At 48.5% G+C, this 72,089-nt stretch overlaps 1 pseudogene and 4 gene segments (V, D, J or C); all 5 read right to left on the minus strand.

Annotated features, from left to right (window-relative positions):
* Positions 1 to 17,561: 17,561 nt before the first annotated feature.
* On the minus strand, positions 17,562 to 18,799 carry LOC133234700 (immunoglobulin heavy variable 4-59-like). The segment is given in 3 exon segments: positions 17,562 to 17,936; positions 18,199 to 18,610; positions 18,693 to 18,799. Coding segments are annotated over 3 exon segments (618 nt in total).
* Positions 18,800 to 23,663: 4,864 nt separating this feature from the next.
* On the minus strand, positions 23,664 to 25,650 carry LOC133234051 (immunoglobulin heavy variable 1-46-like; annotated as a pseudogene).
* A 5,731-nt stretch (positions 25,651 to 31,381) lies between these two features.
* LOC133234701 (immunoglobulin heavy variable 4-59-like) lies at positions 31,382 to 32,158 on the minus strand. The segment is given in 2 exon segments: positions 31,382 to 31,966; positions 32,049 to 32,158. Coding segments are annotated over 2 exon segments (630 nt in total).
* A 19,332-nt stretch (positions 32,159 to 51,490) lies between these two features.
* Positions 51,491 to 52,200, minus strand: LOC133234703 (Ig heavy chain V region MC101-like). The segment is given in 2 exon segments: positions 51,491 to 52,008; positions 52,091 to 52,200. Coding segments are annotated over 2 exon segments (549 nt in total).
* Positions 52,201 to 71,710: 19,510 nt separating this feature from the next.
* LOC133234052 (Ig heavy chain V region MC101-like) overlaps positions 71,711 to 72,089 on the minus strand; it is a 693-nt gene continuing 314 nt past the window's right edge. The window contains 1 exon segment of the V gene segment in view: positions 71,711 to 72,089. This exon segment is cut by the window's right edge and continues 124 nt beyond it. Coding sequence covers positions 71,711 to 72,089 — 379 coding nt within the window.

Below are 72,089 nucleotides of genomic sequence, written 5' to 3' on the forward strand. Positions count from 1 at the left end.
CCACCTCCCACAAAAAGGAATGGAAAATAAGGGGGCAGATCAACAGCCCCAGAGGCTGGAAGAGGAGCCAAAGAAGATTATTCCCAGACCTTGGACTTAGCAGGGTTTGCATGCATGGATTTAAACACTGTCGGGGCCAGTGGGGCCTCCTTGGTGGCTCAGCAGTGAAGAATCTGCTTGCACTGAAAGAAATGCAGGAAAAAAAAGAAAGAAATGCAGGAGACTTGGGTTCAGTCCCTGGGTCGGGAAGATCCCCTGGAGGAGGAGATACCAACCCACTCCAGTATTCTCGGCTGGAGAACCCCATGGACAGAGGCACTTGGCAGGCTATAGTCCATAGGGAGGCAAAGAGTCAGACACAACTGTAGCACTGAGCACTCGTGCACACTGGGACCAGGGGTCCTTTCTGACTTACATTTATCCTTTTTACAGAATGAAACTCCTTGTAGCTGAGATATGCCTGTCTACGTATTGTATTTTAGAACACAAATCCTCACGCATAGCTGAGTTAGAGGACTAGATTTGGGAGTTGGAGTTGATGGTATTTAGACCAACTTTGCTCTACAATCTTTATTATCATTGCCATTATAATTTAGTGTCAATTCTTAGGTGGACATTTGGGAGGTTTTCTGGGATTTGCTAAGTGTAATGGGCCTGTGGGAAGGATGTATTTGCAGGGCTGAAGGTGGACTGTGTTTTTCTGAATCATTCATTGAGTCTCTGAATGTCATCTCACATGGCATTAGGGAGATTGCAAAATGTGAATAATTGAGAGGTCTGCTTTTCCTGGATTATCGTGTGGCTCCAGTTGAAACCACAAATGTTTTCATCAGAGGGAAGCCAAGGGCATCTGACCCTGGGGGAAGTGACCAGTGATGGAAGGTGCTTTGCTGGGCTGTGCAGATGAAGGAAGCGGCTGAGAGCCAGGGATACGGGCAGTGAAGCTCTAGACTGGACACGGCAAAGAAGCAGATTGTCCCTGACTCTATCCTTTCAGAGTGCAACAGGAGCTCAGGTGGGGTGGCCTGTAAGCAAGCCTTTATTTCCCCCAGTCCTAGAGGCTGGAAGCCCCAGGTCAGGACACCAGTGAGGCTGCCTTCTGGTGAGGCCCCCTTCCTGGTTCACATCTGGCACCTTCCTGCTGGGTCCTTCCCTGGTGGACAGGGACAAGTATGTTCTCTGGGGATTCTTAGAAAGACTCCAACCCAGATCATGAAGACTCTCCTCTCATGATCTAAGCATCTGCCAAAGACCCCGATTATAACAGCATTCTCGGGGGTGCATAAGACCTCCAAACCTGATTCTGAAGGCACAGATGCATTCAGAGCCTGAGAGCTTTGGGACTGTGGTGCTGTCGCATCTGGTTTCCAATCCAGTGAAACTAATATCAGGCTCTCAACTGTGGACTGAAAGGGAATGTGTATGTGTCGATTTGAGCCCCACACGTGTGGGAACTTGGCACAATGAGCAGCAGAGTGATACAGGCTAGGACGTGGGTCTCACATCCGCCAGTGTCTCCCACATGGCTCCCTCTTATTTGGCGACCACAAGCACTGCCCCTGGAGACAGGACACTGCAGGCCGTGGTCCCTGTGAGGAACCATGTGCTGCCACAGACTGAGGGACCTCTGCACCCCTCAACCCTGACTCTGAGCCCTGCTCGTTGCTGCCTGAGGAGATGACATGTGCGGGCTGCTTGGCAGAGACTGGGAAATAGAAATTCACCCTTGCGATCCCCAAAGGACGATGGCACTTTTCAAAGTAAAGAATGAGCCAGAGGTCTTGCCAGGACACTCTACAGAATAAGAATCCCATACTTGACATTAACCAAGTATTCCCAGATAATGACTTACCTAACATTCCCAAGAAGAATCAGGGTCTCAATACCCCTGCTAAAAAAGGAATAAAAATCCATAACCCTTTGGAGAGAAATCTTTATCCTGCATCTTTCTTTCATATATTTGTTACCTTGAGATCTTGCTCAAAAACACCAGTGTCCCAGGAGAGCATGATCTGATTTCTCAGATTTCAGACTCTTGGTGATGAGAAGTCAGGAAAACCATTATTTCTCTCCTCTCCTCTCCCTTCACAGCCGCCCAGCCCCTCAGTGTTTCTGACACCCTCAGGATGTGGGTTTTCACACTGTGTGTCTCACACAGTAATAAACAGCCGTGTCCTCAGACCTCAGACTGCTCAGCTCCATGTAGGTGGTGCTGGTGGACGTGTCTGCAGCCAACGTGACTCTGCCCTGGAACTTCTGTGCATACTTTGCTCCACCATCTTTGCTGTCAATCTGTCCATCCTTTCAAGCCCTTGTTGAGGGGCCTGTCACACCCAGTGCATGTAGTCGGTGAAGGTGTATCCAGAAGCCTTGCAGGACACCTTCACTGAGGCCCCAGGCTTCCTCAGCTCAGCCCCAATGGCACCAGCTGCAACTGGGTGTGCACCCCTGTGGACAGGGGACAGAAGTGCATGAAGCCCCTTGACTGGACCCTGTCCCTTCCTTCACCGCAGCACCGGGGTGACCCTGACCTGGAGCCAAGGCCACCAGGAGGAGGACTGTCCAGCTCCAGTCTCTGGTGTGGGCTGTGCTCGCAGGACTGCTGTGCAGAGCCTATGTTGCTCTGGGTGATGTTCTCAGGGCTCAGAATATCCATATTTAACCTAAGACACCTCAGGTCACCTGCATGTTCTAGAGGCTGAAAACTTTACAGTCAATACATGGGCGATATCAGGAAGGAGCAGACATATGACCCATGGCCACGCTCAGTGGGTGTGTGCCCATGTCCTCATGCTTGTTTGAGGGCATGTGTCCTGCCAGGTCCCTGACTCCTGTGCACAGAGCTCTTCCACTGCAGGACCCTCCCCAGAGGACACAGTCCTCATCGTGAACCAGCCTTTAGTGCCACAGAGACATCTTCATCTCGAATCAGTGTGTTTCCCCAAAGTCAGCCACCACTGGGTATTCACAGACATACACCTGTCACACAGAGACATGCACACACTCACACACACACACACCTGTTACACACAAACACACACCTGCCACACACACACACACCTGTTACATACACACACACCTGTCACACAGGCATACAGAAACACACACACCTGTCACACACACACGTCACACACACACCTCTCATACACACACACCTTTTACACAAACAAACACGTGTTACACAAAGACACACACCTGTCACACACACACACACACCTGTCACAACACACTTGTCACACACACACGTGTCTCACACACACACTTAACAAATACACACCTGTTACACACAGAGACCTGTCACTCACACACACACTACTTGTAACACACACAACTGTTACAAACACACACCTGTTACATACACATCCTCCTGTAACACAGACATCTACTACACAGAAACACACACCTGTCACACACACACACCTGTTACACACACACACACACATCTATCACAGAAACATACAGACACACACAAACAAACATCTGTCACACACACACCTGTTACAGCCCCACACACTCTTGTCACACATGCACCTGTCACACACACACATACTTGTTACACATACACCTGTCACACACACACAGCTTCACACACACACACACCCCCCTTCACACAGAGACACCTGTCACACACACACACCTGTCACAGACACACACACCTGTCACACAGACATACAAACACACACAGTCACATGCACAACTGTCACACACACACCGGTTACACATATCTGTCAGACACAAAGGTTACACACTCACACTCTTGTCACACACATTTAGAGACACACACTCACAAACAACAACCTGTCACACACACATCTGTTACACATACACTTGTCTCACACACACACCTGTCACACACAACCCCTTGACACATACACCTTAAGACACACACACCTGTCACACACATGTGTTACACACAAGTCACACACACCTGTAACACACACACTTATCACACACACACCTGTCACACACAGACACACACACACACCTATCTCACACACACACACACCTCTCACACACACAAACACACACACCTGTCACACAGAGACATTCCCATTCACACACACATGCATACATACACACCAATACAAGCACACACATGCACACATTCACACTCACAAAGATACACACGTACATATACTCATATATATACACACTCATGCACACACTCACACACACAAACATGCACACACATCCACACTCACACATACTCAAACACATTCACACACTCATATAAACACTCACACACACACAAACATGCACACACATCCACACTCGCATGCTCACATACACTCTCACACACATTCACACACTCATACACACGCTCACAAACAATCACACATCTCCTCACATACTGCTCATGGCCTCACCAAGCTGTGTATTCCCCACAGGCCACAATATTAAATGCCACCTGTCCTTGACCTGCTAAATATTGTTTTAAGTGAAAAGGGAAGACTCCGTCTCTGAGATTCTCGGCCCCTCCCCACATGCTCCTGTACAGCAGGCGTGCACTGGGGTCCTGGGCACCCCTGCTTGGGTTCACAGGGCAGTCCTAGCAGTGTTTCTGGTCTGGTTTTAAGTGGCTGTGTTCTACCTTCAGAGTATTCTTCTAGAGACAGCATGTTCTTTTAATCTTCTCTAGAAAAAGCCTTTGGAGAAGGAAATGGCAACCCACTCCAGTGTTCTTGACTGGAAAATCCCAGGGACGGGGGAGCCTGGTGGGTGGCCGTCTCTGGGATTGCACAGAGTCGGACACGACTGAAGCGACTTAGCAGCAGCAGCAGCAGAAATAGCCTCAATAAACTCATGCACTCTGTAGAGAGACCCCAAGGAAGGAGTTTGTGAGAACACCTGGACGTGGCCTCCCTGGGGCTGCAGGTGCACTGATGCAGTTGACACTCACAGTGAGTCCAGAGGCTCTCGAGGACTTGGGGTCCGTTGACTTCCTGGAGCCCCCCGTGGGCTAACATCATGTCACAGATTAGCTGCATGCAGAAGCATGGGGCTCGATGCCCACTGCACCTGCCGTTCACTCCTGGCTCACCTGTTCTTACAGCACCTGGACCCTGCAGGGGCCCCACAAGAAGGTCCAGATGAGCCCACTTGTCGGAAACCAGTGCAGTCGCCCCAGACAACTCAGAGCACAAATGCCTGAGGGGCTCCTAGTGCCCACACGTGTGAGAGGAGACACCTGAGACATCCTAGGAGATCGAGGCAGAGCCCTTTTCAGCTGACTCCAGTGAGGCTGCCCTGAGGGAGTGCTCACCCAGGGAATGGGGTGGTGAGCATGCTCAGTCACCTCAGTCGTGTCTGACCCTTTGAGACCCCACGGACTGTAGACCACCAGACTCCTCTATCCATGGGATTTTCCAGGGAGGAACACTGGAGTGGGTTGCCACAACAGCACCCTGCAGAGAAGCTAGGTCAGCCGTGTGCATGTCCCCTGGCAGGACATCTCTTCAGCAGGACGGCTTCAGGGTGCATCCATCCTCAGACTCCATCCTGCTTCTCACCGTCCCTCCTGACCACCTGCCTGAGGACTTCAGGACCTGAGGTCATTGGGGAGACAGACCCACTGCTGTGTCAGCCACGTGTTCTCCAGCAGGACCCTGTGACAAACCGGCTTCCCCCTGTTCTGAGTCTCTGATGGAACCTTCATAAATATTCCTGGGCACATCAGATACCCAAGAGCAGGAGAGGGATACTGGCCATGTAGATCAGGCAGAAGAGAGCGGGTCTGAGGCCAGTAGTAAGGTGCTCCAAGCCTGGTCTCCAGCCGTGGGTATCAGAGCCTCAGCGCCCTGCCTCCTGGATGTTGTCTGGCTCTGGTCTTTGCACACTAGCTCCCCACCTCAAAGAGGCTGCATATCATAGCTCTGCCAGGTCCCTGGGGGTCAGATGTGCGTAGGGGCTACCTGCGTTGTTGAGATTGAATACCCATGACTAAGGGGATCTGGGTCTGGGTCTGGGCTCTGAGCATCACCAGGGTTTTCAGTATTGGCCCATCTTCTTTCTCCTCCCTCCTGGGCTGCAGTGCCCTGGTCCAGTCCCTTCTCTTAGTCGTGAGATATGACCGCTCTGTAGGTCTGCAATAAACAAGAATTTCTGTTCACCTCCTAGGAGAAGCTGGGGGAAGGGCTCTTCCTTGGAGGGTCTGCCTGATGAACCTTCTGGGTAGGTGTTAACATTTCTCAGCATTGGCCTTGCATTTGCCCGTCAGGTGTCCTGAAGGGATAAATATGAACACTCACCTGAAGACCTGGATGTTTCTGGAGTTATATCCCACAAACCATAGACTTTGGCCCCCAGGATCTCTCATCCTCACAGTGGTTATTGCTGGTCCTGCAGGAATTGGTAGTAATTACCCTGAAGGTGCTCCTCCTGAAGCTTTGCTTCCATGGGCAGATCTCACCTGGACTGTGGATTGCCCACCTCTCTGGTTTTGTGCTGGGGGACTCCCCTGCAATGTTAGGACTCTGTTAGGTCCAGGGAAAGTTTTGGTGTTGAGAATTTCCTTGCTTTAATGATGGAAAGACAGTTTCCACACACACTACCTCTTGATGCAGGAACCAGCAGGTACCAGCTGAGGTTGTCCTTGACCTGGGAGTCGAAGGAGAAATCGAATGTCACTAAGAATCAGAGGAGCCTGGACAGACTTGACCAACATAGAGAGACAGGGATGAAGGACTCCGCAGGGCACTTATTTTAGGCTCAGATTCCAAAGCTCTTCCAAGAGGCTGGAATTCAGAAAGCACCACGGTGAGGAGATTGTTACATCCTGGTGCCCCAGTTTTAGTCAGAGGGCAGGACAAAATGCCTCTTGGTGATTCCCAGTTCCTGACATAATTTCAGAGGAGCTGTCCCCCTTCTTCCAGCCCCTTTCCACGTCCCCATGTGACCAGGGAACGTAGTCTCACATTTGTACATGAGGGGGTCCCCTGAATGAGGGGCTGACATATGGGTGTGCCATGTGGAAGGTTGTTCATTCTATCCAGGTACATGAACTACTGACTTCACCAAATCTGGGACCACCCACATCTGGGATCCTTGTTTCATTGGCTTGTGATTTTTTTCACTGTTTTGGCTTCCCCAATAGATCAGTTCAAGCTTTCCTGATAGCATGCTCCTTGGAAGAAAAGCTATGACCAACCTAGAAAGTGCACTAAAAAGAGGAGACTTTACTTTACTGGACAAATTCTTTCTTGTAAAGCTATGGTTTTTCCAGTAGTGATGTATGGATATAAGAGTTGGACCATAAAGAAAGCTGAGCGCTGAAGTACGGATGCTTTTGAACTGTGGTGTTGGAGAAGACTGTTGAGAGTCCCTTGGACTGCAAAAGGATCAAACCAGTCTATCCTAAAGGAGATCATTCCTGAATATTCATTGGAAGGACTGATGCTGAAGCTGCAGCTCCAATACTTTGGCCACCTGATTTGAAGAACAGATTCATTGGAAAAGACCCTGATGCTGGGAAAGATTGAAGACAGGAGGAAGAGGGGATGCTATAGGATGGAATGGTTGGATGACATCATCGACTGGATGAACATAAGCTTGAGCAAGTTCTGGGAGTTGGAGATGGACAGGGAAGTCTGGCATGCTGCAGTCCATGGGGGTGTGAAGAGTCAGCCATTACTGAGCGACTTACTCACAGCTCAATGATAAAGAATCATCCTGCAATATAGGATTTGATTCCTGGGACTGGAAGATCTGCTGGAGAAGGGATAGGCTACCCACTCCAGTATACATGGGCTTCCCTTGTGGCTCAGCTGGTGAAGAATCTGCCTGCAGTTTGGGAGACCTGGGTTTGATCCCAGGGTTGGGAACATCCCCTGGAGAAGGGAAATGCTACTCACTCCGGCATTCTTCCTTGGAGAATTCCATGGACTGTATAGTCCTTGGGGTCGCAAAGATTTGGATACAACTGAGCAACTTTCACTCTCTCATTGTTTGCTCTGTTCACTTTGTCTTTGTGTGATTTCTGCTGAACGAGACTCACATAATTATTGAAAGATGGCGCTAGTGATAAGGAACCTGCCTACCAATAAGCAGATGCAAGAGACACAGGCTCCATCCCTGGGTCAGGAAGTTGCCCTGGAGGAGGGCATGGCAACATGCTCCAGTATTCTTGCCTGGAAAATTTTATGAACAGAGGAGCCTAATGGGCTATAGTCAAATGGGTGGTAAAGAGTCTGACATGATTGAAGTGACTCGCATGCATATATTAGGACAAAAGTGATTTAAAATCACTAAGTTCCATGAGCTAAACATAGTGTTTGTTCCATGAGAAAGTCAGGAGGGATGGCTGATCACCAGGACAGTGCTCACAATGGCTGCTTTATTCATCAGGGAATATTCTATACATTCCTTAGATGTATTGTACTCTGTTGTTGAAAGACTTGTCCTGGTATAAATTTCTGGTGGTTCATAGCTTGACAAGAAAGCTGAGGATATCAAGTAGGAATTGTTTTTCAAGTACAAGCTTCCCTTTAGTTTGTGTCGTCTATCTGCCGTAAAACCACCCAAAGGACAGAAGCTACTGCACCTACTAGAGCCTGTCAATTAGTGAAGGGAGGAATGCCCCTCGGTGGTGCTCAAAGAGCTGACACCACACTCACAGCATTATTCATAGTTCTCTCCATGGAAATTCAGTGGGACCCCCACCCCAGGTTGCTGTAGAAGGTGAGTCTGAAGACACCACAGACGTAGATGCAGGAACACAGACGACACAACCTTTTCATCTTCCTGCATCTGTGTGTGGTGTCAGCAGACTCAGCTTCTATCTCAGGCTGGTGTGGATGTCCCGCTGAGTCTCCGTGGAGAGACCTATGGCTGATGCTGTGAGTGAGGTGTCAGTTCCGTTAGCACCATCAAGGGGGGTTCTTCCCTGGCTCTGGCTTTATATACCTCTGTTGTCTGAGTCCAGCTGCACTTACACTGCTGACCACTGGCTAGCTCGTTCACTGGCCCTGCTGTGCTCAGCAGCACTGCTGAGTCACACAGAGCCTCTCGTGTGGACCTAGCAAGCTTACACCAAATGTCCAGAGAATGGGCCTAAGTGACAAGAGGAAGCAACCCTAAGAGACTGTGCCTTTCGTGCAGTGAGGATATCCTCCCCTATCCCAACCACCATTCTGCCTCAGAGACTGAGGAGGTAACTAAGAGTCATGAATGCAGAGAAGTTCCCCAGAAAAACTGCTACAAGGAGAGGAAGCCTCCTGACAGGAGACCAGCTGTCAATCACCATCTGCACCTGCTCCTGCAACACACAATTGTTTGTCCCCAGCACCTGCTAATGGTCATAGAGTCCCTGGAGAGTGTCTGGTGCCTGGGCTCACACTGCCTTCCCCTCAGTGTATCTCTTGCCCAGCAACACATGGCCGTGTCCTCAATGGTCACAGAGTTCAGCTGCAGGGAGAACTGATTGGAGGTGTGGCTCTTGATGGAGGGGATGTAGTAAGTGTCACCATCTTAGTTTATGCATGCCATCTGCTCTAGCCCCTTCCCTGGGGCCTGGCAAAACCAGTTCCCTCAATAACCACTTGATGGAGTAACCAGAGATAGTGCACGTGAGGAGAGGGTCAGTGAGGGCTCACTAGTTCTGGGCCCGACTGCTGCAGTGCATCTGGGACTGGACACTGGGAAGGAGAATCGGTTCCTGTCAGTGACCTGCAGTCACAACCATCCCCACAGACCCATGTCTGCACCTGAGACCCTCACCATGGGGAGCCGTCACCAGGCAGAGGAGAAGACCCCACACCCACATCTTCTACACCACCACCCTGCCTTCCCTGACACCTCAGCCCTGTGGGAGGAGGGATGTGAGCTCCCTCAACCCAGGGGTGGGTTGTACCCTGGAGCATGAGGAGGAGTTTCCATGTGGACCAGCCCTGTCCTTGTAAGTGGGGATGGAGTGTGATCACCATGCCTGTGGTCTTTCTGGGTCCCTGTGAAGTCTCTTTCCTTCAGCTCACTCAGTATTTGAATTTGGTTAGGGGAGCACGTGGTTTATGAGCTACATTGAAATCACTGCATCTAGGAAGAGGCCTGAAGACACAGTATAGGATGGCCCTGTCTTTTCATATAGATATTATTTTATCATGTGACTATTTCAGTTCCATTCAGTCACTTAGTCGTGTCTGACTCTTTGCGACCCCATGGACCACAGCACGCCAGGCCTCCCTGGTGTCACCAACGTCACATCACCAATTCCTGGAGTTTACCAAACTCAAGTGCATGGAGTGAGTGATGCCATCCAACTGTCTCATCCTCTGTCATCCCCTTCTCCTCTCGCCTTCAATCTTTCCCAGCCTGAGCGTCTCTTAAAATGAGTCAGCTCTTAGCATCATGTGGCCACAGTATTGGAGTTTCAGCTTCAACTTCAGTCCTTCCAATGAATATTCAGGATTGATTTCCTTTAGGATGGACTGTGTGGATCCCCTTCCAGTTCAAGAGAGTCTCAAGAGTCTTCTCCAACACCACAGTTCAAAAGCATCATTTCTTTGGGGCTCAGATTTCTTTGCAGTCCGACTCTCACATCCATACATGCCTACTGAAAACACCATAGCCTTGACTAGACGGACCTCTGTTAGCAAGGTAATGTCTCTGCTTTTTAATATGCTGTGTAGATTGGTCATAACTTTTCTTCCAAGGAGTAAGTGTCTTTTTATTTCACGGATGCAGTCACCATCTGCAGTGATTTTGGAGCCCGCCAAAATGATGTCTCTCACTTCTTCCACTGTTTCCCCATCTCTTTGCCATGAAGTGATGGGACCGAATGCCATGACCTTAGTTTCCTGAATGTTGAGTATTAAGCCAACTTTTTCACTCTCCTCTTTCACTTTCATCAAGAGGCTTTTTAGTTCTTATTCACTTTCTGCCATAAGGGTGGTGTCATCTGCATAGCTGAGGTTATCAATATTCCTCTTGGCAATTTGATTCCAGCTTGTGCTTCATCCAGCCCAGCATTTCCTATGATGTCCTCTGTATATAAGTTAAATAAGCAGGGTGACAATATACAGCCTTGACATACTCCTTTTCCTATTTGGAACCAGTCTGTTCCATGTCCAGTTCTAACTGTTGCTTCTACACCTGCATACAGATTTCTCAAGAGGCAGGTCAGGGGGTCTGGTATTGCCATCTCTTTAAGAATTTTCCACAGTTTATTGTGATCCACACAGTTAAAGGCTTTGGCATGGACAATAAAGCAGAAATAGATGTTTTTCTGGAACTCTCTTGCTTTTTGATGATCCAGCAGATGTTGGCAATTTGATCTCTGGTTCCTCTGCCTTTTGTAAAACTAACTTGAAGATCTGAAAGTTCTCAGTTCACATATTGTCCAAGCCTACTTGGAGAATTTTGAGCATTACTTTGCTAGCATTTGAGATGAATGCATTGTGCAGTAGTTTGAGCATTCTTTGGCATTGCCTTTCTTAGGGATTGCAGTGAAAACTGACTATTCCAGTCATGTGGCCCCTGCTGAATTTTCCAAATTTGCTGTCATATTGAGTGCAAACTTTCACAGCATCATCTTTTAGGATTTGAATTAGCTCAACTGGAATTCCATCACCTCCACTAGCTTTGTTCATAGTGATGCTTCATAAGGCCCGTTGACTTTGCATTCCCGAATGTCTGGTTCTAGGTGAGTGATCACACCATCATGATTATCTGCATTGTGAAGATCTTTTTTGTACAGTTCTTTGTATTCTTGCCACCTCTTCTTAATATCTTCTGCTTCTGTTAGGTCCATACCATTTCTATCCTTTCTTGAGCCCATCTTTGCATGAAATGTTACCTTGGTATCACTAATTTTCTTGAACAGATCTCTAGTCTTTCCCATCCTATTGTTTTCCTTTAAGTCTTTGCGTTGATCGCTGAAGAAGGCTTTCTTATCTCTCCTTGCTATTCTTGGAAACTCTGCATTCAAATGGGTATATCTTTCCTTTTCTCCTTTGCTTTACTTGTCTCTTCTTTTAAGAGGTCTTTGTAAGCCCTCCTCAGACAGCCATTTTGCGTTTTTGCATTTATTTTCCTTGGGGATGGTGTTGCTCCCTCTCTCCTGTACATTGTCACAAACCTCCATCCATTGTTCATCAGGCACTCTATCAGATCTAGTCCCTTAAACCTATTTCTCACTTCCACTGTATAATCATAAGGGATTTGATTTAGGTCATGCCTGAATGGTCTAGTGGTTTTCCCTAGTTTCTTCAATTTAAGTCTGAATTTGGCAATAAGGAGTTCCTGATCTGAGCCACAGTCAGCTCCTGGTCTTGTCTTTGCTGACTCTATAGATCTTCTCCATCTTTGGCTGTAAAGAATATAATCAATCTGATTTTGGTGTTGGCCATCTGGTGATGTCCATGTGTAGAGTCTTCTCTTATGTTGTTGGAAGAGGGTGTTTGCTATGACCAGAGCATTCTGTTGGCAGAATTCTATTAGCCTTTGCCCTGCTTCATTCTGTACTCCAAGAGCAAATTTGCTGTTACCCTAGGGGTTACTTGACTTCCTACTTTTGCATTGCAGTCCCCTGTAATGAAAAAGACACCTTTTTTAAAAATTTTATTTTTAATGTTTACAATATTGTATTGGTTTTGCCAAATATCGAAAAGAATCTGCCACAGATATACATGTGTTCCCCATCGTGAATCCTCCCTACTCCCTCCTCATACCATCCCTCTGGGTCGTCCCAGTGCACCAGCCCCGAGCATCCAGTATCGTGCATCGAACCTGGACTGGCGACTCGTTTCATATATGATATTATATGTATTTCAATGCCATTCTCCCAAATTATCCCACCCTCTCCCTCTCCCACAGAGTCAAAAAGACTGTTCTATACATCAGTGTCTCTTTTGCTGTCTCATATACAGGGTTATTGTTACCATCTTTCTAAATTCCATATATATGCGTTAGTATACTGTATTGGTGCTTTTCTTTCTGGCTTACTTCACTCTGTATAATAGGCTAATTCTAGAAGGTCCTGTAGGTCTTCATAGAACCGTTGAACTTCAGCTTCTTCAGCATTACTGGTCGGGGTATACACTTGGATAACCATGATATTGAATGGTTTGCCTTGGAAACGAACAGAGTTCATTCTGTCATTTTTGACACTGCATCCAAGTACTGCATTTCAGACTCTTTTGTTGACTATGATGGCTACTCCATTTCTTCTAAGGGATTCTTGCCTGCAGTAGTAGATATCATGGTCATCTGAGTTAAATTCACCCATTCCAGTCCATCTTATTTGGCTGATTCCTAGAATGTCGATGTTCACTCTTGTCATCTCCTGTTTGACCACTTAGGAATCATGAAATAACAGGAGGATGAGATGCTGTTACACACCTTTAGAGGAGCTTAAGTACAAAATACTAAAGTGATCAAATGCTGGGGATGATGTAAAATAAAGGTTGCTCATCCACTAGCTGGAAGGAATGGAAATGGCAGCCAAGTGGTAATGTATGTGATGATTTCATAGAGAGAAAACAGAGAATCACCACATGACTGAGGAGTGGGCTAGAAAAGTATTTACCAATTATTTGAATATTTATGTTTTTACAAATATCTTCATATACATGCACATATCAGCTTTGCACTTCTGAGCTTTTACTACTCGCTGAATTTGTAGACTAAATTTTTATGGATTTTACCATATTGTTAGGATACAACTGTTTGCATTGTTTCCTTTTATCTTCATTTCTATTTCATCTATCATTTATCTGTCTACCAAATGCAGAACTAGCCACCTACAATACACCCCTTAGGATACAGCCTAACTGGTGTCCAGACATTTTCAAGTGTCCTCTGGGGGAAAAAGTCACTCCAGTGGTCTATGACATCAATTACCAACTTCAAATACTACTCACTATTCAAATGAAATACACAGAATCTAACAGAGCTGGGGAGAATTTCAGCCTGAGAGGATTTGGGAATCCATTGGAAGGTGGAAAGCAGACTTGAAGTGAAGTAGAAGAATTAATGATTAAAAAGTTGACAGCAAGTAACAGAAAGTAGTGACCTAGTATGTCCCCTGAGGAAATATTTCTGTGCAGGCTGTCCTAAGACAGACGGGGAAAGACAGACCAGCCTGACTCCATGAAATCACGTCCCAGGTTCAGAAACAGGAAAGCTCTCTGGGGTGACAGTGGAAGGAGCTTGCAGGGGAGGGAATGTTCCAGTGGAGAGACCCCAGCTTCTGAGAGAAAACCCCATCCTGACATTTTCTCTCCTGCTTTGAAAGTGTCCTCTTGTTTCCTGATGAACGCGGGTGTCCCTTGGTACTTGGAGCAGCCCCTGAAGGCAGGGTTATGTGGGTTGGGTCTGACTTCTCCCTGGACCTCCTGGGACAACAACACAGGGTTGTGTCCTAGGTCCTCATGGAGCTAGATGGACATGTCTCTGTGGATGGAGAGTGGTTTCTGGAGAGTCATGCTCTATGCTGTGCTGTTCCCAGGAGCAAAGCACCCCATCACTGCAGCTCTGAGTCTTAAGACTGAGGGCTCCAGTCCCAGCAGTCAGCACTCTGTGTGGTGCAGAATCCACAGACACACCAGGTGAGGAGAGGGCCTCCAATAGTCCTGGTTTGACTCCCGCCCCAGCACCTGGGACAGGACACCTGGGGAGGAGAAAGCATGAGACCTCTTCACAGAGGTCACTACATCACTCCACCTTCCGCAGACCCGGGAGATGCTCACAGCTCACAGATGCCAGCAGGATGGGGAAGGACCAGACAGATCATCTTCCTTTGGATTAAAGCTGACTTTCAGAGGACTAGGCCATGAAGATAAGAATGCTGACTCCCAAGGTGACAAGGACGCCTTGACCACATTTTTCTCTGGCTTCCTGAAATTTGTTTCTCAACGAGGTCTTGACCTGTGGGTTTCTGTGTCCATCCTTTCCTAGTTTTATCAAGACACCTAAGTCAGACTAGTGAGCATGCTTACCCTTGATCTCTGATCACTCTCAATGTTGGAGTCATTTCATTAAACCTGCTGTCTCCCAGGTGATTTTGATCTCCTTGATGTCTATTGACCAAGAATCCTTGAGAGACAGTCTAGCCAGGACTCCCAGAACTTGAAATCCCCTCATGATCATTTTCCATCCAATCTCCTTCTTGTCCATAAATCTCCATTTTATCATCTGTATTTGGAACTGAACAAAGTTTCCAAGGCTACCTCAAATAACAAAAACTGACATCCGAATACCATTTTAAAAAATAATATTTATATTTGAGACATCAATGTCAAGCTCACATGCCAGAAGTACCATTCTTGCCTGAATGAACCTTTCTGAGAGAGATATTTTCTATTTAAAGTTAGCTTGCAGCAATGAGTGCTTAAAGACACTAGCCTGTGTGTGAGGACTACACACGGGGTGTTTTTCAAGAGGGAAACTGTCAACTAAGGAGCCCAAAATATGAAGATATCTCAGTAAACTGAACACGAAGGAGACTGATTTACATGATTGGATGAAACATGAGGGAATGGGCTTGACTGCCCTCAAATAGAAACATGAGTGTGTTGTATGATTTAAACACAGTCTCCATTGTAAATGTCCATTAATGACCGTGAAATGATGGTATATGTTTTATGATGCTAATAATAGCTAAAAAGTAGGTGAACTTGCAAATGCGGAATCTGAATAACGAGGATGTCTGTATACGCAGTATTGGGGCTCTCTGTGCTAGCACCTCTAACACTGGACACTGCAGAATTCTACCCGTTTTTGCAGTTTCAGTGAAAGAAGGAGAGTGAGTCTCTTCCTTCCACATGTACAAAAACAACAAACATTGTAGCGACTGAAAATCTCCTGTGTCTTCTCAGAACCTGCAAAAGTTTCTAGATTCAGACTCACCAGGAAAATGGTGATGGGCCTCAGGGGTATGCTGAGATCCTTTGAGGAGAAGAAAAGTAAACCAAAAAATTATCCTTAATTCTTGAGTATTAAATGTGTATGTGTAAAATCCATCCTACGTCAACAGGAAATTAAAACTGCAAAAACATATGCATATTCCCACAGTATGCCGAGGGTGACATAAAGCACAGCAGTGAGACATTAGGACACAGAGGAGGGTCTCTGGTGGACTCCTGGGCAGGAAGAGGAAAGCACAGGCTCTCCCGAGCATCCTCTCCAAGCCCAGGGCACCTGCTCCTGGGCTCAGCCCTCTGCTCGGTGTGTCCCACAAGCCCCCTGGTGGTCATGGGGACCCCGGAGGGTGGCCTGTGTCTGGGCTCACACTGACGTCCCCTCACTGTGTCTCTTGCACAGTAATACACAGCTGTGTCCACAGTGGTCACGGAGCTCAGCTGCAGGGAGGACTGGTTCTTAGACGTGCCCCTGGAGATGGACGTGTGGCTCTTGAAGGAGGGGCTGTGGTAAGTGTCACCATTATAATATATGCTTCCCATCCACTCTAGCCCCTTCGCTGGGGCCTGGTGGATCCAGCTCCCACCATAACCACGTGATGGAGTAACCAGAGACAGCACATGTGAGGGAGACGATCTGCGAGGGCTTCACCAGGTCTCTGGGCCCGACTCCTGCACCTTCACCTGGGACAGGACACCCGGGGACAAGAAGATTCAAACCCAGTCAGTCACCTGCTGTCACAATTACCCCCACAGATGTGTGTCTGATGCCTGACCTTCCCCTTGGGGAACAGCCACCAGGCAGAGGAGAGGACCCCAAAACCTCGTCTTCCACACAACAGCTCTGTCTTCACTGAGACCTGCATCCTGTGTGAGGAGAGAGTGGTGAGCTCCCATAGCCCAGAGGTGGATTTTTCCTTGGAGCTTGAGGAGGACTTTGTATTGAGGAGCTCTATTCCTGTGAGTCCAGAGAGGCTGCAGTCACAATCACCCTGGTCATCCCAGGATCCCCGTGGGCACCTTCTGAATTTACATGGTTGGCGAGCAAGGGTGGGCAAGCAGTGTGTCTATCAGATGGCTTGGAACCAGATCCCAGGGCAGGTCCCCCTTTCTGAGGCCAGAGTCTCTGTCCTGTCGGCCCCCACCTCCTGCCCCTTGCCCATCTCAGCTCAGTCCCTCGTCCTCTCAGCCCTTGGGTCTTTCCTCAGGGCTGAGCCCAGCACAGCTCCTGCTTCCTTTCGCTGTGCCAGTGACGGTCACTGTGATGGGAGAGAGGACAGATGGTGGTGGGCTCCACGTTGACCCCATGGACAAATCCACCTGAGGACTTCTGTATTTCCCCTTATGAATGATCCCGACATAAGCTCAGAATGGGATGTGGACTTCAGAGACGTTGAGGCGAGATGGTATCATCCTGATTGACCTCACCTGGAATGTGTGTGTGTTGAGTGACTCAGTGAACTGGCCAAACTGTCAATGTCTATATAAGGACACAAGGTAACTGTTTATGTTAAGATGCTAATAAAAGCTAGCATGTGGGTGAATTTGCAGTACAGAATCTGTGAATGACGAGAATCATTGCATATGCAGCCCTGGGGACCCCTGACACTGGAGCCTTTGACACTGCTTGCTCCAGATTCTAACAGTGCAGTTTGACAGATAGAAGGAGGTTGAGTCTCTTCCTTCCTCGTGTAGAAAACAAAACAAAGATTAAAATGTTTAAATATCTTATGTTTCCTTTCAGGATAGTTAACAGTTTTGAAATTATCGAGAGTCAAGGGTTTTACTGACGGAGGAGGCAATGGCACCCCACTCCAGTACTCTTGCCTGGAAAATCCCATGGACGGAGGAGCCTGGTAGGCTGCAGTCCATGGAGTCGTGAAGAGTTGGACACGACTGAGCGACTTCACTTTCACTTTTCACTTTCATGCATTGGAGAACGAAATGGCAACCCACTCCAGTGTTCTTGCCTGGAGAATCCCAGGGACCGTGGGGCCTAATGGGCTGGCATCTATGGGGTCACACAGAGTCGGACACAACTGAAGCGACTTAGCAGTATCAGCAGCAAGTGTTTTACTGAGTTCCCTTGAAGGAATAAAAATGAAGGAGAAAAAATTTAGCTGTTGAGTATTATGTGTGACTGTATGTTTTCCTAAAGCTATCCTTGCTTCAAGATAAAATGAAATATATATATACACACAGTTGTCTGAGAGTAACATAAACCACAACAATGAAATACCAGAACACAGAAATGGGTCTATGCTGCAGCTCCTGGGCAGGAGGAGCAAAGAGAAGCTCTGAGGAGAATCCCCCCCGGGACTCCCACCGCCCAACGCCTCTTCCGTACCTGCTCCAGGGCTCAGCTCTGTACTGAGTCCTGAGCGCCCCCTGGTGGTCACGGGCCCCTATGCAGGGAGGTTTTTGTCTGGGCTCACACTGACTTCCCCTCACTGTGTCTCTTGCACAGTAGTATGTGGCCGTGTCCTCAGTTGTCACGCTGCTCAGTGACAGAGAGACTTGGCTCTTGGAGTTGTCCTTGGTGATGCTGAGCCGGGATTTCAGGGCTGGGTTATAGCCTGTGCTTCCACCATAATATATGACACCGAGCCACTCCAGCGCCTTTCCTGGAGCCTGGCGGACCCAGCCTACGCTATTATCGCTTAATGAGAATCCAGAGACCGTGCAGGTGAGGGAGAGGGTCTGTGAGGGCTTCACCAGGCTGGGGCCCGACTCCCGCAGCTGCACCTGGGACAGGACGCCTGTGGAGAGAGAGAAGCACGGTGACCCGTGGGCTCAGAGGCAGCTTCCCCACGTGCCCATGTCTGACCCAGAGACACTCACCTCTGGGGGCTGACAGCACAAAGAGGAGGGTCCACAGTGGGTTCATCTTCGAGCAGATGAGAGTCACCACTCCCACAAGTCACTTCAAGCCTGAGGAGGAGGCTGAATTTAAGGGAGCTGGTGCTGTGTTTCTACCCTGTGACCTGAGTGGATATTTGCATACAGGAGGGACCTCTGTATAAAAAGCAGAAAGCAGTGAATAGAGGTCCTGTCTATGGGGCTCCCCCTGTGAGGGGATGCTGACTGTGTCCTCAGAGAACTCAGCCCTTCCTGGGATCCCCCTCCCCACACCAGGAAGACGATTAAGGAATGAAATGATGAAGGAGGGCTGGTCAGGAAAAAAGATGCTTTCAGGGAACAATGGCAGATTCGGGGAAGAGACTTTATCCCAAGAACGTGTTTCCCTTTACTCAACAAATGCCCACCACACATTCAGGTACCAGCCATTTGTTAGACACAATCTCTTATTTTTTTTTTCTTTTCTTTTCTGATTACCTGATGTTTACTTACTCCATTTGCAAACACCAGAGAAAAATATACATGTTTGAATCACATTGAATTCATGGAGTTGACTACAATTTAATGTTTTTCAGAATTCCCAAATCCTTTGTATTTCCCTTTGTTTTCTTGACTGTTTTTCATCTTGAACAGCTTAAATAACCTGAAGAATCACTCTAGAGGTGGTTTGATCATAGTAATTAAACACAGTATTAATTCTGTGGACAAAGTAGACATTTGTGTTGAGATGCTCGTCTTCCCAGCACGGCTGACTTGCCCAGTGGGCTGCATTTTCCTGTGCACAACTGAGTGTCTGCAGGAACTCGTGAAGCTCAGCATCTCCTCCCTGAGGGTGGACACTGAGGACCCCAAGTCTACTGAGGACTGAGGACACGCAGCTCCTGGGAGCTCCACAGGGCTCCGCTCCCCCATCTCCCTGTGGCCCTGCAGCTGTGGCCTCACACCTGCATTTCTGTGTGTGAGGATGTAGACTGGGGCTGATGACAGTCACAGCATGTGTGGACTTTACAGCGGGTTTGCCCGGGGTGGGGAGAGCTGTCATCCGTGTCATCAGTGGTGTTATCCCTCCTGGAGCAAAAAAGACCAGTGTGTGTCCCCACTCTGACGGACGCCCTGTCCATGGGACCCTGGTCTTCTCCTGCCCTGAGATGTCACCCCTTCGGGTCTGGTGCAGGTCAGCTCTTCCTCGGCACAGGGATCTCACCTGTGCACTGACTGAGTTAGAACCTACTGTCTATGCAAAGCCCTTCCCTGTCTGGCTTTGGCCACAGCAGTTCTACACCAGCATGTCTTCTGTGCCAGATCCCGTTTCCCAACACCTGAATGTGCTCTGAAGAGAGGCCCCACCTCACTCTGCTTCAGAGCTTGTGGGGTCACTTGTGCCCGATGCTATGCAGCATGGTCAAGACTCCTGAGCATGACCCTGGAACTGTGGCCTCTGGCATCCAGGTCACTGAGCTTCTAGGTGTGTCCTCATCCCTTGGCTCAACACCTTCATCCATCATCAAAGCCAGTGGAGTCTTGTGGTGCATCACCTAACTGGCTTTCCTCTCTCCTGCACTTCTTCTGATTTTGTGATCCCACTGGACCACCTGTAAAACCCAAATATGCTTCTCATCTCACGGGAATGGAAGGCTGCAGACACTTCCCCAAATCCACTACCAGTTGGTTTCTAGGGGGTTTAGTTTATGGCATCAGAAGTGGGATCCAGAGAATCCCCAACAACTCCTAAGCCATGAGCAATCAGATGCTGGTACCCACTCTGACCTGTTGAGTTCAGGGCTCTCTGGAGGAGTGTGGTCTAATAGCTTTGTGTGGAGTCTTTAGGGTTTTCTATCGACAGTGTTCTGTAGATAATGAGAATTTTGCCTCTTGTGGTAAAGAATCCACTTGCATTGTTGGGACGTGAGTTGACTCCCCCGGGGTGAGATTCTGTGGAGTAAGAAATGGCAACCCACTCCAGGATTATTGCCTGGAAAGGGCAAAGAAGACTGGTGCGCTACAGTCCAAGGGGCAACAAAGTGCCAGACACGACTGAGGGACTAACACACACTTATCTCTAAACTCTATGCCGGCCCAGCAGTTCTGAAATGAAAGCTGACAGTGATACAGGCCTTCTTCAAGAAATGGAAGGAAACAATCCAACTTACTACCTACAGAAATTAGAAGAGAAACACCAAAGAAGCTGAGAGGCAGTATTAGGAAAGAAATGAGAAAAAAAGTGCAGAAATTAACAATGTTGAGATGAACACTCACACACACAAAACAGCAAAAACGATCAGTGAAATCAACAGCTGGGTGTTGTTGTTGTTGTCATTTTGCAAAGAAAACAAAACCATATCTTTAGCCCGTCTCCACAGGAGGAAAAAGAACTTACTGGAATCAAATAAAAAATAGAAAAGACATAAAGCTAATACCTCAGAGATACAAAAATCATATGAGATTATTACAAACAGTTGTATGCCAACAAATTGGACAATCTAGAAGAAATGGACAAATTCCTAAAGTATAAAACCTATAGGACCGAATCCAGATGGAGGGGACAACATTGAGACTGATCGTTTGTGTGGAAATTGAATTTCATCATAGTAATTTTAAAATCTTCCAAGAAGCAACAGTCTAGGAACAGAAAGTTTCTCTAGGGACTTTTATAAAATGTACCTTTGATGAATTTAATGCAAAAACTCTTAAAACCTATGAGCAAATCAAATTCAACAATGAATAGAGAGGATCATGCACCATCCTCAATTGTCTTTCCTTGAGGGTCACAGCAATGGTTCAAGATCCAAGCAGCACGAAATACGCTGGTGAAAGTGCTCAGCTTCAATTATGCACCACCTCCCACAAAAAGGAATGGAAAGTAAGGGGGCAGATCAACAGGTCCAGAGGCTGGAAGAGGAGCCAAAGAAGATTATTCCCAGACCTTGGACTTGGTAGGGTTTGCATGGATGGATTTAAACACTGTCGGGGCCAGTGGGGCCTCCCTGGAGGCTCAGCAGTGAAGAATCTGCTTGCACTGAAAGAAATGCAGGAGACTTGGGTTCAGTCCCTGGGTCAGGAAGATCCCCTGGAGGAGGAAATACCAACCCACTCCAGTATTCTCGGCCTGGAGAACCCCATGGACAGAGGCGCTTGGCAGGCTGTAGTTCATAGGGTGGCAAAGAGTCAGACACAACTGTAGCACTGAGCACTCGTGCACACTGGGACCAGGGGTCCTTTCTGACTTACATTTATCCTTTTTACGGAATGAAACTCCTTGTAGCTGAGATATGCCTGTCTACGTATTGTATTTTAGAACACAAATCCTCACGCATAGCTGAGTTAGAGGACTAGATTTGGGACTTGGGGTTGATGGTATTTAGACCGACTTTGCTCTACAATCTTTATTGTCATTGACATTATAATTTAGTGTCAATTCTTAGGTTGACATTTTGGAGGTTTTCTGGGATTTGCTAAGTGTAACGGGCCTGTGGGAAGGATGTATTTGCAGGGCTGAAGGTGGACTGTGTTTGTCTGAATCATTCACTGAGTCTCTGAATGTCGTCTCACATGGCATTAGGGACTTTGGCAAATGTGACTGATTGAGAGGTCTGCTTTTCCTGGATTATTGTGTGGCCCCAGTTGAAACCACAAATGTTTTCATCAGAGGGAGGCCAAGGGCATCTGACCCTGGGAGAAGTGACCAGTGATGGAAGGTGCTTTGCTGGGCTGTGCAGATGAAGGAAGTGGCTGAGAGCCAGGGATACGGGCAGTGAAGGTCTAGACTGGACACGGCAAAGAAGCAGATTGTCCCTGACTTTATCCTTTCAGAGTGCACAACAGGAGCTCAGGTGGGCTGGTCTGTAAGCTAGCCTTTATTTCCCATAGTCCTAGAGGCTGGAAGCCCCAGGTCAGGACACCAGTGAGGCTGCCTTCTGGTGAGGCCCCCTTCCTAGTTCACATCTGGCACCTTCCTGCTGGGTCCTTACCTGGTGGACAGGGACTAGTATGTCCTCTGGGGATTCTTAGAAAGATTCCAACCCAGATCATGAGGACTCTCCTTTCATCAACTAAGCATCTGCCAAAGACCCCGATCCTAGCAGCATTCTCTGGGGTGCACAGGTATTCTAAACCTCAATTCTGGGGGCACAGATGCATTCAGACCCTGAGAGCCTTGGGACTGTGGTCCTGTCGCATCTGGATTCCAATCCAGTGAAACTGATATCAGACTCTGAACTGTGTACTGAAAGGGAATGTGTGTGTGTCGGTTTGAGCCCCACACATGCGGGAACTTGGCACAATGATCAGCAGAATGATACAGGCTAGGACGTGGGTCTCACATCCACCAGTGTCTCCCACATGGCTCCCACTTACTTGGTGACCACAAGCACTGCCTCTGGGAACAGGGCACGGCAGGCCATGGTCCCTGGGAAGCACCATGTGCTGCCACAGACTGAGGGACTATGCAACCCTCGACCATGACTCTATAACCCTGCTTGTGGCTGTCTGACCAGATGCCACGTGCCGGCTGCTTGGCAGAGACTGGGAAATAGAAATTCACCCTTGGGATTCCCCCAAGGACGATGGCACTTTTAAAACTAAAGAATGAGCCAGAGGACTTGCCAGGACACTCTACAGAATAAGAACCCCATACTTGACATTAACCAAGTATTCCCAGATAATGCCTCACCTAACATTCCCAAGAAGAATGAGGCTCTCAATATCCCTGCTAAAAAAGGAATAAAAATCCATAACCCTTTGGAGAGAAATATTTATCTCACATCTTTCTTTCATATATTTGATATCTTGAGATCTTGCTCAAAAACACCAGTGTCCCAGGAGAGAATGATCTGATCTCTCAGATTCCAGAGTCTTGGTGATGAGAAGTCAGGAAAACCATCATTTTTCTCCTGTCCTCTCCCAGCACAGCTGCCCTGCCCCTCAGGGTTTCTGACACCCTCAGGATGTGGGTTTTCACACAGTGTGTCTCACACAGTAATAAACAGCCATGTCCTCAGACCTCAGACTGCTCAGCTCCATGTAGGCAGTGCTGGTGGACGTGTCTGCAGCCAACGTGACTCTGCCCTGGAACTTCTGTGCATACTTTGCTCCACCATCTTTGCTGTCAATCTGTCCATCCGTTCAAGCCCTTGCTGAGGGGCCTGTCACACCCAGTGCATGTAGTCGGTGAAGGTGTATCCAGAAGCCTTGCAGGACACCTTCACTGAGGCCCCAGGCTTCCTCAGCTCAGCCCCAATGGCACCAGCTGCACCTGGGCGTGCACCCCTGTGGACAGGGGACAGAAGTACATGAAGCCCCTTGACTGGACCCTGTCCCTTCCTTCACCGCAGCACCAGGTTGACCCTGACCTGGAGCCAAGGCCACCAGGAGGAGGACTGTCCAGCTCCAGTCCCTGGTGAGGGCTGTGCTCCCAGGACTGCTGTGCAGAGCTGGTGGTGCTCTGGGTGATGTTCTCAGGGCTCAGAATATCCATATTTAACCTAGGACACCTCAGGTCACCTGCATGTTCTAGAGGCTGAAAACTTTACACTCAATATATGGGTGATATTAGGAAGGAGTAGTCTTATGACCCATGGCCACGCTCAGTGGGTGTGTGTCCGTGTCCTCATGCTTGTTTGAGGGCGTGTGTCCTGCCAGGTCCCTGACTCCTGTGCACAGAGCTCTTCCACTGAGGGACCCTCCCCACAGGACACAGTCCCCATTGTGAACCAGCCTTTAGTGCCACAGAGACATCTTCACCTCGAATCAGTGTGTTTCCCCAAAGTCAGCCACCACTGGGTATTCACAGACATACACCTGTCACACAGAGACATACACACACTCACACACACCTGTTACACACACACACATGTCACACACACACACCTGTCATACACACACCTTTTACACAAACACACATGTGTTACACAAAGTCACACACACACATACACCTGTCACAACACACTTGTCACACACGTGTCTCAAACACACACTGAACAAACACACACCTGTCACACGCACACACCTGTTACACACACATACACCTGTAACACACAAAGAGACCTGTCACACACCCAGACCTGTCACACACATACAGACACACCTGTCACATACACACACATACACCTGTCTCCCACACACACCACCTGTAACACACACAACTGTTACAAACACACACCTGTTACACACACACCCTCCTGTAACACACACATCTACTACACAGAAACACACACCTATCACATACACACATCTGTTACATACACACACCTTTGTCACACAGACATACAGAGATATATACTCACAAACACTTTCACACTCACACATACACACACAAAACCAATCACACACATTCACACACTCAGATGCACACATAAACACCCTCACACTTACATATGCACACTCACATGCACACACATACAAACACTCCCTCATATATATACATACACACAGAAACATGCACACTTACACACACTCACACAACACTCAGACATATAGACGTGTACTTCTCAGGGCCTCACCGAGCTGTGTATTCGCAACAGGCCCCAATATTAAACGTCACCAGTCCTTGTCCTGCTAGTTATTGTTTTCAGTGAAAAGAGAAGACTCCGTCTCTGAGACTCCTTGACCCCTCCCCACATGCTCCTGGGCAGCAGCCCTTCACTGGGGTCCTGGGCACCCCCTGCCTGGGCTCACAGGGCAGTCCTAGCAGTGCTTCTAGTCTGGTATTAAGTGGCTCTGTTCCGCTTCAGAGTATTCTTCTGGAGACAGCATGTTCTTTTAATCATCTCTAGAAATAGCCTCAATAAGGCACACAATCTGTAGAGAGACCCCAAGGAAGGAGTTTGTGAGAACATCTGGATGTCACCTCCCTGGGGCTGCAGGTACACTGATGCAGTTGACACTCACAGTGAGTCCAGAGGCTCTTGAGGACTTGGGGTCCCTTGGCCTCCTGGAGCCCCATGTGGGCTAACATCATGTACAGGATAGCTGCACGCAGAAGCACGGGGCTCGATGCCCACTCCACCTACTGCTCACTTCTGGGCTCAACTGTTCTTGCAGCACCTGGACCCTGCAGGGGCCCCGCAAGAAGGTCCAGACGAGCCCCCTTGTCGGAAACCAGTGCAGTCGCCCCAGACAACTCACAGCACAAACACCTGAGGGGCTCCTAGTGCCCACACGTGTGAGAGGAGACACTTGAGACGTCGGAGGAGGACGAGGCAGAGCCCTTGTCAGCTGACTCAGGTGAGGCTGCCCTCAGGGAGTGCTCACCCAGGGAATGAGGCGGTCAGCATGCTCAGTCGCCTCAGTTGTGTCTGACCCTTTGAGACCCCACAGACTGTAGACCACCAGACTCCTCTGTCCATGGGATTCTCCGGGCAGGAACACTGGAGAGGGTTGACACAACAGCACCCTGCAGAGAAGCTAGGTCAGCCGTGTGCATGTCCCCTGGCAGGACATCTCTTCAGCAGGACGGCCTCGGGGTACATCCATCCTCAGACTCCATCTTGCTTCTCACTGTCCCTCCTGACCACCTGCCCGAGGAGCTCAGGACCTGGCGTCGGTGGGGAGACAGACCCACTGCTGAGTCAGCCATGTGTCCTCCAGCAGGACCCTGTGACAAACCTGCATACCCCCTGTTTGGAGTCTCTGATGGAACCTTCATAAATATTCCTGAGCACGTCAGATACCCAAGAGCAGGAGAGGAATACTGCCCATGTCGATCAGGCAGGACAGAGCGGGTCTGAGGCCAGTAGTGAGGGCTCCAAGCCTGGTATCCAGCCATGGGTGCCAGAGCCTCAGTGCCCTGCCTCCTAGATGGCGTCTGGCTGTGGTCTCTGCACACTAGCTCCCCACCTCAAAGAGGCTGCATATCGTACCTCAGCCAGTTCCCTGGAGGTCCCATGTGGGTAGGGGCTACATGCATTGTTGAGGTTGAACACCCATTACTCAGGGGATCTGGGTCTGGACTCTGAGCATCGCCAGGGTTTTCAGTATTGGCCCGTCTGCATAATACTCCCTCCTGGGCTGCAGTGCCCTGGTCCAGTCCCTTCTCTTAGCCATGAGATATGAAACCTCTGTAGGTCTGCAGTAGACAAGAATTTCTGTTCACCTCCTTGGAGAAGCTGGGGGAAGAGCTCTTCCATGAGGGTCTGCATGATGAACCTTCTGGGTAGGTGTTAGCATTTTTCAGCGTTTGCCTTCCCCTCGTCCGTCAGGTGTCCTGAAGGGATAAATATGAACACTCACCTTGAAGATCTGGATGTTTCTGGAGTTATATTCCACAAACCATGGACTGCGACCCCAGGATCTCTCATCCTCACAGTGGTTATTGCTGGTCCTGCAGGAATTGGTAGTAATTACCCTGAGGGTGCTCCTCCTGAAGCTTCACTTCCATGGGCACGTCTCACCTGGACTGTGGATTGCCCACCTCTCTGGTTTTGTGCTGGGGGATTTCCTTACAATCTGAGGACTCTGTTAGGTCCAGGGAAAGTTTTGGTGTTGAGAATTTCCTTGCTTTAATATGGAAATCATGGTTTCCACACAGACTACCTCTTGATGCAGGAACCAGCAGGTATCAGCTGAGGTTGTCCTTGACCTGGGAGTCGAAGGAGAAATCGAATGTCACTAAGAGTCAGAGGAGCCTGGACAGACTTGACCAACATACAGAGACAGGGATGAAGGACTCAGCAGGGCATTTATCTTAGGCTCAGATTCCAAAGCTCTTCCAAGAGGCTGGAATTCAGAAAGCACCATGGTGAGGAGATTGTTACGTCCTGGTGACCCAGTTCTAGTCAGAAGGCAGGACAAAGCACCTCTCGGTGATTCCGGGTTCCTGAGGTAATTTCAGAGGAGCCGTCCCCCTTCTCCCAGCCCCTTTTCATGTCCCCGTGTGACCAGGGAATGCAGTCATCACGTCCGTAATGAGGGGTCCCCTGGGGGAGGGGCTTACATGTGGGTGTGCCATGTGGAAGGTTGTTCATTCTCTCCAGGTACGTGAACTGCTGACTTCACCAAATCCGGGACCACCCACATCTGGGCTCCTCGTCTCATTGGCTTGTGATTTTTCTCATTGTTGGGCTTCCCCGATAGATCAGTTCAAGCTTCCCTGACAGCATGGTCCTTGGAAGAAAAGCTATGACCATCCTAGACAGCGCATTAAGAAGTGGAGACTTTGCTGGACAAATTCCGTCTGGTAAAGCTATGGACTTTCCAGTACTCATGTATGGATATGAGAGATGAACCATACAGAAAGCTGAGCGCTGAAGTACTGATGCTTTTGAACTGTGGTGTTGGAAAACACTGTTGAGAGTCCCTTGACTGCAAGAGGATCAAACCAGTCTATCCTAAAGGAAATCAGTCCTGAATATTCACTGGAAGGACTGATGCTGAAGCTGAAGCTCCAATACTTTGGCCACCTGATTTGAAGAACAGACTCATTGGAAAAGACCCTGATGCTGGGAAAGATTGAAGACAGGAGGAAAAGGGGATGCCAGAGGATGCGATGGTTGGATGGCATCATCGACTGGATGGACATAAGCTTGAGCAAGTTCTGGGAGTTGGAGATGGACAGGGAAGTCTGGCATGCTGCAGTCCACGGGGTTGGGAAGAGTCAGCCATTACTGAGTGACTGAACTCACAGCTCAATGGTAAAGAATCATCCTGCAATATAGGATTCGCTTCCTGGGACTGGAAGATCTGCTGGAGAAGGGATAGGCTACCCACTCCAGTATACTTGGGCTTCCCTTGTGGCTCAGCTGGTGAAGAACCTGCCTGCAGTTTGGGAGATCTGGGTTTGATCCCTGAGTTGGGAAGATGCCCTGGAGAAGGGAAATGCTACTCACTCCGGTATTCTTCCTTGGGGAATTCCATGGACTGTGTAATCCGTGGGGTCTCAGAGTTGGATACAACTGAGCAACTTTCACTTTCTCATTATTTACTCTGTTCACTTTGTGTGATTTCTGCTGAACGAGACTCACATAATGATCGCAAGATGGCGCTAGTGATAAGGAACCTGCCTACCAATAAGCAGATGTAAGAGACACAGGATCCATCCCTGGTCAGGAAGATGCCCTGGAGGAGGGCATGGCAACCCGCTCCAGTATTCTTGCCTGGAAAATTTCATGGACAGGGGAGCCTAATGGGCTACAGTCCCTAGTGTGGCAAAGAGGCTGACATGAATGGAGTGACTAGCATGCATGCATTAGAACAAAGTGATTTAAAATCACTAATTTTCATGAACTAAAGGTAGTGTTTGTTCCATGAGACAGTCAGGAGGGATGGCTAAATACGAAGATGGTGTTCACAATGGCTTCTTTATTCATCAGGGAATATTCTGTATATTCCTTAGATGTATGGTGCTCTCTCGTTGAAAGACTTGTCCTCGTATAAACTTCTGGTGGCTCATAGCTTGACAAGAAAGCTGAGGATATCAAGTAGGAATTGTTTTTAAAGTAAAAGCTTCCCTTTAGTTTGTGTCCTCTAACTGCCGTAAAACCACCCAAAGGACAGAAGCTACTGCACCTACTAGAGCCTGTCAATTAGTGAAGGAAGGAATGCCCCTCGGTAGTGCTCAAAGAGCTGAAACCACACTCAGACCATTATTCATAGTTTTCTCCATGGAAATTCACTGGGACCCCACCCCAGGTTGATGTAGAAGGTAAGTCTGAGGACATCACAGACATAGATGCAGGAACACAGACGACACAAACTTTTCATCTTCCTGCATCTGTGTGTGGTGTCAGCAGACTCAGCTTCTATCTCAGGCTGGCGTGGAGGTCCCGCTGGGTCTCCATGGCGAGAACTATGGCTGATGCTGTGAGTGAGGTGTCAGTTCCGTTAGCACCACCAAGGGGGCTTCTTCCCTGGCCCTGGGTTTATACACCTCTGTTGTCTGAGTCCAGCTGCACTTACACTGCTGACCGCTGGCTAACTCGTTTACTGGCCCTGCTGTGCTGAGCCCCACTGCTGAATCACACAGAGCCTCTCATGTGGACTTAGCAAGCTTACACCAAATGTCCAGAGAACGGGCCTAAGTGACAAGCGGAAGCAACCCTAAGAGACTGTGCCTTTCGTGCAGTGAGTATACGGTCCCCTATCCCAACCACCATTCTGCCTCAGAGGCTGAGGAGGTACCTAAGAGTCATGAATGCAGAGAAGTTCCCCAGAAAAACTGCTACAAGGAGAGGAAGCCTCCTGACAGGAGACCAGCTGTCAATCACCATCTGCACCTGCTCCTGCAACACACAACTGTGTGTCCCCAGGACCCGCTGGAGGTCATGGAGCCCCCGGAGGGTGGCTGGTGTCTGGGCTCACACTGCCTTCCCCTCACTGTGTCTCTTGCACAGCAGCATACTGCCGTGTCCTTGGTCGTCACAGAGCTTAGCTGCAGGGAGTACTGGTTACCAGTAACCACTGGTGATGGAGCAACCAGAGATGGCACAGGTGAGAGCTTCCGCAGTTCTGGACCCTGCTCCTGCAGCTGCACTGGGACAGACCAGCTAGGGACAAGGAGAATCAGTCCCTGTCAGTCACCTGCAGTCACAATCATCCCCACAGACCCGTGTCTGCACCTGAGACCCTCATCTTGGGGAGCTGTCACCAGGCAGAGGAGAAGACCCAAAGCCCCATTTTCTACCCAACAGCTCTGCATTCACTGAGACCTCCATCCTGTGTGAGCAGAGAGGGGTGAGCTCTCACAGCCCAGGGTGGATTTTACCCTGGAGCTTGAAGAGGAATTTACATTGAGGAGCTCTATTCCAGTGAATACAGAGAGGCTGTGGTCACACTCACCCTGGTCATCCCAGGATCCCCACGGGTGCCTTCTGATTTACATGGTTGGTGAGGAAGTGTGGGAAAGCAGTGTGTCTATCAGATGGCTTGGAACCAGATCCCAGGGCAAGTCCCCCTATCTGAGCCCAGAGTCTCCATCTTGACCGCCCCCACCTCCTGCCCCTTGCCCATCTCAGCTCAGTCCCTCGTCCTCTCAGTCCTTGGGTCTTTCCTCAGGGCTGAGCCAGCACAGATCCTGCTTCCTTTCCCTATGCCAGTGACGGTCACTGTGATGGGAGAGAGGACAGATGGTGGTGTGCTCCATGTTGACCCCACGGACAAATCCACCTGAGGACCTCTGTATTTCCCCGTATGAATGATCCAGACATAAGCTCAGAATGGGGTGTGGACTTCAGAGACGTTGAGGCGAGATGGTATCACCCTGATTGCCCTCACCTGGAATCTGTGTGTGTTGAGTGACTCAGTGAACTGGCCAAATTCTCAATGTCTATATAAGGACACAAGGTAACAGTGTTTATGTTAAGATGCTAATAAAAGCTAGCATGTAGGTGAATTTGCAGTACAGAACCTGTGAATGATGAGAATCATTGCATATGCAGCACTGGGGACCCCTGACACTGGAGCCTTAGACACTGCTTGCTCCAGATTCTACTGTGCAGTTTGACAGATAGAAGGAGGTTGAGTCTCTTCCTTCTTCGTGGACAAAAAACAAAAGAAAGATTAAAAATGTTTAAATATCTCAAGTTTCCTTTCAGGATAGTTAATAGTTGAAAATAACATGAGAGGCAAATGTTTTTACTGAGTTCCTTTGAAAGAAGAGAAATGAAGGTGAAAATTTTTAGCTGTTTAGTATTATATGTGTGTGTGTGTGTGTGTGTGTGTTTGCATAAAGCTATCCTTGCTTCAAGGAAAAATTAAAATATATATAAACACAGTTTTCTGAGAGCGACATAAAGCACAAGGAATTACCAGGACACAGAAGAGGGTCTGAGGTGCGGCTCCTGGGCAGGAGGAGGAAAGAGAAGCTCTGAGGAGAATCCCCCCAGGCCCCCCACCGCCCAACGCCTCTTCTGCACCTGCTCCAGGGCTCAGCTCTGACTGAGTCCTGCGCGCCCCCTGGTGGTCACGGGCCCCTATGCAGGGAGGTTTTTGTCTGGGCTCACACTGATTTCCCCTCACTGTGTCCTTCGCACAGTAGTATGTGGCCGTGTCCTCAGTTGTCACGCTGCTCACTGACAGAGAGACTTGGCTCTTGGAGTTGTCCTTGGTGATGCTGAGCCGGGATTTCAGGGCTGGGTTATAGCCTGTGCTTCCACCACTACTTATACCACCAAGACACTCCAGCGCCTTCCCTGGAGCCTGGCGGACCCAGCTTACACCATAGCTGCTCAATGAGAATCCAGAGACCGTGCAGGTGAGGGAGAGGGTCTGTGAGGGCTTCACCAGGCTGGGGCCCGACTCCCGCAGCTGCACCTGGGACAGGACCCCTGTGGAGAGAGAGAAGCACGGTGACCCGTGGGCTCAGAGGCAGCTTCCCCACGTGCCCATGTCTGACCCAGAGACACTCACCTCTGGGGGCTGACAGCACAAAGAGGAGGGTCCACAGTGGGTTCATCTTGGAGCAGATGAGAGTCACCACTCCTGCAAGTCTCTTCAAGCCTCAGGAGGAGCCTGAATTTAAGGGAGCTGGTGCTGTGTTTCTACCCTGTGACCTGAGTGGGTATTTGCATACAGGAGGGACCTCTGTATAAAAAGCAGAAAGCAGTGAATAGAGGTCCTGTCTATGGGGCTCCCCCTGTGAGGGGGTGCTGACTGTGCCCTCAGAGAACTCAGCCCCTCTTGGGGTCCCCCTCCCCAGACCAGGAAGACTGTTGAGGAATGAAATGATGAAGGAGGGCTGGTCAGGGAAAAAAATGTTTTCAGGGAACAATGGCAGATTTGGGGAAGAGACTTTAATCCAACAAACGTGTTTACCTTTACTCAACAAATGTCCACCACACATTCAGGTACCAGCCATTTGTTACACACAAACTCTTATTTTTTATTTTCTTCTCTAATTAGCTGATGTTTACTTACTCCACATGCAAACATCAGAGAAAAATATACATGTAATAATCACACTGAATTCAAATGGAGTTGAGTACAATTTAATGTCTATCGGAATTACTAAAGCATTTATATTTCCCTTGGCTTTCTTGACTGTTTTTTCATCTGAACAGCTTAAATAGTCTCAAGAATCACTCTAGAGGTGGTTTGTTCAGAGTAATTAAACACAGTATTAATTCTGTGGACAAAGTAGACATTTGTGTTGAGATGCTCGTCTTCCCAGCACGGCTGACTTGCCCAGTGGGCTGCATTTTCCTGTGCACAAGTGAGTGTCTGCAGGAACTCGTGAAGCTCAGCATCTCCTCCTGAGGGTGGACCCTGAGGACCCCAAGTCTACTGAGGACTGAGGACACGCAGCTCCTGGGAGCTCCACAGGGCTCCGCTCCCCCATCTCCCTGTGGCCCTGCCGCTGTGGCCTCACACCTGCATTTCTGTGTGTGAGGATGTAGACTGGGGCTGACGACAGTCACAGCATGTGTGGACTTTACAGCGGGTTTGCCCGGGGTGGGGAGTGCTGTCATCAGTGTCATCAGTGGTGTTATCCCTCCTGGAGCCAGAAAGACCAGTGTGTGTCCCCACTCTGACTGATCCCCTGTCCATGTGACCCTGGTCTTCTGCCCTGAGACGTCATCCCTTTGGGTCTGGCACAGGTCAGCTCTTCTCAGCACACGTATCTCACCTGTACACTGACTGAGTTAGAACCTACTGTCTATGCAAAGCCCTTCCCGGTCTGGCTTTGGCCACAGCAGTTCTGCACAAGTGTGTCTTCTGTGCCAGATCCCGTTTCCCGAGACATGAATGAGCTCTGGGGAGAGACTCCACCTCACTCTGCCTCAGAGCTTGTGGGGTCACTTGTGCCTGGTGCTATGCAACATGGCCAAGAATCCTGAATTGACCCTGGAACTCTGGCCTCTGCCATCCCAGTCACTGAGTCTGGATGTGTCCTCATCCCTTGGCTCAACACCTTCATCCATCATCAAAGCCAGTGGAGTCTTGTGGTGCACGCCTAACAGGCTGTCCACTCTCCAGTAGTTTCTCTGATCTCGTGATCCCACTGGACCACCTGTAAAACCCAAATATGCTTCTCATCTCACGGGACTGGAAGGCTGCAGACACATCCCCAAATCCACTGCCGCTTGGTTTCTGTGGGGTTTAGTTTATGGCATCAGACGTGGGATCCAGAGAATCCCTAACAACTCCTAAGCCATGAGCAATCAGATGCTGGTACCCAGTCTGACTTATTGAGTTCAGTGCTCTCTGGATGAGTGTGGTCATAGCTTTGTGTGGAGTCTTTAGGGTTTTCTGTCTACACTGTTCTGTAGATAATGAGAATTTTGCCTCTTGTGGTAAAGAATCTACTTGCAATGTAGGAGACCTGGGTTGACTCCCCGGGTGTGAGATTCCCTGGAGTAGGAAATGGCTACCCACTCCAGGATTCTTGCCTAGAAAGGACAAAGAAGACTGGTGTGCTACTGTCCCTGGGGCAACAAAGTGTCAGACACGACTGAGGGACTAACACACACTTATCTCTATACTCTATGCCTGCCCAGAATTCTGAAACGAAAGCTGACAGTGATACAGGCGTTCTTCACGAAATGGAAGGAAACAATCCAACTTACTACATACAGAAATTAGAACAGAAACTCCACAAAAGCCCAGAGGCAGTAGTAGGAAGGAAATGACAAAAAAGTGCAGAAATTAATAATATTGAGATGAACACAGACACACAAAACAGCAACAACGATCAGTTAAATCAACAGCTGGTGTTGTTGTTGTCATTGTCGTTTTTTCAAAGACAAACAAAACCATAAGTCTTTAGCCAGTCTCCAAAGGAGGAAAAAGAACGTACTGGAATAAAATTAAAAACAGAAAAGACATAACGCTAATACCTCAGAGATACAGAAAACATATGAGATTATTACAAAGAGTTGTATGCCAACAAATTGGAGAATCTAGAAGAAATGGACAAATTCCTAAACTGGAAACCCTGCAGGACTGAATCAAGATGGAGGAGACAACATGGAGAGACTGATCGTCGGTGTGAAAATTGAATTTCGTCAGAGTAATTTTAAAATCTTCCAGGGAGCAACAGTCTCAGAACAGAAAGTTTCTCTAGGGACTTTTATAAAACATACCTTTGATGAATTTAATGCAAAACTTCTCAAAACTTATTAGCAAATCAAATTCAACAATGAATAGAAAGGTCATGCACCATCCTCAATTGTCTTTTACATGAGGGTCATGGTGATGGTTCAAGATCCCAGAAGTGGGAAATAGGCTGGTGAAAGTGCTCAGCTTCAAATATGCACCACCTCCCACAAAAAGGAATGGAAAGTAAGGGGGCAGATCAACAGGCCCAGAGGCTGGAAGAGGAGCCAAAGAAGATTGTTCCCAGACCTTGGACTTGGTAGGGTTTGCATGGATGGATTTAAATACTGTCGGGACCAGTGGGGCCTCCCTGGAGGCTCAGCAGTGAAGAATCTGCTTGCACTGAAAGAAATGCAGGAGACTTGGGTTCAGTCCCTGGGTCGGGAAGATCCCCTGGAGGAGGAGACACCAACCCACTCCAGTATTCTCGGCCTGGAGAACCCCATGGACAGAGGTGCTTGGCAGGCTATAGTCCATAGGGTGGCAAAGAGTCAGACACAACTGTAGCACTGAGCACTCATGCACACTGGGACCAGGGGTCCTTTCTGACTTACATTTATCCTTTTTACGGAATGAAACTCCTTGTAGCTGAGATATGCCTGTCTTCGTGTTGTATTTTAGAACACAAATCCTCACGCATAGCTGAGTTAGAGGACTAGATTTGGGACTTGGGGTTGATGGTATTTAGACCAACTTTGCTCTACAATCTTTATTATAATTGCCATTATAATTTAGTGTCAATTCTTAGGTGGACATTTGGGAGGTTTTCTGGGATTTGCTAAGTGTAATGGGCCTGTGGGAAGGATGTATTTGCAGGGCTGAAGGTGGACTGTGTTTGAATCATTCATTGAGTCTCTGAATGTCATCTAACATGGCATTGGGGATTTTGGAAAATGTGACTGATTGAGAGGTCTGCTTTTCCTGGATTATCATGTGGCTCCAGTTGAAACCACAAATGTTTTCATCAGAGGGAAGCCAAGGGCATCTGACCCTGGGGGAAGTGACCACTGATGGAAGGTGCTTTGCTGGGCTGTGCAGATGAAGGAAGTGGCTGAGAGCCAGGGATGCAGGCAGTGAAGCTCTAGACTGGACACGGCAAAGAAGCAGATTGTCCCTGACTTTATCCTTTCAGAGTGCAACAGGAGCTCAGGTGGGCTGGTCTGTGAGCATGCCTTTATTTTCCACAGTCCTAGAGGCTGTAAGCCCCAGATCAGGACACCAGTGAGGCTGCCTTCTGGTGAGGCCCCCTTCCTGGTTCACATCTGGCACCTTCCTGCTGGGTCCTTCCCTGGTGGACAGGGACAAATATGTTCTCTGGGGATTGTTAGAAAGACTCCAACCCAGATCATGAGGACTCTCCTCTCATGAACTAAGCATCTGCCAAAGACCCCGATTCTCACAGCATCCTCTTGGGTGCACAGGACTTCCAAGCCTGAATTCTGGGGGCACAGATCATTCAGACCCTGAGAGCCTTGGGACTGTGGTCCTGTCGCATCTGGATTCCAATCCAGTGAAACTGATATCAGACTCTGAACTATGGACTGAAAGGGAATGTGTGTGTGTTGATTTGAGCCCCACACGTGTGGGAAGTTGGCACAATGGTCAGCAGAGTCATATAAGCTAGAACGTGGGTTTCACATCCACCAGTGTCTCCCACACGGCTCCCACTTACTTGGTGACCACAAGCATGGCCCCTGGGGACAGGGCACTGCAGGCCGTGGTCCCTGGGAGGAACCATGTGCTGCCACAGACTGAGGGACCTGTGCACTCCTCGACCCTGACTCTATAACCCTGCTCGTGGCTGTCTGACCAGATGCTATGTGTGGGCTGCTTGGCAGAGACTGGGAAATAGAAATTCACCCTTGGGATCCCCCAAGGACGATGGCACGTTTCAAACTAAAGAATGAGCCAGAGGACTTGCCAGGACACTCTACAGAATAAGAGTCCCATACTTGACATTAACCAAATATTTCCCGATAATGCCTCACCTAACATTCCCAAGAAGAATGAGGCTCTCAATACCCCTGCTAAAAAAGGAATAAAAATCCATAACCCATTGGAGAGAAATCTTTATCTTGCATCTTTCTTTGAGATCTTGCTCAAAAGCACCAGTGTCCCAGGAGAGCATGATCTGATCTCTCAGATTCCAGACTCTTGGTGATGAGAAGTCAGGAAAACCATCATTTTTCTCCTCTCCTCTCCCAGCACAGCACCCTGCCCCTCAGGATGTGGGTTTTCACAGTGTGCCTCACACAGTAATAAACAGCCGTGTCCTCAGACCTCAGACTGCTCTGCTCCATGTAGGCGGTGTTTGTGGACGTGTGTGCAACCAAGATCACTCTGCTCTGGAACTTCTAGGTGTACCTAGTTCCACCATGTTGAGGGTCAGTCCATCCATCCGTTCAAGCCCTTGCTGAGGGGCCTGTCACACCCAGTGCATGTAGTCGGTGAAGGTGTATCCAGAAGCCTTGCAGGACACCTTCACTGAGGCCCCAGGCTTCCTCAGCTCAGCCCCAACAGCACCAGCTGCACCTGGGCGTGCACCCCTGTGGACAGGGGACAGAAGTGCATGAAGCCCCTTGACTGGACCCTGTCCCTTCCTTCACTGCAGCACTGGGGTGACCGTGACCTGGAGCCAAGGCCACCAGGAGGAGGACTCTCCAGCTCCAGCCCCTGGTGAGGCCTGTGCTCCCAGGACTGCTGTGCAGAGCCGGTGTTGCTCTGGGTGATGTTCTCAGGGCTCAGAATATCCATATTTAACCTAGGACACCTCAGGTCACCTGCATGTTCTAGAGGCTGAAAACTTTACACTCAATACACGGGCGATATTAGGAAGGAGCAGACTTATGATCCATGGCCACGCTCAGTGGGTGTGTGTCCGTGTCCTCATGCTGTTTCATGGCGTGTGTCCTGCCAGGTCCCTGACCCCTGTGTACACAGATCTCTTCCACTGAGGGACCCGCCCCAGAGGACACAGTCCCCATCGTGAACCAGTCTTTAGTGCCACAGAGACATCTTCACCTCTAATCAGTGTGTTTCCCCAAAGTCAGCCACCACTGGGTATTCACATACACACACACACCTCTCACAGAGACGCACCTGTCAGACAGACAGACAGACACACACACACCTGTCTCACATACACACACATAGCTGTCACACACACAATCAAAACTGTCACACACAAGCACTCACACCTGTCACACAGACATACAGACACACACAGTCACATAAAACTGTCACACACACACAACCGTCATACACAAACATACCCATCACACACACAGACACACCTGTTACACACACATACACCTGTTGCACACAAAGAGACCTGTCACACACCCAGACATGTCACACACATACAGACACACCTCTCCCACACATACACACCTGTCTCACACACACACACCTGTTATACACACACAAACCTGTTGCACACATACATGTTACATACACTCACCTTGGTCACACAGACATACAGGCACACATACACATGTCAAACACACCTATCACACACACACCAGTCACATACACACCTGTTATACAAACACACACCTGTCACACAGACATACAGAGATATATACTCACAAACACTTTCACACTCACACACACAGACACAAAACCAATCACACACATTCACACGCTCAGATGCACACATAAACACCCTCACACTTACATATACACACTCACATGCACACACATACAAACACTGACTCATATATATACATACACACGAACATGCACACTTACACACACTCACACACACACTCACAGGCATAAACACATGTACTTCTCATGGCCTCACCGAGCTGTGTATCCCAACAGGCCCCAATATTAAACGTCACCAATCCTTGTCCTGCTAGTTATTGTTTTCAGTGAAAAGAGAAGACTCCGTCTCTGAGACTCCCGGCCCCTCCCCACATGCTCCTGGGCAGCAGCCCTGCACTGGGGTCCTGGGCACCCCCTGCCTGGGCTCACAGGGCAGTCCTAGCAGTGCTTCTGGTCTGGCATTAAGTGGCTCTGTTCCAGCTTCAGAGTATTCTTCTAGAGACAGCATGTTCTTTTAATCATCTCTAGAAATAGCCTCAATAAGGCACACAATAGTTTGTGAGAACACCTGGATGTCGCCTCCCTGGGGCTGCAAGTGCACTGATGCAGTTGACACTCACAGTGAGTCCAGAGGCTCTCGAGGACTTGGGGTCCCTTGGCCTCCTGGAGCCCCCCGTGGGCTAACATCATGTCACAGGATAGCTGCACGCAGAAGCACGGGGCTCGATGCCCACTGCACCTACCGTTCACTCCTGGGCTCACCTGTTCTTGCAGCACCTGGACCCTGCAGGGGCCCCTCAAGAAGGTCCAGACGAGCCCCCTCGTTGGAAAGCAGTGCAGTCGCCCCAGACAACTCACAGCACAAACACCTGAGGGGCTCCAGTGCCCACACCTGTGAGAGGAGACCCTTGAGACGTCGGAGGAGGACGAGGCAGAGCCCTTGTCAGCTGACTCAGGGGAGGCTGCCCTGAGGGAGTGCTCACCCAGGGAATGGAGCGGTGAGCATGCTCAGTCGCCTCAGTCATGTCTGACCCTTTGAGACCCCACAGACTGTAGCCCACCAGACTCCTCTGTCCATGGGATTCTCCGGGCAGGAACACTGGAGTGGGTTGCCACAACAGCACCCTGCAGAGAAGCTAGGTCAGCCGTGTGCGTGTCTCCCTGGCAGGACATCTCTTCAGCAGGACGGCCTCAGGGTGCATCCGTCCTCAGACTCCATCCTGCTTCTCACTGTCCCTCCTGACCACCTGCTCGAGGACCTCAGGACCTGGCGTCGGTGGGGAGACAGACCCACTGCTGTGTCAGCCATGTGTCCTCCAGCAGGACCCTGTGACAAACCTGCTTCCCCCTGATTGGAGTCTCTGATGGAACCTTCATAAATATTCCTGAGCACGTCAGATACCCAAGTGCAGGAGAGGGATACTGGCCATGTCGATCAGGCAGGAGAGAGTGCGTCTGAGGGCAGCAGTGAGGTGTCTGAGCCTGTCTCCAGCCATGGGTACCAGAGCCACAGTGCCCTGCCGTCTGGATGTTGCCTGGCTGTGGTCTCCGCACACTAGCTCCCCTCCTCAAAGATGCTGCATATCGTAGCTCTGCATGGTCCCTGGGGGTCGCGTGTGGGTAGGGGCTTCCTGCATTGTTGAGGTTGAACACCCACGACTCAGGGGATCTGGGTCTGGTCTCTGAGCATCACCAGGGTTTTCAGTATTGGCCCATCCATGTTCTACTCCCTTCTGGGCTGCAGTGCACCGGTCCAGTCCCTTCTCTTAGCTGTCAGATCTGCCCCCTCTGTAGGTCTGTAGTAGGCCAGAATTTCTGTTCACCCCCTTGGAGAAGCTGGGGGAAGAGCTCTTCCATGAGGGTCTGCCTGATGAACCTTCTGGGTAGGTGTTAGCATTTCTCAGCGTTGGCCTTCCCCTCGTCCGTCAGGTGTCCTGAGGGATAAATATGAACACTCACCTTGAAGATCTGGATGTTTCTGGAGTTATATCCCACAAACCATGGAGTGTGGCCCCAGGACGTCTCGTCCTCACAGTGGTTATTGCTGGTCCTGCAGGAATAATAGTAATTACCCTGAAGGTGCTCCTGCTGAAGCCTCGCATTCATGGGCAGATCTCACCTGGACTGTGGATTGCCCAGCTCTCTGATTTTGTTCTGGGGGATTCCCCTGTATTGTTAGGATTCTGATAGGTCCAGCGAAACTTTTGGTGTTGAGAATTTCCTTGTTTAATGATGGAAGTGACAGTTTCCACACACACTACCTCTTGATGCAGGAACCAGCAGATACCAGCTGAGGTTGTCCTTGACATGTGAGTCGAAGGAGAAATTGAATGTCACTAAGAGTCAGAGGAGCCTGGACAGACTTGACCAACATAGAGAGACAGGGATGAAGGACTCAGCAGGGCACTTATTTTAGGCTCAGATTCCAAAGCTCTTCCAAGAGGCTGGAATTCAGAAAGCACCACGGTGAGGAGATTGTCATGTCCTGGTGTCCCAGTTCTAGTCAGAAGGCAGGATAAAGCACCTCTCGGTGATTCCAGGTCCCTGAGGTAATTTCAGAGGAGACGTCCCCCTCCTTCCAGCCCCTTTCAATGTCCCCGTGTGACCAGGGAATGCAGTCATCACCTCCGTACATGAGGGGTTCCCCTGGGTGAGGGGCTGACATGTGGGTGTGCCATGTGGAAGGTTGTTCATTCTCTCCAGGTACATGAACTGCTGACTTCACCAAATCTGAGACCACCTGCATCTGGGCTCCTTGTTTCATTGGCTTGTGATTTTTCTCATTGTTTGGGCTTCCCCGATAGATCAGTTTAAGCTTCCCTGACAGCATGCTCCTTGGAAGAAAAGCTATGACCATTGTACACAGTGCATTAAAAAGCAGAGACTTTACTTTGCTGGACAAATTCCATCTAGTAAAGCTACAGATTTTTCAGTACTCATGTATGGATTGAGATTTGGACCATAAAGAAAGCTGAGCACTGAAGTATTGATGTTTTTGAACTACTGTGTTGGAGAAGACTGTTGAGAGTCCCTTTGACCGCAAGGAGATCCAGCCAGTCTATTCTAAAGGAAATCAGTCCTGAATATTCATTGGAAGGACTGATAATGAAGCTGAAGCTCCAATACTTTGGCCACCTGATTTGAAGAACTGACTCACTGGAAAAGACCCTGATGCTGGGAAAGATTGAACACAGGAGGAAAAGGGGAAGACAGAGGAGGAGATGGTTGGATGGCATCACCGACTGGATGGACATAAGCTTGAGCAAGTTCTGGGAGTTGGAGATTGACAGGAAAGTCTGGCATGCTGCAGTCCACAGGGTTGTGAAAATCAGCCATTACTTAGGGGTTGAACTGTTAGCTCAGTTGGTAAAGAATCATCCTGCAATATAGGATTCGATTCCTGGAACAGGAAGATCTGCTGGAGAAGGGATAGGCTACCCACTCCAGTGTTCTTGGGCTTCCCTTGTTGCTCAGCTGGTGAAGAATCTGTCTGCAGTTTGGGAGACCTGGGATTGATCCCTGGGTTGGGAAGATGCCCTGGAGAAGGGAAATGCTACTCACTCCGGTATTCTTCCTTGGAGAATTCCATGGACTCTATAGTCCGTGGGGGCGCAAAGAGTTGGATACAACTGGGCAACTTTCACTTTCTCATTGTTTTCTGTGTTCACTTTGTGTGATTTCTGCTGAACGAGACTCACATAATGATTGAAAGATGGCGCTAGTGATAAGGAACCCGCCTACCAAAAAGCAGATGTAAGAGACACAGGAACAATCCCTGGGTCAGGAAGATGCCCTGGAGGAGGGCATGGCAACCCGCTGCAGAATCTTGCTTGGAAAATTTCATGGACAGAGGAGCCTAATGGGCTACAGTCCCTTGTGTGGTAAAGAGGCTGACATGACTGGAGTGACTGGCATGCATGCATTAGGACATATGTGGTTTAAAATCAGTAAGAGGCATCAGCTAAAATGTAGGGTTTCTTCCATGAGACAGTCAGGAGGGATGTCTGAACACCAAGACAGTGCTCACAATGGCTTCTTTATTCATCAGGGAATATTCTGTATATTCCTTAAATGTATAGTACTCTCTCCTTGAAAGACTTGTCCTCGTATAAACTTCTGGTGGCTCATAGCTTGACGAGAAAGCTGAGGATATCATTTAGGAATTGTTTTTAAAGTACAAGCTTCCCTTTAGTGTGTGTCCTCTATCTGCCGTAAAACCACCCAAAGGACAGAAGCTACTGCACCTACTAGAGCCTGTCAATTAGTGAAGGGAGGGATGCCCCTCGGTGGTGCTCAAAGAGCTGACACCACACTCAGACCTTTCTTCATAGTTCTCTCCATGGAAATCCAGTGGGACCCCCACCCAGGTTGATGTAGAAGGTGAGCCTGAGGACACCACAGACGTAGATGCACGAACACAGACGACACAATCTTTTCATCCTCCTGCATCTGTGTGTCGTGTCAGCAGACTCAGCTTCTATCTCAGGCTGGCCTGGAGGTCCCGCTGGTCTCCGTGGAGAGAACTATGGCTGATGCTGTGAGTGAGGTGTCAGTTCAGTTATCACCGCCAAGGGGGCTTCTTCCCTGGCTCTGGGTTTATACGCCTCTGTTGTCTGAGTCCAGCTGCACTTACACTGCTGACCGCTGGCTAGCTCATTCACTGGCCCTGCTGTGCTGAGCCGCACTGTTGAGTCACACAGAGCCTCTCATGTGGACTTAGCGAGCTTACACCAAATGTCCAGAGAACGGACCTAAGTGACAAGAGGAAGCAACCCTAAGACACTGTGTCTTTCGTGCAGTGAGGATACGGTCCCCTATCCCAACCACCATTCTCCCTCAGAGACTGAGGAGGTACCTAAGAGTCAAGAATGCAGAGAAGTTCCCCAGAAAAACTGCTACAAGGAGAGGAAGCCTCCTGACAGGAGACCAGCTGTCAATCACCATCTGCACCTGCTCCTGCAACTCACAACTGTGTGTCCCCAGCACCCACTGGTGGTCATGGAGCCCCCGGAGGGTGGCTGGTGTCTGGGCTCACACTGCCTTCCCCTCACTGTGTCTCTTGCACAGCAACACATGGCCGTGTCCTCAGTGGTCACAGAGCTCAGCTGCAGGGAGAACTGATTCTTGGATGTCCCTGCAGATGGAGATGTGGCTCTTGATGGAGGGGCTGTAGTAAGTGTCACCATCATAGTTTATGCATGTCATCTGCTCTAGCCCCTTCCCTGGGGCAATAACCACGTGATGGAGTAAGCAGAGACAGTGCAAGTGAGGAGACAGTCAGTGAGGGCTTCACCAGTTCTGGCCCGACTGCAGCAGTGCATCTGGGCTGGACACCTGGGTAGGAGAATCAGTCCCTGTCAGCGACCTGCAGTCACAACCATCCGCACAGACCCATGTCTGCACCTGAGACCCTCACCTTGGGGAGCTGTCACCAGGCAGAGGAGAAGACCCCACACCCCCATCTTCTACACCACCACCCTGCCTTCCCTGACACCTCGGCCCTGTGGGAGGAGGAATGTGAGCTCCCTCAACCCAGGGGTAGATTGTACCCTGGAGCATGAGGAGGAGTTTCCATGTGGGCCAGCCCTGTCCTTGTAAGTGGGGATGGAGCGTTATCACCATCCCTGGGGTCTTTCTGGGTCCCTGTGAAGTCTCTTTCTTCTCAGTATTTGAATTTGGTTAGGGGAGCATGTGGTTTATGAGCTACATTGAAATCATGGCATCCAGGAAGAGGACTGAAGACACAGTATAAGATGGCCCTGTCTTTTCATATAGATATTGTTTTATCATCTGACTATTTCCATTCAGTTCAGTCACTCAGTCGTGTCTGACTCTTTGTGACCCCATGGACCACAGCACGCCAGGCCTCCCTGGTGTCACCAACATCACATCACCAACTCCTGGAGTTTACCCAAACTCAAGTGCATGGAGTCAGTGATGCCATCCAACCGTCTCATCCTTGTCATCCCCTTCTCCTCTCACCTTCAATCTTTCCCAGTCTCAGGGTCTCTTCAAATGAGTCAGCTCTTAGCATTAGGTGGCAAAGTATTGGAGTTTCAGCTTCAACTTCAGTCCTTCCCATGAATATTCAGGATTGACTTCTTTTAGGATGGACTGGGTGGATCCCCTTCCAGGTCAAGAGACTCTCAAGAGTCTTCTCCAACACCACAGTTCAAAAGCATCATTTCTTCGGGGCTCAGATTTCTTTGAAGTCCAACTCTCACATCCATACATGACTGCTGGAAACACCGTAGCCTTGACTAGATGGACCTAGTTGGCAAAGTAATGTCTCTGCTTTTCAATATGGTGTCTAGACTGATCATAACTTTTCTTCCAAGGAGTAAGTGTCTTTTTATTTCATGGATGCAGTCACCATCTGCAGTGATTTCGGAGCCCCCCCACCCAATAACGTATCTCAGTGTTTCCACTGTTTCCCATCTATTTGCCATGAAGTGATGGGACCCGATGCCATGACCTTAGTTTTCTGAATGTTGAGTTTTAAGCCAACTTTTTCACTCTCCTCTTTCACTTTCATCAAGAGGCTTTTTAGTTCTTCACTTTCTGCCATAAGGGTGGTGTCATCTGCATAGCTGAGGTTATTGTTATTTCTCCTGGCAATCTTGATTCCAGTTTGTGCTTTATCCAGCCAAGCGTTTCTCATGATGTCCTCTGTACATAAGTTAAATAAGCAGGGTGACAATGTACAGCCTTGACATACTCCTTTTCCTATTTGGAACCACTCTGTTCCATACCAGTTCTAACTGTTGCTTTCTGACCTGCATACAGATTTCTCAAGAGGCAGGTCAGGGGGTCTGGTATTGCCATCTCTTTCAGAATTTTCCACCATTTATTGTGGTCCACATCGTTAAAGGCTTTGGCATAGTCAATAAAGCAGAAATAGATGTTGTTCTGGAACTCTCTTGCTTTTCCGATGATCCAGCAGATGTTGGCAATTTGATCTTTGGTTGCTCTGACTTTTCTAAAACCAACTTGAAGATCTGAAAGTTCTCAGTTCACATATTATTCAAACCTACTTGGAGAATTTTGAGCATTACTTTGCTAGTGTTTGAGATGAATGCATTTGTGCGGTAGTTTGAGCTGTCTTTGGCATTGCCTTTCTTAGGGATTGCAATGAAAATTGACTTTTCCAGTCCTGTGGCCCCTGCTGCATTTTCCAAATTTTTCCACATTTTCTTATCTCTCCTTGCTATTCTTTGAAACTCTGCATTCAAATGGTATATCTTTCCTTTTCTCCTTTGCTTTTCCCATCTCTTCTTTTAACAGCTATTTGTAAGCCCTCCTTAGACAGCCATTTTGCTTTTTTGCATTAATTTTCCTTTGGGATGGTTTTTGCTCCCTTCTCCTCTACATTGTCAGAAACCTCCATCCATTGGTCATCAGGCACTCTATCAGATCTAGTCCCTTATATCTATTTCTCACTTCCAGTGTATAATCATACGGGATTTGATTTAGGTCATGCCTGAATGGTGTAGTGGTTTTCCCTAGTTTCTTCAATTTAAGTCTGAATTTGCCATTAAGGAGTTCCTTATTTGAGCCACAGTCAGCTCCTGGTCTTGTTTTTGCTGACTCTAAAGAGCTTCTCCATCTTTGGCGGCAAAGAATATAATCAATCTGATTTCGGTGTTGGCCATCAGGTGATGTCTGTGTGTAGTCTTCTCTTAAGTTGTTGGAAGAGGGTGTTTGCTATGACCAGTGCATTCTCTTGGCAGAACTCTATTAGTTTTTGCCCTGCTTCATTCTGCACTCCAAGGTCAAATTTGCCTGTTACTCCAGGTGTTTCTTGACTTCCTACGTTTGCATTCCAGTCCCCTGTAATGAAAAGGACATCTTCTTTGGATGTTAATACTAGAAGACCCTGTAGGTCTTCTTAGAATCGTTGAACTTTAGCTTCTTCAGCATTATTGGTCGGGGCATACACTTGAATTACCATGATATTGAATGGTTTGCCTTGGAAACAAACAGAGATCATTCTGTGGTGTTTGACACTGCATCCAAGTACTGCATTTCAGACTCTTTTGTTGACTATGATGGCTTCTCCATTTCTCCTAAGGGATTCTTGCCCGCAGTAGTAGATATAATGTTCATCTGAGTTAAATCCACCCATTCCAGTCCATCTTAGTTGGCTGATTCCAAAATGTCGATGTTCACTCTTGGCATCTCCTGTTTGACCACTTAGGAAGCATGAAATAACAGGAGGATGAGATGCTATTACACACCTTTAGAGGAGCTAAAGTACAAAATACTAAAGCGATCAAATGCTGGGGATGATGTAAAATTAAGGTCGCTCATCCACTGGCTGGAAGGAATAGAAATGGCAGCCAACTGGTAATGTATGTGATGATTTCATAGAGAGAAAACAGAGAATCACCATGTGACTGAGGAGTGCGCTAGAAAAATATTTACCAATTATTTGAATATTTATGTTTTACAAATATCTTCAAGTACATTCACGTATCACCTTTGCACTTCTGAGCTTTAACTACTCACTGAATTTACAGATAAATTTTTATGGTTATTTAAAGTTATGACCAACCTAGATAGCCTATTAAAAAGCAGGGACATTACTTTGCCAACAAAGGTCCGTGTAGTCAACACTATGGTTTTTCCAGTGGTCATGTATGGATGTGAGAGTTGGAGTATGAAAAAAGGTGAGTGCTGAAGAATTGGTCCTTTGAACTCTGGTGTTGGAGAAGACTCTTGAGAGTCCCTTGGACCTTGAGGAGATACATCCAGTCCATTCTAAAGGAGATCAGTCCTGGGTGTTCATCAGAAGGACTGATGCTGAAGCTGAAACTCCAATACTTTGGCCACCTCATGCGAAGAGTTGGCTCATTGGAAAAATCTCTGATGCTTGGGGGGCTTGGGGACAGGAGGAGAAGGAGATGACAGAGGATGAGATGGCTGGATGGCATCACTGACTCGATGGACATGAGTTTGAGTAATCTCCTGGAGTTGGTGAAGAACAGGGAGGTGAGGCGTGCTGTGATTCATGGGATCCCAAAGAGTCGGACAGGACCGAGGGACTGTACTGAACCATATTGTTAGGATACAATTGTTTGCATTGTTTCCTTTTATCTTCATTTCTATTTCATCTATCATTTATCTGTCTACCAAATGCAGAACTAGCCACCTACAGTTCATCCCTTACGATACAGCCTAACTGGTGTCCAGACATTTTCAAGTGTCCTCTGGGGAAAAAGTCACTCCAGTGGTCTATGACATCATTGCCAACTTCAAATACTACTCACTATTCAAATGAAAGACACAGAGTCTAACAGGGCTGGGGAGAACTTCAGCCTGAGAGGATTTGGAAATCCATCTGAAGGTGAAAGCAGACTCGAAGTTAAGTAGAAGTATTAATAATTAAAAAGTTGACAGCAAGTAACAGAAAGTAGTGACCTAATAGGTCCCCTGAGGAAATATTTCTGTGCAGCGTGTCCTAAGACAGATGGGGAAAGACAGACCAACCTGACTCCATGAAATCATGTCCCAGGTTCAGAAACAGGAAAGCTCTCTGGGGTGACAGTGGAAGGAGCTTGCAGGGGAGGGAATGTTCCAGTGGAGAGACCCCAGCTTCTGAGAGAAAACCCCATCATGACATTTTCTCTCCTGCCTTGAAAAGTGTCCTCTTGTTTCCTGATGAACGCAGGTGTCCCCTGGTGCTTGGAGCAGCCGTGCAGGTAGCGTTACGTGGGTTGGGTCTAACTTCTCCCTGGACCTCCTGGGACAACAACACAGGGTTGTGTCCTAGGTCCTCATGGAGCTAGATGGACATGTCTCTGTGGATGGAGAGTGGTTTCTGGAGAGACATGCTCTATGCTGTGCTGTTCCCAGGACCAAAGCACCCCATCACTGCAGCTCTGAGTCTTAAGACTGAGGGCTCCAGTCCCAGCAGTCAGTACTCTGTGTGATGCAGAATCCACAGACACACCAGGTGAGGAGAGGGCCTCCAATAGTCCTGGTTTGACTCCCGCCCCAGCACCTGGGACATGACACCTGGGGAGGAGAAAGCATGAGACCTCTTCACAGAGGTCACTACATCACTCCACCTTCCGCAGACCCGGGGAGGCTCACAGCTCACAGATGCCAGCAGGATGGGGAAGGACCAGACAGATCATCTTCCTTTGGATTAAAGCTGACTTTCAGAGGACTAGGCCATGAAGATAAGAATGCTGACTCCCAAGGTGACAAGGACGCCTTGACCACATTTTTCTCTGGCTTCCTGAAATTTGTTTCTCAACGAGGTCTTGACCTGTGGGTTTCTGTGTCCATCCTTTCCTAGTTTTATCAAGACACCTAAGTCAGACTAGTGAGCATGCTTACCCTTGATCTCTGATCACTCTCAATGTTGGAGTCATTTCATTAAACCTGCTGTCTCCCAGGTGATTTTGATCTCCTTGATGTCTATTGACCAAGAATCCTTGGGAGACAGTCTAGCCAGGACCTGCAGAACTTGAAGTCTCCTCATGGTCATTTTCTGTCCAGTCAATCTCCTTCTTGTCCATAAATCTCCATTTTACCATCAGTATTTGGAACTCAACCAAGTTTCCAAGGCTACCTCAAAAAACAAAGATTGAGATCTGAATCCCACCTTAAAAAATGATATTTATATTTGAGGCATCAATGTCAAGCTCACATGCCCAGAAATACCATTCTTGGCTGAATTAACCTTTCTGAGAGACATATTTTCTATTTAAAGTTAGCTTGCAGCAATGGGTGCTTAGAGGCACTAGCCTGTGCGTGAGGACTACACACGGGGTCATTTTAAAGAGGGAAATTGTCACATAAGGAGCACAAAATGTGAAAATATGTCAGTAAAGTGAACACGAAGGAGACTGATTGACATGATTGGATGAAACATGAGGGAATGGGCTTGACTGCCCTCAAGTAGAAATATGCGTGTGTTGGATGATTTAAAGACAGTCCACATTGTAAATGTCCATTAATGACCTTGAAAAAATGGTATATATTTTATGATGCTAATAGTAGCTAAAAAGTAGGTGAACTTGCAAATGCGGAATCTGAATAACGAGGATGTCTGTATACGCAGTATTGGGGCTCTCTGTGCTAGCACCTCTAACACTGGACACGGCAGAATTCTACCCGTTTTTGCAGTTTCACTGAAAGAAGGAGAGTGAGTCTCTTGCTTCCACATGTACAAAAACAACAAAAATTGTAGCAACTGAAAATCTCCTGTGTCTTCTCAGAACCTTCAAAAATTTCAAGATTCAGACTCACCAGGAAAATGGTGATGGGCCTCAGGGATATGCTGAGTTCCTATGAGGAGAAGAAAAGTAAACCAAAAAATTATCCTTAATTCTTGAGTATTAAATGTGTATGTAAAAAAATCCATTCTACTTCAACAGAAAATTAAAACTGCAAAAACATGCATATTCCCACAATATGCCAAGGGTGACGTAAAGCACAGCAGTGAGACATTAGGACACAGAGGTGGGTCTCTGGTTGACTCCTGGGCAGGAAGAGGAAAGCACAGGCTCTCCCGAGCATACCCTCCAAGCCCAGGGCACCTGCTCCTGGGCTCAGCCCTGTGCTTGGTGTGTCCCACAAGCCCCCTGGTGGTCATGGGGCACCTGGAGGGTGGCTTGTGGCTGGGCTGACACTGCCATCCCCTCACTGTGTCTCTTGCACAGTAATACACAGCTGTGTCCTCAGTGGTCACAGAGCTCAGCTGCAGGGAGGACTGGTTCTTAGACGTGCCCCTGGAGATGGACGTGTGGCTCTTGATGGAGGGGCTGTGGTAAGTGTCACCATTATAATATATGCTTCCCATCTACTCTAGCCCCTTCCCTGGGGCCTGGTGGATCCAGCTCCCACCATAACCACGTGATGGAGTAACCAGAGACAGCACATGTGAGGGAGACGATCTGCGAGGGCTTCACCAGTTCTGGGCCCGACTCCTGCACCTTCACCTGGGACAGGACACCCGGGGACAAGAAGATTCAAGCCCAGTCAGTCACCTGCTGTCACAATCACCCCCACAGATGCGTGCCTGATGCCTGACCTTCCCCTTGGGGAAATGCCACCAGGCAGAGGAGAAAACCCCAAAGCTTCATCTTTTACACAACAGCTCTGCCTTCACTGAGACCTCCATGCTCTGTGAGTAGAGAGTGGTGAGCTCCAACAGCCCAGGGGTGGATTCTACCCTGCAGCTTGAGGAGGAATTTTCATTGAGGAGCTCTGTGAGTCCAGAGAGGCTGTGGTCACACTCACGCTGGTCATCCCAGGATCCCCATGGGCGCCTTCTGAATTTACATGGTTGGAGATCAAGGGTGGGAAAGCAGTGTGTCTATCAGATGGCTTGGAACCAGATCCCAGGGCAGGTCCACCTTTCTGAGCCCAGAGTCTCTGCCCTGACGGCCCCCACCTCCTGCCCCTTGCCCATCTCAGCTCAGCCCTTCATCATCTCAGTCCTTGGGTCTTTCCTCAGGGCTGAGCCCATCACAGGTCCTGCTTCCTTTCCCTGTGCCAGTGACGGTCACTGTGATGGGAGAGAGGACAGATGGTGGTGGGCTCCACGTTGACCACAGGGACAAATCCACCTGAGGACCTCTGTATTTCCCCTTATGAATGGTCCATACATAAGCTCAGAATGGGGTGTGGACTTCAGAGACGTTGAGGCGAGATGGTATCACCCTGATTGCCCTCACCTGGAATGTGTGTGTGTGTTGAGTGACTCAGTGAACTGGCCAAACTGTCAATGTCTATATAAGGACACAAGGTAACAGTGTTTATGTTAAGACACTAATAAAAGCTAGCATGTGGGTGAATTTGCAGGACAGAACCTGTGAATGATGAGAATCATTGCATATGCAGCACTGGGGAACTCTGACACTGGAGCCTTAGACACTGCTTGCTCCAGATTCTAATGTGTAGTTTGACAGAAAGAAGGAGGTTGTGTCTCTTCCTTCCTCATGTACAAAACAATAGAAAGATTAAAATGTTTAAATATCTTGTGTCCTTTCAAACCTAACAGGTTTTAAATAAACGAGTCAAGTGTTTTACTGAGTTCCTTTGAGAGCAGAAGAAGGAGAAAAAATTTTCGCTGTAGAGTATTATGTGTGTGTGTGTTTGCATAAAGCTATCCTTGCTTCAAGGAAAAATTAAAAAAAATATATATACACACACAGTTATCTGAGAGTGACATAAACCACAACAATGAAATACCAGGATACAGAAGAGGGTCAGAGGTGCGGCTCCTGGGCAGGAGGAGGAAAGAGAAGCTCTGAGGAGAATCCCCCCCAGGCCCCCCACCGCCCAAGGCCTCTTCTGCACCTGCTCCAGGGCTCAGCTCTGTACTGAGTCCTGAGCGCCCCCTGGTGGTCACGGGCCCCTATGCAGGGAGGTTTTTGTCTGGGCTCACACTGACGTCCCCTCACTGTGTCTCTTGCACAGTAGTATGTGGCTGAGTCCTCAGGTGTCAGGCTGCTCAGTGACAGAGAGACTTGGCTCTTGGAGTTGTCCTTGGTGATGCTGAGCCGGGATTTCAGGGCTGGGTTATAGCCTGTGCTTCCACCACTGCTTATATCACCAAGCCACTCCAGCGCCTTTCCTGGAGCCTGGCGGACCCAGTGTATACCATATCTGGTTAATGATAATCCAGAGGCCGTGCAGGTGAGGGAGAGGGTCTGTGAGGTCTTCACCAGGCTGGGGCCCGACTCCTGCAGCTGCACCTGGGACAGGACCCCTGTGGAGAGAGAGAAGCACGGTGACCCGTGGACTCAGATGCAGCTTCCCCACGTGCCCATGTCTGACCCAGAGACACTCACCTCTGGGGGCTGACAGCACAAAGAGGAGGGTCCACAGTGGGTTCATCTTGGAGCAGATGAGAGTCACCACTCTCGCAAGTCTCTTCAAGCCTGAGGATGAGCCTGAATTTAAGTGAGCTGGTGCTGTGTTTCTACCCTGTGACCTGAGTGGATATTTGCATACAGGAGGGACCTGTGTATAAAAGCAGAAAGCAGTGAATAGAGGTCCTGTCTATGGGGCTCCCCCTCTGAGGGGATGCTGACTGTGTCCTCAGAGAACTCAGGCCCTCCTGGGGTCCCCCTCCCCACACCAGGAAGACGATTGAGGAATGAAATGATGAAGAAGGGCTGGTCAGGAAAAAAGATGCTTTCAGGGAACACGGCAGATTTGGGAAGGGACTTTAATCCCACGAACGTGTTTACCTTTACTCATGATATGCCCACCACACACTCAGGTACCAGCCCTTAGTTACACACAAACTCTCATTTTTTTTTTCTTTACTGATTAGCTGATGTTTACTTACTCCATATACAAACAAAGAGAAAAATATACATGTAATAATCACATTGAATTCAAATGGAGTTTAGTACAATTTAATGTTTATCCGAATTCCCAAAGCATTTATATTTCCCTTTGCTTTCTTGACTGTTTTTTCATCTTGAACAGCTTAAATAACCTCAAGAATCACTCTAGAGGTGGTTTGTTCAGAGTAATTAAACGCAGTATTAATTCTGTGGACAAAGTAGACATTTGTGCTGAGATGCTCGTCTTCCCAGCACGGCTGACTTGCCCAGTGGGCTGCATTTTCCTGTGCACAAGTGAGTGTCTGCAGGAACTCGTGAAGCTCAGCATCTCCTCCTGAGGGTGGACACTGAGGACCCCAAGTCTACTGAGGACTGAGGACACGCAGCTCCTGGGAGCTCCACAGGGCTCCGCTCCCCCATCTCCCTGTGGCCCTGCGGCTGTGGCCTCACACCTGCATTTCTGTGTGTGAGGATGTAGACTGGGGCTGACAACAGTCACAGCATGTGTGGACTTTACAGCGGGTTTGCCCGGGGTGGGGAGAGCTGTCATCATGTCATCAGTGGTGTTATCCCTCCTGGAGCCAGAAAGACCAGTGTGTGTCCCCACTCTGACTGATGCCCTGTCCATGTGACCCTGGTCTTCTGCCCTGAGACGTCATCCCTTTGGGTCTGGCACAGGTCAGCTCTTCTCAGCACAGGGATCTCACCTGTGCACTGACTGAGTTAGAACCTACTGTCTATGCAAAGCCCTTCCTGGTCTGGCTTTGGCCACAGCAGTTCTGCACGAGCATGTCTTCTGTGCCAGATCCAGTTTCCCGAGACATGAATGAGCTCTGGGGAGAGACCCCACCTCACTCTGCCTCAGAGCTTGTGGGGTCACTTGTGCCTGGTGCTATGCAACATGGCCAAGAATCCTGAATTGACCCTGGAACTCTGGCCTCTGCCATCCCAGTCACTGAGCTTCTGGATGTGTCCTCATCCCTTGGCTCAACACCTTCATCCATCATCAAAGCCAGTGGAGTCTTGTGGTGCACGCCTAACAGGCTGTCCACTCTCCAGTAGTTTCTCTGATCTCGTGATCCCACTGGACCACCTGTAAAACCCAAATATGCTTCTCATCTCACGGGACTGGAAGGCTGCAGACACATCCCCAAATCCACTGCCAGTTGGTTTCTAGGTGGTTTAGTTTATGGCATCATAAGTGGGATCCAGAGAATCCCCAACAACTCCTAAGCCATGAGCAATCAGATGCTGGTACCCAGTCTGACTTATTGAGTTCAGTGCTCTCTGGATGAGTGTGGTCATAGCTTTGTGTGGAGTCTTTAGGGTTTTCTGTCTACACTGTTCTGTAGATAATGAGAATTTTGCCTCTTGTGGTAAAGAATCCACTTGCAATGTAGGAGACCTGGGTTGACTCCCCGGGTGTGAGATTCCCTGGAGTAGGAAATGGCTACCCACTCCAGGATTCTTGCCTAGAAAGGACAAAGAAGACTGGTGTGCTACTGTCCCTGTGGCAACAAAGTGTCAGACACGACTGAGGGACTAACACACACTTATCTCTATACTCTATGCCTGCCCAGAATTCTGAAATGAAAGCTGACAGTGATACAGGCGTTCTTCACGAAATGGAAGGAAACAATCCAACTTACTACATACAGAAATTAGAACAGAAACACCACAAAAGCCCAGAGGCAGTAGTAGGAAGGAAATGACAAAACAGTGCAGAAATTAATAATATTGAGATGAACACAGACACACAAAACAGCAAGAACGATCAGTGAAATCAACAGCTGGTGTTGTTGTTGTCATTGTCGTTTTTTCAAAGACAAACAAAACCATAAATCTTTAGCCAGTCTCCAAAGGAGGAAAAAGAACTTACTGGAATAAAATTAAAAACAGAAAAGACATAAAGCTAATACCTCAGAGATACAGAAAATCATATGAGATTATTACAAAGAGTTGTATGCCAACAAATTGGACAATCTAGAAGAAATGGACAAATTCCTAAACTGTAAACCCTGCAGGACCGAATCAAGATGGAGGAGACAACATGGAGAGACTGATCGTTGGTGTGAAAATTGAATTTCGTCAGAGTAATTTTAAAATCTTCCAGGGAGCAACAGTCTCAGAACAGAAAGTTTCTCTAGGGACTTTTATAAAACATACCTTTGATGAATTTAATGCAAAACTTCTCAAAACCTATTAGCAAATCAAATTCAACAATGAATAGAAAGGATCATGCACCATCCTCAATTGTCTTTTACATGAGGGTCACGGTGATGGTTCAAGATCCCAGCAGCATGAAATAGGCTGGTGAAAGTGCTCAGCTTCAAATATGCACCACCTCCCACAAAAAGGAATGGAAAGTAAGGGGGCAGATCAACAGGCCCAGAGGCTGGAAGAGGAGCCAAAGAAGATTATTCTCAGACCTTGGACTTGGTAGGGTTTGCATGGATGGATTTAAACACTGTCGGGGCCAGTGGGGCCTCCCTGGAGGCTCAGCAGTGAAGAATCTGCTTGCACTGAAAGAAATGCAGGAGACTTGGGTTCAGTCCCTGGGTCGGGAAGATCCCCTGGAGGAGGAGACACCAACCCACTCCAGTATTCTCGGCCTGGAGAACCCCATGGACAGAGGCACTTGGCAGGCTATAGTCCATAGGCAGGCAAAGAGTCAGACACAACTGTAGCACTGAGCACTCGTGCAAACTGGGACCAGGGGTCCTTTCTGACTTACATTTATCCTTTTTATGGAATGAAACTCCTTGTAGCTGAGATATGCCTGTCTACGTGTTGTATTTTAGAACACAAATCCTCACGCATAGCTGAGTTAGAGGACTAGATTTGGGACTTGGGGTTGATGGTATTTAGACCGACTTTGCTCTACAATCTTTATTATAATTGCCATTATAATTTAGTGTCGATTCTTAGGTGGACATTTGGGAGGTTTTCTGGGATTTGCTAAGTGTAATGGGCCTGTGGGAAGGATGTATTTGCAGGGCTGAAGGTGGACTGTGTTTGTCTGAATCATTCATTGAGTCTCTGAATGTCATCTCACATGGCATTAGGGAGATTGCAAAATGTGAATAATTGAAAAGTCTGCTTTTCCTGGATTATCGTGTGGCTCCAGTTGAAACCACAAATGTGTTCATCAGAGGGAGGCCAAGGGCATCTGACCCTGTGATAAGTGACCACTGATGGAAGGTGCTTTGCTGGGGTGTGCAGATGAAGGAAGTGGCTGAGAGCCAGGGATGCGGGCAGTGAAGCTCTAGAGTGGACACGGCAAAGAAGCAGTTTGTCCCTGACTTTATCCTTTCAGAGTGCAACAGGAGCTCAGGTGGGTGGTCTGTAGTAAGCCTTTATTTCCCACAGTCCTAGAGGCTGGAAGCCCCGGGTCAGGACACCAGTGAGGCTGCCTTCTGGTGAGGCCCCCTTCCTGGTTCACATCTGGCACCTTCCTGCTGGGTCCTTACCTGGTAGACAGGGACTAGTATATACTCTGGGGATTCGTAGAAAGACTCCATCCCAAATCATGAGGACTCTCCTTTCGTGAACTAAGTATCTACCAAAGACCCTGATTATAGCAGCATTCTCTGGGGTGCACCGGACTTCCAAACCTGAATTCTGGAGGCACAGATGCAATCACACACTGAGAGCCTTGGGACTGTGGTCCTGTCGCATCTGGATTCCAATCCAGTGAAAGTGATATCAGACTGTGAAGTGTGGACTGAAAGGGAATGTGTGTGTGTCGATTTAGGCCCCACACATGTGGGACCTTGACACAGTGAGCAGCAGAGTTATACAGGCTAGGACATGGGTCTCACATCCGCCAGTGTCTCCCACATGGCTGGGTCTTATTTGGCGACCACAAGCACTGCCCCTGGAGACAGGACACTGCAGGCCATGGTCCCTGTGAGGAACCATGTGCTGCCACAGACTGAGGGACCTGTGCACCCCTCGACCCTGACTCTGTAGCCCTGCTCATGGCTGTCTGACTAGATGCTCCATGTGGGCTGCTTGACAGAGACTGGGAAATAGAAATTCACCCTTGGGATCCCCAAAGGACGATGGCACTTTTCAAACTAAAGAATGAGCCAGAGGTCTTGCCAGGACACTCTACAGAATAAGAGTCCCATACTTGACATTAACCAAGTATTCCCAGATAATTACTCACCTAACATTCCCAAGAAGAATCAGGGTCTCAATACCTCTGCTAAAAAAGGAATAAAAATCCATAACCCTTTGGAGAGAAATCTTTATCCTGCATCTTTCTTTCATATATTTGTTACCTTGAGATCTTGCTCAAAAACACCAGTGTCCCAGGAGAGCAGGATCTGATCTCTCAGATTTCAGACTCTTGGTGATGAGAAGTCAGGAAAACCATTATATCTCTCCTCTCCTCTCCCAGCACAGCCGCCCTGCCTCTCAGGTTTTCTGACACCCTCAGGATGTGGGTTTTCATGGTGTGTGTCTCACACAGTAATAAACAGCCGTGTCCTCAGACCTCAGACTGCTCAGCTCCATGTAGGCAGTGCAGGTGCACGGGTCTGCAACCAAGGTGACTCTGCCCTGGAACTTCTGTGCATACTTTGCTCCACCATCTTTGCTGTCAATCTGTCCATCCTTTCAAGCCCTTGCTGAGGGGCCTGTCACATGCAGTGCATGTAGTCGGTGAAGGTGTATCCAGAAGCCTTGCAGGACACCTTCACTGAGGCCCCAGGCTTCCTCAGCTCAGCCCCAACTGCACCAGCTGCACCTGGGCATGCACGCCTGTGGACAGGGGACAGAAGTGCATGAAGCCCCTTGACTGGACCCTGTCCCTTCCTTCACAGCAGCACCGGGATGACCCTGACCTGGAGCCAAGGCCACCAGGAGGAGGACTGTCCAGCTCCAATCCCTGGTGAGGGCTGTGCTCCCAGGACTGCTGTGCAGAGCCGGTATTGCTCTGGGTGATGTTCTCAGGGCTCAGAATATCCGTATTTAACCTAGGACATCTCAGGTCACCTGCATGTTCTAGACGCTGAGAACTTTACACTCAATACACGGGCAATATTAGGAAGGAGCAGACTTCTAATCCATGGCCATGCTCAGTGGGTGTGTGCCCGTGTCCTCATGCTTTTTGAGGGCGTGTGTCCTGCCAGGTCCCTGACTCCTGTGCATAGAGCTCTTCCACTGAGGGACCCTCCCCACAGGACACAGTCCCCATTGTGAACCAGCCTTTAGTGCCACAGAGACATCTTCACCTCGAATCAGTGTGTTTCCCCAAAGTCAGCCACCACTGGGTATTCACAGACATACACCTGTTACACAGAGACATGCACACACACACACACAACTGTTACACACACACACACACATGTCACACACACACACACACACCTGTTACACACACACACACACCCGTTACACACACACCTTTTGCACAAATGCACGCGTGTTACACAAAGTCACACACACATACACCTGTCAAAACACACTTGTCACACACACACGTGTCTCAAACATACACTGAACAAACACACACCTGTCACACACACACACCTGTTACACACACATACACCTGTAACACACAAAGAGACCTGTCACACACCCAGACCTGTCACACACATACAGACACACCTGTCACATACACACACACATCTGTCTCTCAAACACACCACCTGTAACACACACAACTGTTACAGACACACACCTGTTACACACACACCCTCCTGTAACACACACATCGACTACACAGAAACACACACCTATCACATACACACATCTGTTACATACACACACCTTTGTCACACAGACATACAGGCACACATACACATGTCAAACACACCTATCACACACACACACACCATTCACATACACACCTTTATACAAACACACACCTGTCACACAGACATACAGAGATATATACTCACAAACACTTTCACACTCACACATACAGACACAAAACCAATCACACACATTCACACCCTCAGATGCACACATAAACACCCTCACACTCTACATATGCACACTCACATGCACACACATACAAACACTCCCTCATATATATACATACACACAAACATGCACACTTACACACACTCACACAACACTCACAGACATATAGACGTGTACTTCTCAGGGCCTCACCGAGCTGTGTATTCCCAACAGGCCCCAATATTAAACGTCACCAGTCCTTGTCCTGCTAGTTATTGTTTTCAGTGAAAAGAGAAGACTCCGTCTCTGAGACTCCCGGCCCCTCCCCACATGCTCCTGGGCAGCAGCCATGCACTGGGGTCCTGGGCACCCCCTGCCTGGGCTCACAGGGCAGTCCTAGCAGTGCTTCTGGTCTGGCATTAAGTGGCTCTGTTCCAGCTTCAGAGTATTCTTCTAGAGACAGCATGTTCTTTTAATCATCTCTAGAAATAGCCTCAATAAGGCACACAATAGTTTGTGAGAACACCTGAATGTCGCCTCCCTGGGGCTGCAAGTGCACTGATGCAGTTGACACTCACAGTGAGTCCAGAGGCTCTCGAGGACTTGGGGTCCCTTGGCCTCCTGGAGCCCCCCGTGGGCTAACATCATGTCACAGGATAGCTGCACGCAGAAGCACGGGGCTCGATGCCCACTCCACCTACCGTTCACTCCTGGGCTCAACTGTTCTTGCAGCACCTGGACCCTGCAGGGGCCCCTCAAGAAGGTCCAGACGAGCCCCCTTGTTGGAAAGCAGTGCAGTCGCCCCAGACAACTCACAGCACAAACACCTGAGGGGCTCCAGTGCCCACACCTGTGAGAGGAGACCCTTGAGACGTCGGAGGAGGACGAGGCAGAGCCCTTGTCAGCTGACTCAGGGGAGGCTGCCCTGAGGGAGTGCTCACCCAGGGAATGGAGCGGTGAGCATGCTCAGTCGCCTCAGTCATGTCTGACCCTTTGAGACCCCACAGACTGTAGCCCACCAGACTCCTCTGTCCATGGGATTCTCCGGGCAGGAACACTGGAGTGGGTTGCCACAACAGCATCCTGCAGAGAAGCTAGGTCAGCCGTGTGCGTGTCTCCCGGGCAGGACATCTCTTCAGCAGGACGGCCTCAGGGTGCATCCGTCCTCAGACTCCATCCTGCTTCTCACTGTCCCTCCTGACCACCTGCTCAAGGACCTCAGGACCTGGTGTCGGTGGGGAGACAGAGCCACTGCTGTGTCAGCCATGTGTCCTCCAGCAGGACCCTGTGACAAACCTGCTTCCCCCTGATTGGAGTCTCTGATGGAACCTTCATAAATATTCCTGAGCACGTCAGATACCCAAGTGCAGGAGAGGGATACTGGCCATGTCGATCAGGCAGGAGAGAGTGTGTCTGAGGGCAGCAGTGAGGTGTCTGAGCCTGTCTCCAGCCGTGGGTACCAGAGCCACAGTGCCCTGCCGTCTGGATGTTGCCTGGCTGTGGTCTCCGCACACTAGCTCCCCTCCTCAAAGATGCTGCATATCGTAGCTCTGCATGGTCCCTGGGGGTCGCGTGTGGGTAGGGGCTTCCTGCATTGTTGAGGTTGAACACCCACGACTCAAGGGATCTGGGTCTGGTCTCTGAGCATCACCAGGGTTTTCAGTATTGGACCATCCATGTTCTACTCCCTCCTGGGCTGCAGTGCACCGGTCCAGTCCCTTCTCTTAGCTGTCAGATCTGCCCCCTCTGTAGGTCTGTAGTAGGCCAGAATTTCTGTTCACCTCCTTGGAGAAGCTGGGGGAAGAGCTCTTCCATGAGGGTCTGCATGATGAACCTTCTGGGTAGGTGTTAACATTTCTCAGCGTTGGCCTTCCCCTCATCCATCAGGTGTCCTGAGGGATAAATATGAACACTCACCTTGAAGATCTGGATGTTTCTGGAGTTATATCCCACAAACCATGGAGTGTGGCTCCAGGACCTCTCATCCTCACAGTGGTTATTGCTGGTCCTGCAGGAATAATAGTAATTACCCTGAAGGTGCTCCTGCTGAAGCCTCGCATTCATGGGCAGATCTCACCTGGACTGTGGATTGCCCAGCTCTCTGATTTTGTTCTGGGGGATTCCGCTGTATTGTTAGGATTCTGATAGGTCCAGCGAAACTTTTGGTGTTGAGAATTTCCTTGTTTAATGATGGAAGTGACAGTTTCCACACACACTACCTCTTGATGCAGGAACCAGCAGATACCAGCTGAGGTTGTCCTTGACATGTGAGTCGAAGGAGAAATTGAATGTCACTAAGAGTCAGAGGAGCCTGGACAGACTTGACCAACATAGAGAGACAGGGATGAAGGACTCAGCAGGGCACTTATTTTAGGCTCAGATTCCAAAGCTCTTCCAAGAGGCTGGATTTCAGAAAGCACCACGGTGAGGAGATTGTCATGTCCTGGTGTCCCAGTTCTAGTCAGAAGGCAGGATAAAGCACCTCTCGGTGATTCCAGGTCCCTGAGGTAATTTCAGAGGAGACGTCCCCCTCCTTCCAGCCCCTTTCAATGTCCCCGTGTGACCAGGGAATGCAGTCATCACATCCGTACATGAGGGGGTTCCCTGGGTGAGGGGCTGACATGTGGGTGTGCCATGTGGAAGGTTGTTCATTCTCTCCAGGTACATGAACTGCTGACTTCACCAAATCTGAGACCACCTGCATCTGGGCTCCTTGTTTCATTGGCTTGTGATTTTTCTCATTGTTTGGGCTTCCCCGATAGATCAGTTTAAGCTTCCCTGACAGCATGCTCCTTGGAAGAAAAGCTATGACCATTGTACACAGTGCATTAAAAAGCAGAGACTTTACTTTGCTGGACAAATTCCATCTAGTAAAGCTACAGATTTTTCAGTACTCATGTATGGATATGAGATTTGGACCATAAAGAAAGCTGAGCACTGAAGTATTGATGTTTTTGAACTACTGTGTTGGAGAAGACTGTTGAGAGTCCCTTTGACCGCAAGGAGATCCAGCCAGTCTATTCTAAAGGAAATCAGTCCTGAATATTCATTGGAAGGACTGATAATGAAGCTGAAGCTCCAATACTTTGGCCACCTGATTTGAAGAACTGACTCACTGGAAAAGACCCTGATGCTGGGAAAGATTGAAGACAGGAGGAAAAGGGGAAGACAGAGGAGGAGATGGTTGGATGGCATCACCGACTGGATGGTCATAAGCTTGAGCAAGTTCTGGGAGTTGGAGATTGACAGGAAAGTCTGGCATGCTGCAGTCCACAGGGTTGTGAAAATCAGCCATTACTTAGCGGTTGAACTGTTAGCTCAGTTGGTAAAGAATCATCCTGCAATATAGGATTCGATTCCTGGAACAGGAAGATCTGCTGGAGAAGGGATAGGCTACCCACTCCAGTGTTCTTGGGCTTCCCTTGTTGCTCAGCTGGTGAAGAATCTGCCTGCAGTTTGGGAGACCTGGGATTGATCCCTGGGTTGGGAAGATGCCCTGGAGAAGGGAAATGCTACTCACTCCGGTATTCTTCCTTGGAGAATTCCATGGACTCTATAGTCCGTGGGGTCGCAAAGAGTTGGATACAACTGGGCAACTTTCACTTTCTCATTGTTTTCTGTGTTCACTTTGTGTGATTTCTGCTGAACGAGACTCACATAATGATTGAAAGATGGCGCTAGTGATAAGGAACCCGCCTACCAAAAAGCAGATGTAAGAGACACAGGATCAATCCCTGGGTCAGGAAGATGCCCTGGAGGAGGGCATGGCAACCCGCTGCAGAATCTTGCTTGGAAAATTTCATGGACAGAGGAGCCTAATGGGCTACAGTCCCTTGTGTGGTAAAGAGGCTGACATGACTGGAGTGACTAGCATGCATGCATTAGGACATATGTGGTTTAAAATCAGTAAGAGGCATCAGCTAAAATGTAGGGTTTCTTCCATGAGACAGTCAGGAGGGATGTCTGAACACCAAGACAGTGCTCACAATGGCTTCTTTATTCATCAGGGAATATTCTGTATATTCCTTAGATGTATAGTACTCTCTCCTTGAAAGACTTGTCCTCGTATAAACTTCTGGTGGCTCATAGCTTGACGAGAAAGCTGAGGATATCATTTAGGAATTGTTTTTAAAGTACAAGCTTCCCTTTAGTGTGTGTCCTCTATCTGCTGTAAAACCACCCAAAGGACAGAAGCTACTGCACCTACTAGAGCCTGTCAATTAGTGAAGGGAGGGATGCCCCTCGGTGGTGCTCAAAGAGCTGACACCACACTCAGACCTTTCTTCATAGTTCTCTCCATGGAAATCCAGTGGGACCCCCACCCAGGTTGATGTAGAAGGTGAGCCTGAGGACACCAGAGACGTAGATGCACGAACACAGACGACACAATCTTTTCATCCTCCTGCATCTGTGTGTCGTGTCAGCAGACTCAGCTTCTATCTCAGGCTGGCCTGGAGGTCCCGCTGGTCTCCGTGGAGAGAACTATGGCTGATGCTGTGAGTGAGGTGTCAGTTCAGTTATCACCGCCAAGGGGGGTTCTTCCCTGGCTCTGGGTTTATACGCCTCTGTTGTCTGAGTCCAGCTGCACTTACACTGCTGACCGCTGGCTAGCTCATTCACTGGCCCTGCTGTGCTGAGCCGCACTGTTGAGTCACACAGAGCCTCTCCTGTAGACTTAGCGAGCTTACACCAAATGTCCAGAGAACGGACCTAAGTGACAAGAGGAAGCAACCCTAAGACACTGTGTCTTTCGTGCAGTGAGGATACGGTCCCCTATTCCAACCACCATTCTCCCTCAGAGACTGAGGAGGTACCTAAGAGTCAAGAATGCAGAGAAGTTCCCCAGAAAAACTGCTACAAGGAGAGGAAGCCTCCTGACAGGAGACCAGCTGTCAATCACCATCTGCACCTGCTCCTGCAACTCACAACTGTGTGTCCCCAGCACCCACTGGTGGTCATGGAGCCCCCGGAGGGTGGCTGGTGTCTGGGCTCACACTGCCTTCCCCTCACTGTGTCTCTTGCACAGCAACACATGGCCGTGTCCTCAGTGGTCACAGAGCTCAGCTGCAGGGATAACTGATTCTTGGATGTCCCTGCAGATGGAGATGTGGCTCTTGATGGAGGGGCTGTAGTAAGTGTCACCATCATAGTTTATGCATGTCATCTGCTCTAGCCCCTTCCCTGGGGCAATAACCACGTGATGGAGTAAGCAGAGACAGTGCAAGTGAGGAGACGGTCAGTGAGGGCTTCACCAGTTCTGGCCCGACTGCAGCAGTGCATCTGGGCTGGACACCTGGGTAGGAGAATCAGTCCCTGTCAGCGACCTGCAGTCACAACCATCCGCACAGACCCATGTCTGCACCTGAGACCCTCACCTTGGGGAGCTGTCACCAGGCAGAGGAGAAGACCCCACACCCCCATCTTCTACACCACCACCCTGCCTTCCCTGACACCTTGGCCCTGTGGGAGGAGGAATGTGAGCTCCCTCAACCCAGGGGTAGATTGTACCCTGGAGCATGAGGAGCAGTTTCCATGTGGGCCAGCCCTGTCCTTGTAAGTGGGGATGGAGCATTATCACCATCCCTGGGGTCTTTCTGGGTCCCTGTGAAGTCTCTTTCTTCTCAGTATTTGAATTTTGTTAGGGGAGCATGTGGTTTATGAGCTACATTGAAATCATGGCATCCAGGAAGAGGACTGAAGACACAGTATAAGATGGCCCTGTCTTTTCATATAGATATTGTTTTATCATCTGACTATTTCCATTCAGTTCAGTCACTCAGTCGTGTCTGACTCTTTGTGACCCCATGGACCACAGCACGCCAGGCCTCCCTGGTGTCACCAACGTCACATCACCAACTCCTGGAGTTTACCCAAACTCAAGCGCATGGAGTCAGTGATGCCATCCAACCGTCTCATCCTTGTCATCCCCTTCTCCTCTCGCCTTCAATCTTTCCCAGTCTCAGGGTCTCTTCAAATGAGTCAGCTCTTAGCATTAGGTGGCCAAAGTATTGGAGTTTCAGCTTCAACTTCAGTCCTTCCCATGAATATTCAGGATTGACTTCTTTTAGGATGGACTGGGTGGATCCCCTTCCAGGTCAAGAGACTCTCAAGAGTCTTCTCCAACACCACAGTTCAAAAGCATCATTTCTTCGGGGCTCAGATTTCTTTGAAGTCCAACTCTCACATCCATACATGACTGCTGGAAACACCGTAGCCTTGACTAGACGGACCTAGTTGGCCAAGTTATGTCTCTGCTTTTCAATATGGTGTCTAGACTGATCATAACTTTTCTTCCAAGGAGTAAGTGTCTTTTTATTTCATGGATGCAGTCACCATCTGCAGTGATTTCGGAGCCCCCCCACCCAATAACGTATCTCAGTGTTTCCACTGTTTCCCATCTATTTGCCATGAAGTGATGGGACCCGATGCCATGACCTTAGTTTTCTGAATGTTGAGTTTTAAGCCAACTTTTTCACTCTCCTCTTTCACCTTCATCAAGAGGCTTTTTAGTTCTTCACTTTCTGCCATAAGGGTGGTGTCATCTGCATAGCTGAGGTTATTGTTATTTCTCCTGGCAATCTTGATTCCAGTTTGTGCTTTATCCAGCCAAGCGTTTCTCATGATGTCCTCTGTACATAAGTTAAATAAGCAGGGTGACAATGTACAGCCTTTACATACTCCTTTTCCTATTTGGAACCACTCTGTTCCATACCAGTTCTAACTGTTGCTTTCTGACCTGCATACAGATTTCTCAAGAGGCAGGTCAGGGGGTCTGGTATTGCCATCTCTTTCAGAATTTTCCACCATTTATTGTGGTCCACATCGTTAAAGGCTTTGGCATAGTCAATAAAGCAGAAATAGATGTTGTTCTGGAACTCTCTTGCTTTTCCGATGATCCAGCAGATGTTGGCAATTTGATCTTTGGTTGCTCTGACTTTTCTAAAACCAACTTGAAGATCTGAAAGTTCTCAGGTCACATATTATTCAAACCTACTTGGAGAATTTTGAGCATTACTTTGCTAGTGTTTGAGATGAATGCATTTGTGCGGTAGTTTGAGCTGTCTTTGGCATTGCCTTTCTTAGGGATTGCAATGAAAATTGACTTTTCCAGTCCTGTGGCCCCTGCTGCATTTTCCAAATTTTTCCACATTTTCTTATATCTCCTTGCTATTCTTTGAAACTCTGCATTCAAATGGGTATATCTTTCCTTTTCTCCTTTGCTTTTCCCATCTCTTCTTTTAACAGCTATTTGTAAGCCCTCCTTAGACAGCCATTTTGCTTTTTTGCATTAATTTTCCTTTGGGATGGTTTTTGCTCCCTTCTCCTCTACATTGTCAGAAACCTCCATCCATTGGTCATCAGGCACTCTATCAGATCTAGTCCCTTATATCTATTTCTCACTTCCAGTGTATAATCATACGGGATTTGATTTAGGTCATGCCTGAATGGTGTAGTGGTTTTCCCTAGTTTCTTCAATTTAAGTCTGAATTTGCCATTAAGGAGTTCCTTATTTGAGCCACAGTCAGCTCCTGGTCTTGTTTTTGCTGACTCTAAAGAGCTTCTCCATCTTTGGCTGCAAAGAATATAATCAATCTGATTTCGGTGTTGGCCATCAGGTGATGTCTGTGTGTAGTCTTCTCTTAAGTTGTTGGAAGAGGGTGTTTGCTATGACCAGTGCATTCTCTTGGCAGAACTCTATTAGTTTTTGCCCTGCTTCATTCTGCACTCCAAGGTCAAATTTGCCTGTTACTCCAGGTGTTTCTTGACTTCCTACGTTTGCATTCCAGTCCCCTGTAATGAAAAGGACATCTTCTTTGGATGTTAATACTAGAAGACCCTGTAGGTCTTCTTAGAATCGTTGAACTTTAGCTTCTTCAGCATTATTGGTCGGGGCATACACTTGAATTACCATGATATTGAATGGTTTGCCTTGGAAACAAACAGAGATCATTCTGTGGTGTTTGACACTGCATCCAAGTACTGCATTTCAGACTCTTTTGTTGACTATGATGGCTTCTCCATTTCTCCTAAGGGATTCTTGCCCGTAGTAGTAGATATAATGTTCATCTGAGTTAAATTCACCCATTCCAGTCCATCTTAGTTGGCTGATTCCAAAATGTCGATGTTCACTCTTGGCATCTCCTGTTTGACCACTTAGGAAGCATGAAATAACAGGAGGATGAGATGCTATTACACACCTTTAGAGGAGCTAAAGTACAAAATACTAAAGCGATCAAATGCTGGGGATGATGTAAAATTAAGGTCGCTCATCCACTGGCTGGAAGGAATAGAAATGGCAGCCAACTGGTAATGTATGTGATGATTTCATAGAGAGAAAACAGAGAATCACCACGTGACTGAGGAGTGCGCTAGAAAAATATTTACCAATTATTTGAATATTTATGTTTTACAAATATCTTCAAGTACATTCACGTATCACCTTTGCACTTCTGAGCTTTAACTACTCACTGAATTTACAGATAAATTTTTATGGTTATTTAAAGTTATGACCAACCTAGATAGCCTATTAAAAAGCAGGGACATTACTTTGCCAACAAAGGTCCGTGTAGTCAACACTATGGTTTTTCCAGTGGTCATGTATGGATGTGAGAGTTGGAGTATGAAAAAAGGTGAGTGCTGAAGAATTGGTCCTTTGAACTCTGGTGTTGGAGAAGACTCTTGAGAGTCCCTTGGACCTTGAGGAGATACATCCAGTCCATTCTAAAGGAGATCAGTCCTGGGTGTTCATCAGAAGGACTGATGCTGAAGCTGAAACTCCAATACTTTGGCCACCTCATGCGAAGAGTTGGCTCATTGGAAAAATCTCTGATGCTTGGGGGGCTTGGGGACAGGAGGAGAAGGAGATGACAGAGGATGAGATGGCTGGATGGCATCACTGACTCGATGGACATGAGTTTGAGTAATCTCCTGGAGTTGGTGAAGAACAGGGAGGTGAGGCGTGCTGTGATTCATGGGATCCCAAAGAGTCGGACAGGACCGAGGGACTGTACTGAACCATATTGTTAGGATACAATTGTTTGCATTGTTTCCTTTTATCTTCATTTCTATTTCATCTATCATTTATCTGTCTACCAAATGCAGAACTAGCCACCTACAGTTCATCCCTTACGATACAGCCTAACTGGTGTCCAGACATTTTCAAGTGTCCTCTGGGGAAAAAGTCACTCCAGTGGTCTATGACATCATTGCCAACTTCAAATACTACTCACTATTCAAATGAAAGACACAGAGTCTAACAGGGCTGGGGAGAACTTCAGCCTGAGAGGATTTGGAAATCCATCTGAAGGTGAAAGCAGACTCGAAGTTAAGTAGAAGTATTAATAATTAAAAAGTTGACAGCAAGTAACAGAAAGTAGTGACCTAATAGGTCCCCTGAGGAAATATTTCTGTGCAGCGTGTCCTAAGACAGATGGGGAAAGACAGACCAACCTGACTCCATGAAATCATGTCCCAGGTTCAGAAACAGGAAAGCTCTCTGGGGTGACAGTGGAAGGAGCTTGCAGGGGAGGGAATGTTCCAGTGGAGAGACCCCAGCTTCTGAGAGAAAACCCCATCATGACATTTTCTCTCCTGCCTTGAAAAGTGTCCTCTTGTTTCCTGATGAACGCAGGTGTCCCCTGGTGCTTGGAGCAGCCGTGCAGGTAGCGTTACGTGGGTTGGGTCTAACTTCTCCCTGGACCTCCTGGGACAACAACACAGGGTTGTGTCCTAGGTCCTCATGGAGCTAGATGGACATGTCTCTGTGGATGGAGAGTGGTTTCTGGAGAGACATGCTCTATGCTGTGCTGTTCCCAGGACCAAAGCACCCCATCACTGCAGCTCTGAGTCTTAAGACTGAGGGCTCCAGTCCCAGCAGTCAGTACTCTGTGTGATGCAGAATCCACAGACACACCAGGTGAGGAGAGGGCCTCCAATAGTCCTGGTTTGACTCCCGCCCCAGCACCTGGGACATGACACCTGGGGAGGAGAAAGCATGAGACCTCTTCACAGAGGTCACTACATCACTCCACCTTCCGCAGACCCGGGGGAGGCTCACAGCTCACAGATGCCAGCAGGATGGGGAAGGACCAGACAGATCATCTTCCTTTGGATTAAAGCTGACTTTCAGAGGACTAGGCCATGAAGATAAGAATGCTGACTCCCAAGGTGACAAGGACGCCTTGACCACATTTTTCTCTGGCTTCCTGAAATTTGTTTCTCAACGAGGTCTTGACCTGTGGGTTTCTGTGTCCATCCTTTCCTAGTTTTATCAAGACACCTAAGTCAGACTAGTGAGCATGCTTACCCTTGATCTCTGATCACTCTCAATGTTGGAGTCATTTCATTAAACCTGCTGTCTCCCAGGTGATTTTGATCTCCTTGATGTCTATTGACCAAGAATCCTTGGGAGACAGTCTAGCCAGGACCTGCAGAACTTGAAGTCTCCTCATGGTCATTTTCTGTCCAGTCAATCTCCTTCTTGTCCATAAATCTCCATTTTACCATCAGTATTTGGAACTCAACCAAGTTTCCAAGGCTACCTCAAAAAACAAAGATTGAGATCTGAATCCCACCTTAAAAAATGATATTTATATTTGAGGCATCAATGTCAAGCTCACATGCCCAGAAATACCATTCTTGGCTGAATTAACCTTTCTGAGAGACATATTTTCTATTTAAAGTTAGCTTGCAGCAATGGGTGCTTAGAGGCACTAGCCTGTGCGTGAGGACTACACACGGGGTCATTTTAAAGAGGGAAATTGTCACATAAGGAGCACAAAATGTGAAAATATGTCAGTAAAGTGAACACGAAGGAGACTGATTGACATGATTGGATGAAACATGAGGGAATGGGCTTGACTGCCCTCAAGTAGAAATATGCGTGTGTTGGATGATTTAAAGACAGTCCACATTGTAAATGTCCATTAATGACCTTGAAAAAATGGTATATATTTTATGATGCTAATAGTAGCTAAAAAGTAGGTGAACTTGCAAATGCGGAATCTGAATAACGAGGATGTCTGTATACGCAGTATTGGGGCTCTCTGTGCTAGCACCTCTAACACTGGACACGGCAGAATTCTACCCGTTTTTGCAGTTTCACTGAAAGAAGGAGAGTGAGTCTCTTGCTTCCACATGTACAAAAACAACAAAAATTGTAGCAACTGAAAATCTCCTGTGTCTTCTCAGAACCTTCAAAAATTTCAAGATTCAGACTCACCAGGAAAATGGTGATGGGCCTCAGGGATATGCTGAGTTCCTATGAGGAGAAGAAAAGTAAACCAAAAAATTATCCTTAATTCTTGAGTATTAAATGTGTATGTAAAAAAATCCATTCTACTTCAACAGAAAATTAAAACTGCAAAAACATGCATATTCCCACAATATGCCAAGGGTGACGTAAAGCACAGCAGTGAGACATTAGGACACAGAAGAGGGTCTCTGGTTGACTCCTGGGCAGGAAGAGGAAAGCACAGGCTCTCCCAAGCATACCCTCCAAGCCCAGGGCACCTGCTCCTGGGCTCAGCCCTGTGCTCGGTGTGTCCCACAAGACCCCTGGTGGTCATGGGGCACCTGGAGGGTGGCTTGTGGCTGGGCTGACACTGCCATCCCCTCACTGTGTCTCTTGCACAGTAATACACAGCTGTGTCCTCAGTGGTCACAGAGCTCAGCTGCAGGGAGGACTGGTTCTTAGACGTGCCCCTGGAGATGGAGGTGTGGCTCTTGATGGAGGGGCTGTGGTAAGTGTCACCATTATAATATATGCTTCCCATCCACTCTAGCCCCTTCGCTGGGGCCTGGTGGATCCAGCTCCCACCATAACCACGTGATGGAGTAACCAGAGACAGCACATGTGAGGGAGACGATCTGCGAGGGCTTCACCAGTTCTGGGCCCGACTCCTGCACCTTCACCTGGGACAGGACACCCGGGGACAAGAAGATTCAAGCCCAGTCAGTCACCTGCTGTCACAATCACCCCCACAGATGCATGCCTGATGCCTGACCTTCCCCTTGGGGAAATGCCACCAGGCAGAGGAGAAAACCCCAAAGCTTCATCTTTTACACAACAGCTCTGCCTTCACTGAGACCTCCATGCTCTGTGAGTAGAGAGTGGTGAGCTCCAACAGCCCAGGGGTGGATTCTACCCTGCAGCTTGAGGAGGAATTTTCATTGAGGAGCTCTGTGAGTCCAGAGAGGCTGTGGTCACACTCACGCTGGTCATCCCAGGATCCCCATGGGCGCCTTCTGAATTTACATGGTTGGAGATCAAGGGTGGGAAAGCAGTGTGTCTATCAGATGGCTTGGAACCAGATCCCAGGGCAGGTCCACCTTTCTGAGCCCAGAGTCTCCGCCCTGACGGCCCCCACCTCCTGCCCCTTGCCCATCTCAGCTCAGCCCTTCATCATCTCAGTCCTTGGGTCTTTCCTCAGGGCTGAGCCCATCACAGGTCCTGCTTCCTTTCCCTGTGCCAGTGACGGTCACTGTGATGGGAGAGAGGACAGATGGTGGTGGGCTCCACGTTGACCACAGGGACAAATCCACCTGAGGACCTCTGTATTTCCCCTTATGAATGGTCCATACATAAGCTCAGAATGGGGTGTGGACTTCAGAGACGTGAGGCGAGATGGTATCACCCTGATTGCCCTCACCTGGAATGTGTGTGTGTGTTGAGTGACTCAGTGAACTGGCCAAACTGTCAATGTCTATATAAGGACACAAGGTAACAGTGTTTATGTTAAGACACTAATAAAAGTTAGCATGTGGGTGAATTTGCAGGACAGAACCTGTGAATGATGAGAATCATTGCATATGCAGCACTGGGGAACTCTGACACTGGAGCCTTAGACACTGCTTGCTCCAGATTCTAATGTGTAGTTTGACAGAAAGAAGGAGGTTGTGTCTCTTCCTTCCTCATGTACAAAACAATAGAAAGATTAAAATGTTTAAATATCTTGTGTCCTTTCAAACCTAACAGGTTTTAAATAAACGAGTCAAGTGTTTTACTGAGTTCCTTTGAGAGCAGAAGAAGGAGAAAAAATTTTCGCTGTAGAGTATTATGTGTGTGTGTGTGTGTGTGTGTGTGTGTGTGTTTGCATAAAGCTATCCTTGCTTCAAGGAAAAATTAAAAATATATATATACACACACAGTTATCTGAGAGTGACATAAACCACAACAATGAAATACCAGGATACAGAAGAGGGTCAGAGGTGCTGCTCCTGGGCAGGAGGAGGAAAGAGAAGCTCTGAGGAGAATCCCCCCCAGGCCTCCCACCGCCCAAGGCCTCTTCTACACCTGCTCCAGGGCTCAGCTCTGTACTGAGTCCTGAGCGCCCCCTGGTGGTCACGGGCCCCTATGCAGGGAGGTTTTTGTCTGGGCTCACACTGACTTCCCCTCACTGTGTCTCTTGCACAGTAGTATGTGGCTGAGTCCTCAGGTGTCAGGCTGCTCAGTGACAGAGAGACTTGGCTCTTGGAGTTGTCCTTGGTGATGCTGAGCCGGGATTTCAGGCCTGGGTTATAGCCTGTGCTTCCACCACTGCTTATATCACCAAGCCACTCCAGCGCCTTTCCTGGAGCCTGG

The sequence above is a fragment of the Bos javanicus genome, chromosome 21 (assembly GCF_032452875.1).
Source record: "Bos javanicus breed banteng chromosome 21, ARS-OSU_banteng_1.0, whole genome shotgun sequence".
Classification (NCBI taxonomy): Eukaryota; Metazoa; Chordata; class Mammalia; order Artiodactyla; family Bovidae; genus Bos; species Bos javanicus.